Source organism: Lupinus angustifolius, chromosome LG04 (assembly GCF_001865875.1).
Source record: "Lupinus angustifolius cultivar Tanjil chromosome LG04, LupAngTanjil_v1.0, whole genome shotgun sequence".
NCBI lineage: Eukaryota > Viridiplantae > Streptophyta > Magnoliopsida > Fabales > Fabaceae > Lupinus > Lupinus angustifolius.
Genome location: NC_032012.1, coordinates 24,528,215 through 24,600,303, shown reverse-complemented (window position 1 = coordinate 24,600,303; position 72,089 = coordinate 24,528,215). Strand labels below are relative to the sequence as shown.

The 72,089-nt window shown below is 31.1% G+C and overlaps 9 protein-coding genes and 1 pseudogene across 11 annotated transcripts in view; 6 read left to right on the top strand and 4 right to left on the bottom strand.

Moving 5' to 3' along the window:
• The window catches only part of LOC109346460, a 2,546-nt gene extending 2,374 nt beyond the window's left edge, over positions 1-172 (top strand). Inside the window, exon 5 of the mRNA XM_019586026.1 lies at positions 1-172. This exon is cut by the window's left edge and continues 237 nt beyond it. The gene's annotated coding sequence lies outside the window, so the exon portion shown is untranslated.
• Positions 1,345-4,841, bottom strand: LOC109346458 (heparan-alpha-glucosaminide N-acetyltransferase-like). Its single transcript, XM_019586025.1, has 13 exons — positions 4,506-4,841; positions 4,113-4,250; positions 3,864-3,945; positions 3,600-3,676; positions 3,388-3,494; positions 3,125-3,239; positions 2,937-3,053; positions 2,696-2,787; positions 2,556-2,622; positions 2,303-2,381; positions 2,126-2,217; positions 1,864-2,007; positions 1,345-1,697 (listed from the first exon to the last, which is right to left on the bottom strand). The coding sequence occupies exons 1-13, from the start codon at positions 4,689-4,691 to the stop codon at positions 1,671-1,673; spliced, it is 1,323 nt and encodes a 440-aa protein (XP_019441570.1). The 5' UTR covers positions 4,692-4,841; the 3' UTR covers positions 1,345-1,670.
• Positions 11,096-12,279, top strand: LOC109344897 (2-hydroxyisoflavanone dehydratase-like). The gene has a single exon (XM_019583622.1). It carries the CDS (start codon positions 11,125-11,127, stop codon positions 12,124-12,126), a length of 1,002 nt encoding a protein of 333 aa, XP_019439167.1. The 5' UTR covers positions 11,096-11,124; the 3' UTR covers positions 12,127-12,279.
• On the top strand, positions 19,162-20,207 carry LOC109344896 (2-hydroxyisoflavanone dehydratase-like). Its single transcript, XM_019583620.1, has one exon. The coding sequence runs from the start codon at positions 19,211-19,213 to the stop codon at positions 20,186-20,188; it is 978 nt and encodes a 325-aa protein (XP_019439165.1). The 5' UTR covers positions 19,162-19,210; the 3' UTR covers positions 20,189-20,207.
• Positions 21,936-24,899, top strand: LOC109346457 (annotated as a pseudogene).
• On the bottom strand, positions 26,206-30,648 carry LOC109346456 (putative methyltransferase C9orf114). Its single transcript, XM_019586024.1, has 11 exons — positions 30,412-30,648; positions 30,286-30,333; positions 30,008-30,172; positions 29,849-29,915; positions 29,331-29,395; positions 29,066-29,144; positions 28,411-28,526; positions 28,235-28,314; positions 27,422-27,491; positions 26,897-26,974; positions 26,206-26,759 (listed from the first exon to the last, which is right to left on the bottom strand). The coding sequence occupies exons 1-11, from the start codon at positions 30,628-30,630 to the stop codon at positions 26,697-26,699; spliced, it is 1,050 nt and encodes a 349-aa protein (XP_019441569.1). The 5' UTR covers positions 30,631-30,648; the 3' UTR covers positions 26,206-26,696.
• On the bottom strand, positions 32,316-38,093 carry LOC109346455 (protein phosphatase 2C 70). Its single transcript, XM_019586023.1, has 13 exons — positions 37,860-38,093; positions 36,482-36,692; positions 36,231-36,392; positions 35,959-36,134; positions 35,714-35,872; positions 34,898-35,041; positions 34,733-34,794; positions 34,262-34,397; positions 34,077-34,171; positions 33,340-33,455; positions 33,107-33,236; positions 32,726-32,780; positions 32,316-32,625 (listed from the first exon to the last, which is right to left on the bottom strand). Exons 1-13 carry the CDS (start codon positions 38,001-38,003, stop codon positions 32,467-32,469), a joined length of 1,749 nt encoding a protein of 582 aa, XP_019441568.1. The 5' UTR covers positions 38,004-38,093; the 3' UTR covers positions 32,316-32,466.
• Positions 47,671-48,886, top strand: LOC109346454 (protein FANTASTIC FOUR 3-like). 3 transcript variants are annotated; one of them, XM_019586022.1, is made up of 2 exons: positions 47,671-47,796; positions 47,827-48,886. In XM_019586022.1, the coding sequence occupies exons 1-2, from the start codon at positions 47,697-47,699 to the stop codon at positions 48,822-48,824; spliced, it is 1,098 nt and encodes a 365-aa protein (XP_019441567.1). In that variant the 5' UTR covers positions 47,671-47,696; the 3' UTR covers positions 48,825-48,886. The 3 variants fall into 3 exon arrangements, with proteins under 3 accessions (XP_019441567.1, XP_019441566.1, XP_019441565.1); XM_019586021.1 differs by having other exon boundaries at positions 47,671-48,149; positions 48,180-48,886; XM_019586020.1 differs by having other exon boundaries at positions 47,671-48,886.
• On the top strand, positions 64,676-67,936 carry LOC109346452 (peroxisomal adenine nucleotide carrier 1-like). Its single transcript, XM_019586017.1, has 5 exons — positions 64,676-65,102; positions 65,644-65,875; positions 66,437-66,583; positions 66,702-66,862; positions 67,293-67,936. The coding sequence occupies exons 1-5, from the start codon at positions 64,954-64,956 to the stop codon at positions 67,570-67,572; spliced, it is 969 nt and encodes a 322-aa protein (XP_019441562.1). The 5' UTR covers positions 64,676-64,953; the 3' UTR covers positions 67,573-67,936.
• LOC109346453 (uncharacterized GPI-anchored protein At5g19250-like) lies at positions 67,902-69,844 on the bottom strand. Its single transcript, XM_019586019.1, has 2 exons — positions 69,684-69,844; positions 67,902-68,659 (listed from the first exon to the last, which is right to left on the bottom strand). Exons 1-2 carry the CDS (start codon positions 69,769-69,771, stop codon positions 68,151-68,153), a joined length of 597 nt encoding a protein of 198 aa, XP_019441564.1. The 5' UTR covers positions 69,772-69,844; the 3' UTR covers positions 67,902-68,150.

Sequence of the window (72,089 nt, the reverse complement as noted above, 5' to 3'; positions counted from 1 at the left end):
CTTGTAAGGACAATGTCAGCATGACGAAAGGTATTCATTAGGTAAGAATATAGGATTAGTTATATGAATCAAAGTATCAAACAAAGTCAAATTTTCATAATGTCCCTTTAGATCAATTCCTGTTTTAATTGTTTCTCTTGGAGTTTTTTTAATCTTTTTTATGTCTTGTGAAGATTGCATGGTGTGTTGTTGGCTAATACATATGTTTTGGGCTGATGACAATTGATATGTGTAGCACATGTAAAATACGTGTGATGTGTTAAAATATGATAAATGTTAGTCATGTTCATTGTATTTGCATTGCATGGGAAGTCTTAGGTCTATAAATAAGTGTAAAGGTCCTTGCCCAACTCTCACTCCATTGCCTGAAATAGCATGAGCAGTTGGCAAAAGACCAAAAAAAATCTCCTGACATCTATCACATTGTTGGGGTATACTTTTCACCTTCTTCATTTGCTTGCATAAATACTTATGATTATGGAATATATGTCATACTCATGCACACAGTTTAACATGGTTTGGCCCTGGATTTTGGCGGGCTCATTCGGTAATATCGATATGAAGATGGCAACTGGAATGGGGGGTCACTGGTTTAACCAATAAGCTGGAGTTTAGCCTGGAATAGGAGTCCATCTGATTCAATGGATGTGCTGAAGCTTGTGGAATAGGGGGCTTGTCCCTATCATTGTTATGTGATCCTGCTCAAGACAGTTACTAAACCGCTATCATTAAGTAAACTGCAGATTTCTTAGCTAAGCTTGGTGCTTCTAAAATGGTGGCCTTCATGAGAACATAAATCTCCTTTATACCACAACTTTACATCACTATTAGGTTTCTAATACCTCCTTTAGCAACTCAACTAATTTATACAAGTATTTATAACTCACAAAGAAGTTGTTTGACAAATAACCACCATTCATGTAATCTTAGCTTCTCTCTTACTGACCATTATTCCGTTATTAATTCTTAGAGTCAGTTTAGATGGTAGAGTTGTGAGACATGAAATGTAAACATCTGATTTCGACAATTGTATAATTTTTCACACTCGATAATTTATTTATAAAAAAATAGTTAGTATAAATTAAAAATTATTGGTAAAGTAGATTTTGAGTATTATTCTTCAAGTTAGGAATTTAGGACCATCCCATATACATTAACCTGTAAATGATACTTGGTATGGTGCGTATGCTGCAAATCATAGCACTCATCAAGCTAAAATTTGAAAAAAGAAAAGGTTATTTGCTATTTTAGCTTTATCAAAAACCTCATCAGTATTTGCTCAATGCAATTTTGTTGAGATTGCTACAATTTTGACCTTTTTGTCAAGGGTGACCACCCGGAAGTAATCTCTTTCTTATCAACTTAATAATCCTGAAATATTTACCACCAATAGCAACTATGTCATAAACATTGAAAACATAATGTTCAGAAATTGCCATTAGTCTCAGTTTATGAACTTCATGATATAAAGTACACATTATTTACATGTTGCACTGAAGCCAAAATCTGCATATACCATATTAGATACAAAAGCTGCTATACAACGAAAAATCATGCAATCAAAAAATGAAGCTGCTCTTGTATGTCCATACAGATAACTTCATTCACATCCTTGAACAAAAGACTAGCTCCAAAGCTATTATATACTGCATCAACTTATTAGCCACCCTTCATTTTCCAATTCCAATCAACTTGAGCTATGACAGAAAGAAATTATAATCAGATTATATTACCAGCATGTGAACAATGTAGAATTGCTTGTAACTAATGCCACCATATCATGATAATATGATACAGAACTATTGTTAAAAGTATGCTTTATGTAAAAATTACAAAGAGATTAGAGAAGGATGTGAATATTACAATGTTATTCCGAGGTTTGCCTGAATAAAATCCTTGAAGGATAATAGGCAAAATGTTGCAAGCTGCAAGGATATAAATCATAAGTGCATGCCTGCCAATCCATTCCATGATTATCGTCACGCGATAATATCGACAAACATCGACCTGCAAGATGAAAAAAAATCGAGTGCAGAATGATTAGAGTTGAATGACAGTTAAAAATATGAAACCAGAAGAGAATAATTTGAAGTGTTTGTTTGAAACAACAAGTTAAATATCAAACCATGAAGTATATCCCCACAAAGAGGATGCCAGCAGCACCAGCAGTCACACACATATAGCTGAATGTGTAGAGAGCTTTATTTATATGCATTCCTACAAGAAGTAAGTTAATAAACACACAGAATTGAGGTACTATCAATGGTTTTATCTGCATGAACAATTTAAAGAGTATGGTTACCAAATAGATCCAATGCAAGGCCAAAGACAACAAGACAAAAAGTTGGGATCATCCAATAAAGGATTCTAGCTCTGTGGTCCTGCATGTCATAATGTGTACTTTAGATGATAAAGTGAGATATTATAACTGTTTATCTAAAAATCAATAGTTATATTTGAACTCTATCCATTATGGTGCACTCTTACATTTTAGAGAAGCTAGATCCTAGTAAGACTTAGTGTAAAGATAGTTAAAAGAAAAAAGTGAGTGTTACCTTAAAATGGAGAATGATATGTCCATAATGCAAGCCAACAAAGCAGGTAACAATAGCCATCATAGAGCTATAAATTCAGAAATACACCAGTCATAAGGGAGACACAAAATTAGAGATGAAACAGAAAATTATTCAATCACCTCAAGAGTCCTTCGGGATCAAATGGAGCCTGACACCAAGCCGGAGCATCAGGAGGCAACGGTCCATAGTCAGGGGAGTTAATACTGCACTCCTAGAAGAAGAAAAATGAACACAAAAAGCTAAGATGGTTTATAAAAAGAACAGTAAGAACATTCTCGTATAGTCAAAAGGTGTTCAATTATCTTGATTATCTAAGATAATTTTCGCACTTAACAAGTGTAGAGAGGATAATAATCATACATGTGTCCGGGAATATATTGCTCTCCTATACAAATGTTGTATACCCAATATCTCACGATCAATCATGCCAACAGCATTGCAGGCTGGTCCTGTATTTGCCCTTACACCACATTTAACCTAGCAAATATGTAAACAAACATGAATCATGTTCTCAAAAGAGAAAATGACTATTTCCCATCAATACTCACTGAATATGTCTTTGGTGCTGAAAAAGAGTCTATTAGAATCTTATACTCCCAATCAGGAACGTACAACCCATATAGCAAGCAAAGATAAATGCAAGTAAGAAACAAAGCAACAAACCTGTTCAAAGTAAAAATAAAAAAAAGATTAACAACACATCACCATGATGCAATAAGCAATCCAGTATTAAATCATTCTGGTTACAAGACAAACAACCTTAAATCCTGAATATGAGAACGAAAAGTTTTAGAGGAAAATGAAGGCTTACCCCTGATATCGATACTTCCATAATAGGGACAAACCTGAATGAACAGTATCATCACACTTGAGCCAAATTTCACACAATGCTGTAAGCAAATATGCTACTGCAATTCTCTGACATCCAATGAAGAAAATAAGGGATGTATTTTTTCTTTTTCAATTTGTCATATAGTTAGTTGAAGGTAGAGAAACCATGTTGTAAAAACTGAAAAAACATACCTGTAGTATTCCCATCAATCTTATACGTTTGATATCCACTCCATATGTTAGATCATTGACACCATGGAAAAACCCTCCTGCATAGGAAACATTGTAGATATTCAACAGAGTAATAACCATACACATTAATTACCAATTTACCATTTACCAACATAGTTATGTCTTCAGTTGATATTTTCAATTTGGCATAGTTTCATAACAGAAATTTAGTCTAGAATTTGTCACATAGAAAGAAAAAAATTAAACTAAGAATCAGTTAACCACCTTGAAGGAAAAGGCCTAATGCGAAAAGCTTAAGAGCCCGAAAAATTGCTTTTTTACTTGCAAAAACTCTGCAAGGTAGTTTCTGTTGAAGAAGAAGAAGAACTGTTAAGTTAAATGGGTTAGGTTCTATGCAACACTATCCATGTCTACCCAACTGATACATAAATGATCTACCTTGCAGCACCATACATTATCATCACATATTTTACACTATCTCTTGTATAAATACAACAATGTTTCAGTGGATACCTTGTATGTGAGTGCAAGCGAAACACCAACAATAAAAAGAAAAAATGGCATGACATAATCTGCTAATGTTAAACCATTCCATGGGGAATGATTGATTTCTGGAATGATTCCACCAGCATCATCCACCAGTATCATAAGCTGCATTTTAATTAAGCAATAGTAAAGAAATTGTGAACACAATCAATCTTAGAGAGTTAATAAACTTAAGGGTTGTTATATAAGATATAACATTTTGTCATACAGAATCTTGAAGGGAACTTTTTCTGTACATAACATTTTGTATAATATAAGGTTTTAGATAACATTTTATCACCTTGTTTATGGTGTTCAACACATTGTTTCCTTAAAAATGTTTCTGTCAATATGCAAAGACATTAGGAAAATGTAACTTACTGCAACAGTGAGACCTCGAAAAACATCTAGAGAAACAAGACGCCTATCCATATTATTGGAGAAAGTTGAATTTTTTTGATCAGATATCTCCATAGCCATTTCTATATCCATATTTCTTGCATAAAAAGTATGAACCTTCTCTTCCTCATTACAATTCTTTATAAGCTGATAACCGTGACTCACCATGTTTCTCTCTCAATCCTATAATCATATAACATCACAGATTCTTTTGGGTTTCCATTATGTTCTTAAATGGAGAAGGAAAATAATAAATATATAAAACATGTGAAAAATGATGCATATCAACAAAAGTAGAGAGTTATTACATATAATTAATTTACATTGATTGAGTTAGAAAGTGGTTTATGTCTTTATGTGTGTGGAAAAGAAAAGAAATTGAAGGTAATGGGTTAGTAGTCCCCGGAAGTCTCTCATATTTCTTGCTCTTGCGTTGTTATAGGCAAAGGATGAGGAGGTCAACGTTCATTTTTCATTTTCATATATTTATCACATAAAAGCTTCATTGCATTGCATGCTAATTAGGATAAAATGTCTGAATAATTATTGCAATTATACAGTAACGTGTAAGATAAATAATAGAGAAAAAAATGTATGCACTTACGGGTGTATAAGATTTATACACCGTCATTGTATCATCCATTATTCATGTTTAATTACTGTTGACTTTTCAAAAATAGTAATTCAAATAATAGGTAGATAATAGTATGCATGTGTATAAATCATACTGTCAGTGTACAGATTTTATACTCTAAATAATATATATAATTGTCATGTGAGGTGCTGTGTGTGCAACGTATGATTTCCCTTTAATCCCACAATTATGTCGTGCAATTACAGACTACAGAGTGGCATAACTGTTATTTCGGCGCCACTTCTTTTTTCACTTAATCACTTCTTAATGCTCCTCTCAAAGGACAACCTTATTTCTTCTATGTAACTTCTTCCCTTAATAATGCAACCCATTTTTCAGTTCTTAAATGAGTCTTATTAATTATTTTATATTTATTTATGCATTCTAATAATTTAAGTAATTCAAGCCAAAATTATATTTGATATTGCAATTCTATTTATGTTCTTAAATAGACTCTACAAACTTATCACATAGTTATCTTCTTTACTTTTACTTTATTTAATATTGATTTCTTATCTCTTTTCTAACATTTTTTTTTACTACATTTTTTAATGGTGTCTTAACTATAATAACAATGTCTATTTTATTCACTGTTGTGAAATAAATATAAGAATGATTCTTCTCCAATGATAAAATTGGAAGAAGAATGTTCGTATTTGGCTATAAACTGAATTTTTTTTTACTACCATGGGTGTTCTTATAATAATAATAATTCAACTTCTTCTGATAATATTATTATCACATGCAATCTATTTATAAAAAAACATAAACAAAGACATATATTACACATTATATTTAGAGATGTGTATATTTTTATTTTTTATATTATCATTAATGACTAAATTTTAATTAAAATTAAATATTTAATGTGTTATCAAGATTTTATTGGTTATCTCCATATACATACGTCTCTATGTAGGTCTTTCTCTGAATAGATTTAGATGGAAAGTTTTTTCTTCTTCTTTTAGCAAATAATAATCATTGATCTCCCTTGTTTTTTGTCAATTAATTAAAATATTAAATAATTATATAGGAAACCAGAAATTAGGAAACAAAAAGTTAAATATTATACACTAATTATATTAGCACATTGTACAAATATGTTTTTTTAAGAGCAAAATACTTTTATGTTTCTATGGCTTCAACACTTAATTTAAAATATAACAAATTGTACCTCAACCAAAACTCTTAAGTATTTAAATCCATAATATGTGGGTGCTATGTTTTAAAATAGAATCTCAACTTAGTTGTACCTTGTTTGGTTGCTACAACAATTTGCTCACTTTTAAATTCAATAAAAACACAATAGGGAACACAAAATATGTTGGATTGTTGAAAATTTGAAAAAATGGACCATCAAACCAATATGTAGTAGAAACCACTTCTAATTTAACTATGAATTGAGGAATTATGATTTATGACTATGAGCATGTGAGGATTTTCATATCATGTTAAAAAACCACAAATCTATACATGTGCTTAATCAAATGATTGTAAAGGATGGAGTTTATATAATTAATAAATAGATGATATACTAACTTTATATAAATTATTATATTATATTGACACTGCAAAAATATTATAGTCATACTAAAAACTTCAAAAATCTTAAAGGAGGCAACTATATTATAAGATGTTGAGCTTCTACCCATCTCCATATAAAAGAACAATAATCAGATTTTTCAAATCTTTCTTTATATATATATCAAAGTTGAATGAGAATCATCTTCAATACCAGAGAGTTTGGTGTTGGATGAGATTGCTATATATGACAAAAAAATCTTTTAACGACCATAATTTCATGTTATTTTGTAATAAAAAAATATTCATCTTCAAATTTTCATACTCAGAGAAGAGTTGAACCCATCAAAATCAGGTAAATGCAAAATATTGTGTAATTAATATGATAGAGAAATTTCTACTTCAATGTTTTGTATTTAACATTTTCTAATTTCTATAGAAAACATATAATCTGAGGTAACCACCAAGACATTACTCACCTTTTCACATTGAATTAGATATTATAATACTGATAAAAAATATAATATAAAGTATATTCAATACAAGAATTATAATGTAAGCTACACTCAATTGAAAAAAGACATTCTAATACTCAAAAAAAGAAAAATATAGAAAAATGAATATTTAATATTATAAAATAGTAGACACACTAATATTTGTAAACAATAATTATAAGTTTCTTTGTGAATTAATTATGCTTATGGTAACTTTTAAAATCTTATAATATGCTCTTACTTTCAAGTTGTCACACAAAAATTATAAATAAATATTATTTATCTTCAATTATAAATCTTTATAAAATCAACTCAAAAGATATAATAATTGAATCATGTTTCCTTCTCCTCTCTTCTACTCTCATAAAAAGAGTATTTGTTACGTCCTTAAATTTCATGTTCATACATAATTTGCTTTTGTAACTAGAACATTTTCATACATTCCTTTACTCTTTGCTATTTGAATAATTGATAACTCCTGATTTGTATTCCGTGTTTCTTCTTCTTTGAGAACTGAAATCAGGAGTTTTTTCTTTATTCTATGCATGCAATAACTCTTCCCATTTTCTCTTTTTTCTTCTTCATTCATTCTTCAATAAATATAAAAACTATAGGAAATAATTGTATCTTATTCGAGATTACGTGAGAATACAAATTTTTAGATCCCACCCATACACAGGTACTATCTTTATAAATATAATTTATTATAAAATTGTATTATATGTGTCATATATATATATATATATATATATATATATATATATATATAAATAAGGGAAAGTAGTGCATAAACTCCTTAAACTTTTATATATTTCCTAATTATTTCTTAAATTTACCCATGCATTTTGTTTTAATTTTAATTGTTAGATTATTGTCATTCAATTTCTGTTTTTTATATATGTTCGTTTTAGTTTTGTAGTTTATTTATCATACTCTAAATCAAATTTTATCTTGAAGGCAATTGCCTCTAGTGATTGATGTTGATTAACCTGAATAGTTGCATTATTATTATTATTGTGAATCTATTGTGATAGTGTACTTATTGGCCTATTAGTAATTAATTTTATTGTGTAGAGACCAATTTCAATAACGTATAAAGTTTAATAAGTAATTAAGAAGAAAAAATAGATGATGTTAATGGTTTAAAAAACGCATAAAGTTTATGAAATATTTATATCGTTTCCTTAAAAATAAATATGATGGGTATAAAATTAGAATATTTGAAATTTATATGTTACAAATTTACCAATTTAATATATTTTTAATATGTGAATAAAAGCTAATATAAAAAATCTTTCTAGATAACTTAAGTTTTTCTTGTAGATTAATTGATACATACATGGTAATAAATAAAGTCTACCTTCCCCAAGAGTTCCATATATAATTTTATTATTGTGATTAAAATTAGTATTTTTGAAATTTAATTTAATGCAATAGTATCAGTCAATGAAATTATTTATAAATGGTCAATGGAATTATTTAATTTGATGTCATTTTTAAATTTGGAAAAAACTTCGTATGAGATAATAAATGTGTAGCAATAACTATCGCTACATTTGACTCAATGGCTAGGTTTGAAATTTTGAAAGGAATAACATCATTTTTTTATTCAAAATCTCGTACAATCCACATGTTAGAAATTTGGAAATATTTAAATCAAATAGTTGGGAAAATATTAACATAACAACTTATGTCAAAAGTTGAAACTATCCATGTTAGTTTAGTGGTGTAAGATTTTGCTAAATTTTTAAGATGATTAAAGGGACGATCACGAACCTTGAAAAGAATTAGTTGCTTACTCAAATGGTTGAGAGAATACTATCAGTAATATAAAAAAAAGTTAAAAATTAAACTTGAAACATCTCATGAATATGGAATACTAAGTTGCTCTAAAATTATATGTTTATTGAAAATATATTTTTTATATTAGGAAGGATAGGAGTGACAAATGAATGAATTTAAATCCTAATATATAACCAATTCACATATATCTATTTAAAACATATCTTAAATTATATAATATATTTATATCTAAATTTAATGGATGAATTTTAATCCTACAATCTATCAATAAATTTATTTTAATGGATGAGATGAATATAACATTCATTTGATTCTTTTAATTAAACCTAACAACACTTTTAAAAAACATCATTCTTTTTAAAAGTGATTCTTAGAACTTTAAAAGAAATTCAATATTATACAATATTTGAGGTTTAAGATTCTACGTGTAAAGTTTTTAATGGATATTTATATATAGTATGAGTTTAAAAACAAATTTTTCATATTAATCGCATCTACACGTCAGATGATTATTTTAATTTAATAAATAAATCTAAGTGAGAGTTGAGATAATGAATGAGATTGAAAAATAAAGATTTATGGATGCTTATTTTTAAATGGATTGAATATTTATTCAAATGTATATATCTATGGATATTCATTGAATATAATAGATGAATTCAATTCATTTATTACTAAAATTATATATTGGATTATATCCATTTAAATTTATTAGTTTTAATGGATGAATCTAATTTTCTTAAATTTAGATAAATCTAATTTTCTTATATTTATATAAATTTTAGATTGTGAATAATTTTATTACTTATAATCAAATATATTCTCTTACTTCTATGGTAACTAATCTTTGATCGGTGCAATTATCAAATTTGATGAAATCATTTTGTATGAAATTTGAAAAAATACAATTGAAAGAGGTTAATATTTTGTTACTATTAGTGAAAAGGTTTTTGTCAATATATTATTATTATTAATCATAATATGTATTTCTTACATTAAATAGTAAATGGTGGATAATATTATTATATATTGACGTTATAAAAAATTCTTACACCGTTTCATTCCAGACATTACTTTCTCATACCAAAAGACTTCGGAATACATTTTTTTGATAATTTCTTCGGTAATTTCATGTAAACACATTTGATGCAGAAAATATGATGCAATTAGTATAACTATATAAGTTTAAATGAAACTGTGTTTGAAATTTGGAAAACAATTAACAAAAAAAATTCAAAAGTTGTTTAAAATGCTTCATGCGTAAGGTAAAAAACTTGGCTTGATGCATTTATCATAAAATTTACCTAATTAATGTGTAAGAAAAATATTAACAAATTACCTTAAAACTAACTTTGATATGTGTCAAACTTTCACGAATATAGATTTTTCAAGAATTCTGTCCTTTGAGATTTGGTTGGCCATATAAATAAACACAGTTGTTTGATTTGACCTAATTAATGTATTTGAAGTTTGAAAAATTAAATAGATTAAAAAATTTACTTTGGTATGTCAAAGTCTGGTGAAGAGATGAATTCTCTCCCTTAAGATTCTATGGGCAAGATTATTAAACACAAGTTTGATTCATAGTCTTAATTTATGGATAAAAGGATTTAAATATAATATTTTAAATTGAATTGCACCATATTGGCTCTAACTTTAATTATTTGCTAAAATAAATAAATGCTTGACAAAAAATAACATGATATATATATTTATATGCAATTTTTGTTGATTTTAAGGGTATTAGTTGAGGTCCCCTCTATTATATAAGGATAAATATGATTTTTTTTGTTTTATTTTATTAAAAAACAACTTAAATAGATGATTGTTAAATATATTTGTTTACCACTTGACCCTATCCCTATTATTAGTACTTTACTTTAGAGAATATTCATATATTGTATATGTAGGATTACTCACAAATACTAATAACATTTATATGTTACCAAAAAAGTGTGTCACATATGATATTTATGATTAATTTTTAAATTAAAAATTTAATAATTAAGTATTATTTCGAACAAATGATAACATGATATATCATATTTCTTGGATAGAAGATGTACCGGAATAAATATATAAATAAGCATTTTATGTATATATAAAAGACACCAAAAGAAGTTTTGCATTCTCATCACTCTGAATTGAAATGGCTTCTTCCCCACTCATAGCTAAAGAGATAACTTATGAGTCTCAAACCCTTATTCGAATCTTCAGCAATGGCACCGTTGAACGACCTTCACAATCACCTTTCATTCCAGCAATACCTAAAAATGACCCAAGTGCAAGATTCAAGTTCAAATCCAAAGACATCATTATCTCACTCTACCCTTTAATTGTTGCTCGCATTTACCTTCCAAAACCCAATGATCAGAAAGACAAAAAAGTCAAATTTCCAATTTTGATTTACTTTCATGGTGGTGCATTCCTCTATGAATCAGCTTTCTCTAAGGTATATGATACCCATTTCAGAACCTTTGTTCCTCAAGCAAATGCTATAGTTGTTTCTGTTGAATATAGGCTCGCTCCTGAGAACCCTATTCCTGCATGTTATGATGATTGTTGGCATGTTCTTCACTGGATTTCTTCTCATTCCCTTTCTGCTGAATACACTGGCATGAAGTTTCCATGGTTGATCAACCATGGTGACTTCAACCGAATTTTCATTGGTGGTGATGGTGCTGGTGCTAACATTGCACATAACGTTGCCATGCGTGCTGGAACTGAGGCTTTACCCGGTGGTGTTAAAATAGTGGGAGCTATTTTATCTCGTCCATTTTTCTATAGTTCCTACCCTATTGGATCTGAAACTGTTATTGAGCCTGAGCATAACATTGTTTATTCGGTTTGGAACATGGTTTTCCCATCTGCACCAGGTGGAATTGATAACCCTGTGGTTAACCCAGTGGGTCCTGGTGCACCTAGTTTAGCTACACTAGGGTGTTCTAGAATTATTGTGTGTGTTGCTGGCAAAGATCATTTTAGAGACAGAGGGGTTTGGTATTATGAAGCTGTGAAGAAAAGTGGGTGGCAAGGGAAACTTGAACTATTTGAGGAGAAAGATGAAGACCATATTTATCATATCTTATATCCACAATCTGAGAATGCCCAGAAATTAATCAAGCGTTTAGTGTCTTTTCTAGTTGAGTAGTAGTACATAGTTGAATACATTTGGATTTATAGCATCTTATATCTATTGTATAAATAAGCAAAAACAAGTTAGTGTTCTTGTGCTTGTGTGCTATAGCAGAAACAAGCTATTATACCCAAATGTATCATGGAAATTATCATTGAATAATCACAAAAATATGGTTTTCTTTAATTTATTGTTTTTAGAAGAAAAGAAAATGTCTTTCATCAGGGACTCAGGGTTGTTCTAGTATGACGTTTTCACAACTGCATTATGAATTGCTGATACTTCAGAATATAAAGAAAATAAAATCTCACATAATTAATGATTAATGATAATCATTTAAAATTGCAAGTCTCACCTGTATTCAATATTTTTTACTTAACAAGGTCTGTTTTATCATTTTATTCCTCTCTCAATTTCTTCAGTCACAATAACAATATATCTATGGTGATAGCTACAAGGGACCCAACTACATAAATTAGTGCTTTATATTCAATCAGATATACAATTCAAATTGGTTAATGGTTATATACTTTTATTCTCATTTATTTTCATCATTTGGTTTATTGTTTCATCTTTTTAGTTTTTATTCAAATTATTGTTCTAGAGCTTCACAATTTTTTTGTTCTCTCTATCTTCTTTTTTAGAGGTAAATTTCTATCATCTTTTTTAATTCTCTATAAAAGATCTTCTATATTTCTAAATTAAAAAAACATATGAGTTGGATGTTTCTTTGACTTATTCTAATTTCTTATTATATATTTATTAAAATATATTCAATATGTATATTAAAATACATCACACACTCAATGTATCTATATATATATATATATATATATATATATATATATATATATATATATATATATATATATATATATATATATATATATATATATTGTATAACAATTGTTGATTTAGTCCTTATGTTAAATCATACAAAAATTATCAGGTCAAATATTTAATTCCAATGAGGAGAATATGTTGAGAAATAATTACACTCCTAAAATTAATTAGTTTCTTACCCATGAAAAAATATATTTTTTAGTATAAAAAAATGTGTTGCAAACTAAATAGTATTCTTTCTTATTCATTTAAGTTCATCATTCCCAATGTTATCATTTCACTTTTGGTTTTCTTAAACACAACTTCACATAAAAAAACCAAGACATATATGTAATTATAAAAATTTATATACAGTTAATATATTTTTTCATTTATTTGTATTTTTTGAGAGTTAATAATAATTAAATATGAATGATATAATAACGATATATAAAACTGACACTATATGAGAGATGAGTGCATACATTTTGCCTCATATATTAATTACAATATATTACTTATTCAATTATTCCATTTTAATTGTTACTTTATCATACAATAATTGAATATGCTAATTACCAATATAAAATAATATATTTTTACATAATTATTCCTAACAACTCATACTCATCACATTTTATTCAATTCAATAAAGATAAAAATAAATAGTATAGTTTGATTTTTTTTTGTTTTCCACAAGTATTCTCGCACTGGAGGCAATCCTATCCGAGCTGAGAATATCCACAGGTACGTGGGGCTAACTCTCTCAGCGGACATTTTTTTCATTCACAATACTTGAACTCGAGATCTTGCTTAAGAGGAATCAAACATGTACCACTTGAATCAACGTCAGTAGTGTTTGACTTGTTTACGTGACAAATAATATGAAAAAACTTAAAAATACTGAACTACACGATTAAAATGGAACAGAAAAAATATATTCTACACATAAATTATAGTATATTCAATGTGGTTATTAATTATTAAATATATATTAAACTACATTCAATGTATCTATTAAATATTTATGAAAGTACATTTATTATTTCAATCTCCATTGAACATATCCAGTAAAATAATTAAATATTAAAATACAACAAAATACATGTTGAATAATCAATATTGAAATAAGCTCACAAGAAAAACTAAAATCACAAACCTTATTCATAGAAAAAACATGTATGTTGATATGCACTAATATTCAAGAGTTTTTGGTTAAATAATATAATATTATTTATCATTCATATTTAATCATTGTTAACCTTTATATATTTGTAATAAAATAGTAGTAAATAATATATTAATTATATATAAATCTTTATATTGAAAATGTATACTGACTCATATTTCATGTCTCACAATGCTAATGTACCATCATCAACTAAGATGACTCTACAAGGAAGAAAAATATGTATTACTAACTGGTTTTTAGCTCATAAAATACACATATTTTTTAAATTTAAATATATATGTACTTGTGTACTTTAGTTAAAATATTTCTAATAAATAATATTATTTATCGAATTCATCACTTGAGGTTTTAATGTATTTTTATTTGTTGATTATTTGTATTTTGGTAGTTTTTAAATAAAATTGTGTCAATATTTATGTATACCATTATAAACTAAAGATAATTTCATGATATACATGTGTCATGCTACAACTTCTTGATATAACTTTTTTTCTTATTTTTTTTGTTTTTACCATTTGTAGTCAAATATTTTATTTTAACTGGTAGAATACTAATTTAAAACATATATAGAATATAAATTTTATTACCATTATATTATGGAAAAGGATCAACTTACTTTAAGAGTAAATAAATATCTTATATTATATGTCCAACAAAATATTGGTCAAATGATGTAAAGCTCATTATACAATGATATGTAGTCAATTTAATTTTCTTAATTGGTATTGCATAATTTCATTAGTTTTGGACATAATTTGAGACAGTAGATGTTTGTTCAAACTCATTAGATCTCTTAGTATTGTATTAGGTCAAATGTCAAAGATTTAATTGATGAGATTCACACTTATTGAAAGGAACACCTACATGCTACAGAATGATTAGTTTTTATCCATAAAGTAAGCCAGTAACTATATACCAAAAAATATGTAAGATGTCTACATTAACAACTCTATAATGAAATATATATAAATATTATATAAATAATAAACATTATATGAATATAAAGTTTAGGTGAGTTTATTCTTGATGTGGCTTAACAAGGTTATGATAGACTACATCTCTCTTTGAATGGTTACAAACATATATACTCACATTACTCATGTAAGAAATTTTGACATCGTAATGAGATTTGAACTATCACAACGCTATAAGTAAATTCTTTATCTATTAACAATATAATAAAAAAAACTCCTTCATGCCACATGTCACATCCTCCTCACGTATTACTTATTCATGTCACATGTCATATCCTCCTCACATGTTTTCCCTTCATGCCACAACGCTATAAGTAAATTCTTTATCTATTCTATTAACAATATAATAAAAAAAACTCATTCATGTCACATGTCACATCCTCCTCACATATTACTCATTCAGGCTACATGTCACATCATCCTCACATATTTTCCTTTCATGCCACAACGCTATAAGTAAATTCTTTATCTATTCTATTAACAATATAATAAAAAAAACTCATTCATGCCACATGTCACATCCTCCTCATATGTTTTCCCTTCATGCCACATGTCACATTCTCCTCATATGTTTTCCCCTTATGCCACATGTCACATTCTCCTCAAATTTTCTCATCTTAAAATGTTCTAAGTTATTAAAAAAAAAAAACTCATTCATGTCACATGTTATTACTATGTACCTTACCACATTATCCTTACTTTTTATACATATTTTATATGTTAATAATTTAATACTAATTAGCGATTGGTCTATGTTGCTACCCCACCAAAATTGAGTGTTTACCGTACCTATGTTTTGTTATGTTAAAATGTAATAGACATTGAGCATTAGATGAGATTGAAATTATTTTTTACATCCAAATTATTTCTTTACACTAATATATGTATATTATTTAACGTTTACTATTAATCTAAGAATAATTGCATTGTTACACCTCATCAAAGTTTTGTAACACTTTTCCAATTGAATTTTAATATTTCAGATTCTTTGAATTTTAATTTTTCTCTATTATAATTGAAAAATCAAATTCCAAATTGAAGTTTTTTATAACTTTTAAATATATTTTTAATAAAAAAACTCATTTAGTATAATGATTTGATTTCCATTTTTTCATTATAAAATCGTATTTAAAATAAAAAAAATTCAATTCGAAAAAATTGAAAAAATCATTTCATTTTCTATAAATCTTAAAATATTTATTTTAATAAAAATAATATGGTATCATGTTTCAGACTTTCACTTTGTTATTTCTATTAGAAAATTCAAATTAAAAATTGTCATTTCTTTCTCTCATGTGATTGAATATGCAAATACACAGATAAGACGTGTATTCTTAATAATATGAATGTATAAATAACACGTGTGTTTTAACTATGTGAATGCATGAGTAACATGTGTTTTCTTAGTAATGCGAATGTACAAGTAACATGTGTGTTTTTAGTCATGCGAATGTCTTAACCATATAAATATACATGTAATATATGTGTTATTAATCTTACAACAAAGAAGTATTGCCCCGCTTGCTAGTTATCATTTAAAGCAGTGTCTTATAAATGTATGTGCTAAAGTGACGTTGATTAAAATATATTGTGCTCCAACAAAATAACCCCACAATGATGGGAAAACTTTACAGTGTCTGTGAAAAGTTAAACTACGCACATGTACTTTTTTTATATATTACCAAGTCCATTAGCCACCATTCTTATATTAAAATGATATTGAATTTTAATTTAAAAGGAAAAAATCATATGCACTTATAATATATGAGTTCTACATACTGTCATTTTATTACTTATAATTCATATTTAATTATTGTTAAATATCTAAAAATATCATTCAAATGAATAGTAGATAATACATTAATTGTATATAAATTTTTATATTAATAATACATAAATTTTATACTCTTAATATAAAACAAAGATGTATAAATTGTGAATGATGATGCACTACATTGTTAGTACAATATTCCTTTTCTCTTCAAATGTTTATATGTATATCTATAACCCAAAACCTTAATATTTCTGGGGTCACTTATGCAGGTGGTAGTATTGCACATAACTTTGCCATGCGTGCTGGGACTGATCCACCCTTTCTTCTTTGGTACGTACACAATTGGGGCAGAAACTGTTGAAGGGTATGCCAGTAATTTTCCCATAAGGTTTGGAAGACTGTGTACCCTACTTGTACCAGTGGGTTTGATATAACCATGTTGCTGTTATCAACCCTTTGCTTCCAAGTGCACCTAGCTTTGAAAGACTAACGTTCTACAATTAAAGATCGTTTTGATATTAGGTATAAGAGTTTTATACATTATTAGTCTATTAATTATCAAATATTTTTAATTATTATTGATATTTAAAAAATATAAAATAATTATGGATGATATATTAATTGTATATAAATCTTCATCTATACTAATATATAAAGTCAAAAATATGATTAAGGAGCAAATATATAATTAAACAAACATAATTTTTATATTCCAATTTTGCCTTTAATATATACAATGTTTTTATGTTTACATTTGTAACATACAAGTTGCTATTAATTTTGTAACACATCTCGTAAATAATTTTGCAGAAAACATAATAAATATAATTTAATTGAATTTGATACATTTCCGTAACCCCATAATTCTATAACGGGTTGAAATTACACTATGTAGAAGGAGAGAAAAAATTACGGCAAAGATAAAAACTTTGAAGAAAAGTAACATAACTTACTCTATAAAAACTTTGAGAAATTTATAGAAAGTTTATATATACACTTGATATCAGAAAAATAAGAATACGGACTGATAGACACAAAATGTTGATAGACGCCCTAGTACTAATAATAATAATAATATATAAATATTAGACTAGAGAAGATTTATTTATTATGAGGCTGTCAAGAGTACCTCTAATAAGAAGTGCAACAAAACTAAGTTTTTAATTACTTTGAAAAATTAACACCTCTGATAAATTAGTGGTACTTTTTATTTTATATGTTTAGGACAATTTGTCACATGCTTGCGAACTTGAAAGCTCGTCTTTTCTTACCATTCCAATTTCCAAATGCTTGACCGAAGAAAATTGGCCTTTCCACAAACTGAGGAAGGTGGAATATGAACGAGGAGTTATAGAAATTTCTCATTGTTTGAACGGAAATGTCTTATGCCCATTTATTTACAGCCTCCAACTATTTAAAATATTAATATACTTGTTAAAGGGTAAATTAGTTGATGAATGTTAAATTGGTTATATATAAAAAATTATCATATTCACATAAATTAGTGTAATATTAAAATATCCAATACAACTTACTTAATAATGAATAGTTTTTCTTTTAATTTGTTAATACAACTTATAAAATAGCATCATCAACTTAAACGATAATTGAATTTTAAGGAAAAAAACTTGAATTATAAATATCACTATTCAACCTCTAAATATATATGATATTTTCAAATCTTTGACAAGGAACTAAATATATGAATTTCTCAAACGTAAAAATCTTACATCGTTATATAGTACGAATAAAAGTGTCAAATTATATGTTTCTCTTAGCATTTGTTATCTTTCTCCTCAAAAGTTACATTAAGTGAATTTTGAAATAAACTCATCTTTTGGATAATTTTGCTTAGCTTAGATTCTTTGTTCAACGAAATTCTCATCTAGCTTAGTATGACAACGGGTGTGAATCTCCCCTTTTGAGCGAAACTCCTACAAACACCTTTCTCTATTCTGGTCAATGCGCTTAGAGGAAGCAGTGCAATGAATGAAATCCTAAACTATCATATTCATGCCCTTCTCTTCTTTTTCTCTGATATAATTAAACCTAAACTTTATTACGTCGTAATTCTTTAAAATTTTATTTATTTGACCTTTTAAAAAGTATTCTTTATGAATTTTCAAATGATAAAATTTCTAAATCCAATTCAGTCACGGCACTTTGAAATGTGTATACCTCGTGTGTCAGCTTCTATGGCTGCCATCATATATAATAGTTATATAATTCTAAATAGAGGTTCCAAGCAATTATAACTAAAGTCACAAAAGAGAATTTCATCCACCCTTGTGTTTCGAATTACCATTTCTTTCTTTATTTCATTGTCTTTGAATTCAGATGGCTTCGGTAACATCACCCACCACCACCACGAAAGAGATTGTTGTAGATATTTCTCCCTATATCCGAGTCTTCAATGATGGCACCGTTGAAAGGCCCTTACAATCAGCAATAGAACCAGTGCCACCATTGCTTCATGACCCTCAATCTGGAATCTCTTCCAAAGATGTTGTTATCTCATGCAACCCCACAATCTCTGCTCGCCTCTACCTTCCAAAAATCACCAACCAAACTGAAAAAGTTCCTATCTTGGTCTACTTTCATGGTGGTGCATTCTTCACTGGTTCTGCACTCTGCCAATTATTCCATAACCACTTCAACAACTTTGTTCCACAAGTAAATGTGATGGTTGTTTCTGTAGAGTACAGGCTTGCCCCAGAGAACCCTCTTCCTGCATGTTATGATGATTGTTGGGATGCTCTCAAATGGGTCTCTTCCCATCATGACAACAACATCACTAACAAAGAACCATGGTTGATTGAGCATGGTGATTTCAAGAAAGTGTTCATAGGTGGTGATAGTGCTGGGGGTAACATTGTGCATAACATTGCCATGCGTGCTGGGACTGAGGCTTTACCTTGTGGTGTTAAAATATTAGGAGCATTTTTGAGTCACCCTTTCTTCTGTGGTTCACAACCAATTGGATCAGAACCCTTAGGTCATGGTCATATGGCTTGGAACTTGGTGTATCCAAATGCACCTGGTGGGGTTGATAATCCTTTCATCAAACCTTTGGCTGAAGGAGCACCTAGTTTGAGTAAACTTGGGTGTTCTAGAATTCTTGTTTGTGTTGCTGGTAAGGATCAATTGAGAGATAGAGGGATTTTGTACTATGAAGCTGTGAAAAAGAGTGGGTGGCAAGGTGAATTGGAACTGTTTGAAGAGAAAGAGGAGGATCATGTTTATCATGTCATCCAGCCTCAATCTGAGAATGCCAACAAATTGTTCAAACGCTTGGCTTTGTTTATGCTACAGTAGAAGAATGAAGTGCTGAAATGTGTTAGCTAGGTTTGTTTTGTTGCTGCACTATTTTTGAAAGAAGAAGAATAATAAAAGTCACACTTGTTTTGAGTTTTAGTCTCATACCAGGCTTGATTATGTACTTAGGTTAGATTATTAAAATAAAAAATGCAAGATGCTCTGGTTTGGGTTTGTGTTAAAGATATCGAGAATAAAATATCTTCTGGTATAAGAAGATAAATTATCTTATCCAACAATTAAAATCATAAAATTTGTTCAATTTAATGATTTTCTATAAAAATATTTATAAAACTAAAAAAACAATATATGTGTCATACTTTTTATTCTGACTGTAGGAGATATACTGAGATGAGATATTTTATTAAGAGTGAAAAGGCTGCATCAATAATTTTGCATGAAAACTGAAATTTGTTGCATTACGTTTTGACTTTGAGCTTTTGTTTGCACTGCTGAAGATTTTATGGCTATATATTTTTTTCATAGCTGGTGATGTTACAGATTTAATTCTATAATAATATTATTTTGGTAACTAGATTGTGACAAATTTAATCTTCTTATAGTTTTTAGAAGATTTTTTTGATAGATAAATAAAAAATTGAAAATAAGAGTGGTAATGCAGTTTGTTATAACTCATCTCACAATTCTATATATCTAGGTACTATCTTATTTGCTGTGCACAATTTAGGAGAAGATATTTACTTTCACCATTGATATTATGAACAATTATATTGCTAGATTTTAGTGTGACCAATAATGGATGGGGGTTATGTACATTTATCATTCTAAAATGTAATTAAAGTCTGGTATATTGGGCACTCTTTAAAATTTACACTTGGATGCTCTAAAGTTATTGTTTGTGTTGCACTTATCAATTCAGAAAGACATACATGTACAAATATCGACTAAGATCTTTTTAAAATTGGAATATGAGACCTAGATTTATTTCATCATTTATCATATTTTTTTAGTTAAAAATGTTTTAAAATCTATACCATTAATTTTTTTTTAAAATCCACACATTTCAATCTTATTAAGTACTAGATCCTCCAAGAATTCATTTTCGTGCAAATATAGCTATATAGCAATGAGATCCTTTATGAGAAATCATGCATGTTTGTGTTAATTTTAAAAAATGCCTTTTCCCAAAATAAATATTTAAACTAACTCACATAAATAGTGAAATTTAGAACATGCCGGAATAGTATAAAAGAAATGTAAGAGGATAAAGTAATTTTGGTATTCAATGTAATACCACTTGGTTTCTTCTTGTATCCTTTGTAAAAACTTGGATTAAATTATATATGGTGCAATGTTAGATACTTAGAATGGATAAAAATGCAAAAGTAAAAAAATAAATAAATGAAACTGCTAAAATATACTATAAAAGTATAAATAAAATAATTCAGATGATGAAATTTCTATGAATTGCCTTAGTTATAATCGCCGTTAATCACAACACATTCAGTTGTTTAGACTTTCCAAAAGAAGCATTTTTTGTTTATTGTTATTCGTTATTCTTCACATTTTCCCTCCACACTTTCTCACTAGCCACTATATAACTAAACTGTGTCAGTTACCATTGTGATCATTGTACCATTTCAATTTAAATTTCTTCCAACTGCATAGTACCAATTCTCAGATCAGCATTCTACACGGGGTACCCTTTTTCTCATTTTTATTAGAGCATTCATTTTTCACTTTATGGTTTATTTATTTAACTTTTATCGTGTTGAGTTCAATGTTAATTGTGCATTCTCTATTGCCTTTCACATTTTCCTTTAAAGTTTGTAGCTTTGCGTTGTTTCATCAGATCTGTTGCATTTCAAGCTTAAAGGCTTAAAGCCAAGATTTTTGTTGGTATGGGTTTGATTTGTGGCTGACCCAAATTATTTGTATGATATTAACTGTCAACGATGTTGTGGGTTTTCTCTTCTCCTAGGAAACAACCTTGTAATTCATGAAATGTTTTACCCTGTTGCATTTCAAACTCCTTAACCTTGTCTTTTTCATCATGCTTTGTAGTTTCGCTTTGTTTGAATTATCCTATATTATTATTACAAGAACATTTTTATGATTGAAATGGAAAGAAACAGTGCCTACTTTGTGGTTGTAATCTATTTCGCGTATATATGTGTTATGTGACATTTGTTATAGACATTATTTTTTTGTTTGAGTTTCTGTTGCTCTTTCTCCACCTCCTATTTCCTGTCATGATTTGCAGAACATGCCTTTTTACCCCTTTTATTACAAAATTATCTGTTAAATTTGTATTAAGTTCTTCAGACTAGCCTTCAATAGTGTTACACTTGGAGAGAAGAAGCTTTAATGACATTACCAAGTGACTTAACTGATGTAGATGTTGTTCTTCTTATGCACTCAATTTTTTCGTTTTCAGTATGCCATGGCTTAGGAAATGTTTTAGAGTCCGTTCGTTTAAGCTTAAAAAGCATGATTCTCCAAAGTAATCTTCATAGAAATGTCTTTTGTGAAACTGAATATAAGTTTTTCCCTTGCATATAAATGTTTTTTTGTAAAAGTGCAACCAAACAAGCATGCATATAAATGTTTTTTAGTTAAAGCCCAACCAAACAAGCAGATAAATGTTAGAAGTGTTTTTTAATCAATAAAGCGTCTTTTTAAGAGAAACAATCTATACAAATGGGCCCTTATTCTCTTTGACAATAGTTTATACCATGATTGGAGATACACATACATGGATGTCACTGCTTTACATTTGTTTTTTGTAATAAATTTGCATGATCTATTTTTTTCACTGTTATTCTCTCAACATTCCATGTATAGGAACTACTTATATGATAGTTCTTGTAGGTTTTATTGCAATGGAGTTGGATTCGCAGCACAGACCATTTTCAATCAAATTGTGGCCTCCTAGTCAGAACACCAGACAGACACTTGTGGAGAGAATGACCAACAATCTGACAACTAATTCTATTTTCACACAGAAGTATGGAACTTTGGACAAGGAAGAGGCTGAAGAGAATGCGAAAAGAATTGAAGATCGAAAGAGCCAGATGGTGATGGGGGTTCTGCAGTCCAGCTTTATGCCAAAGAATGTAGTAAGCTCCTCCTAGAAGTTCTCAAAAGAGGATCTAGTAAAAGGGATAACCGAGAAGTGTCTGTGATGTCTAATAATACCACTGCACTTCATGAAACTGTTTTCGATATATCTAAAGGTCAAAGGGCCTTCATTAAAGGAGCCAGGAAATTCTGTCACCAAGATATGCTTCAGCAACAGAAGTTTTGGAGTAGGAGCAGCACTAGTTGCCCAGACAATTCTCGTTTCCCTTAAGGACCAGCTGAAAGAAGTAGATCTATCAGATTTTATTGCCGGAAGACCAGAAGCAGAAGCTCTCAATGTCATGAATATATTCTCAACTGCTCTAGAGGGTAATGCCTTGAGGTCTTTAAACCTCTCTGACAATGCTTTAGGTGAGAAAGGTGTTAGAGCATTTGGAGCACTCTTGAAATCACAGAATTGCTTGGAGGAGCTTTATTTGATGAATGATGGAATCTCAAAGGAAGCTGCTAAAGCAGTTAGTGAGTTGATCCCTTCTACAGAAAAGCTCAAGGTTTTCCATTTTCACAACAATATGACTGGGGATGAAGGGGCACTAGCTTTAGCTGAGGTTGTCAAGCATTCGCCTTTATTGGAGGATTTTCGTTGTTCCTCCACGAGGATAGGCGCTCAAGGTGGAGTAGCCTTGTCCGATGCTTTAGGGCATTGTACCCATCTGAAGAAGCTTGATTTACGAGACAACATGTTTGGTGTAGAGGGTGGAGTTTCTCCGAGTAAAGCACTTACCAAGCATGGAGAGTTAAGAGAGATATACCTGAGCTACCTGAACTTGGAAGATGAAGGCACAATCGCCATAGTAAATGCTCTTAAGGAATCAGCTCCTCACCTTGAAGTTCTGGAGTTGAGTGGAAATGACATTACAGCTGATTCTGTTCCTGCAATAGCAGCCTGCCTAGCTGCAAAGCAGTTTCTTTCCAAGTTGATCCTCGCGGAGAATGAACTCAAAGATGAAGGCACCATTCAAGTAAGTAAGGCTCTCGAAGACCATATTCAGTTGAAGGAAATTGATCTAAGTTCCAACCAAATAACTTGGTCTGGGGTTCAGCAATTGGCTCTGACTGTGGTGCAAAAGGCTGATTTCAAGTTTCTCAATATTAATGGGAACTTCATTTCCAATGAGGGCATTAATGAGTTGATGGATATATTTAAAAACTCTCCTGACAGGCTCGGTCTGTTAGATGATAACAATCCTGATGGAAAAGACGGTGACGATGATGAAGAAGGTAGCGAGGATGAACTGGACTCCAAAATGAAGAACCTTGCAGTTGATGATTGAACTGAAGTTGTTTGCATGTTCTGCTGCACAAGTAACTCTTATGACAGTAGTGAAATAGAAGATATCTAAACCATTTTATTCATAGCGGTTTATATAACTTTTAAGATGCATTAGTGGACACCAGACAATCATCTAGGGTATTATGAACTGTCTGGATTAGGTGTGGTAATCTTGTTTTCAATGTTCTTTGTTCCTTTCATGAGATTTTAGTTCTATTATTTCAAGTTGCAATTCTGTAGTCTAGTTATTTGTGTACTACACCTTGTAACCCATGCTGTTTGTTATATTTACTTTTTATGATTTCACCTATGATTCTGCTTTTAGGAGTTATTCTCCTAGTTTTTTGCAGCTAATGGATCGTTCCCTTTTGAGCTTTGAATGCTTAATCGATATGTATGAAAATTACAAGCCTAAATCCTGTTTATTCTTCTATGTGTTCTTCAAGTGACAAGCAGAATATCATCCATTCCCCTATGGCAGTCTTCATCATCTCATCATCATGTTACTTTCATTAGTTTTGGTGATTTTTTTTTAATGAAAATGTTTACCACATAATTGTAAGTACTGTTCTATTAGTTCAATGGACTTATTGTCTATTGTAAAAAAAATAGAAACTATCAAGTTCAAGCTATGTTGTCACTAACAACCCCATGCCAAATATCAGGAGATAGTGACCATTAATCAACACCATTCTGCATTTCTGCTGCATACAAAGCTTAGCGAACACATGTTAGTTTATTACCTTCTCCCTGTGCTACAAGGTTCTCCTAGGAATATTAGTATAGCTATAGTCTGAATTACATGCATCCATAAAGAATGCCAAGATCCAGAGGAGTATAACAAAGGTCAAAGGCTTTCAGTGGTGCAGCTCAATAATTACTCTACACTAGGAAATACATCAGGGTACTTCAAAAAACTATTTTCTCATAGTATTCACTCCTTTCAATACAATTTTACAAATAAAATGGATCTACTAACTTTTCATACCAATTTTTAACCCAGTACCAAACATACCAAATGATAGCATTTTATGCCAGGAAGCATTTTGTCTCATTTTATAAATATTAACTAGTTCGTTAGTTACTTTTACCAAAAACTTTCGGTTCAACCACCTAACTGATTAATTAGCTAGTTAATTTTTTAGTTAATTATGCCAAATAAAGTCAGGCAAAAGTTTTTCTCATTAAGTTGGCAATTGTACAATTTTATTTTATATTGTAAACATTTTTAAGTCATTATTCTCACATCAAATATATATCAATTTCATATTCTAAATTGAAACTTATCACCTATGCCAACCTGCTATTATTTGCATGTTGCAGCTACTTTCATCCCACTTTTCTTTCAGAACATGCATATTCCATTCAGATAATGCATTTTCAAATTTATTTCTGAAACAGAACTAACATGAATCAATGAGCTAAAAACATGCTAGATAATAATTCTGCAGACATATTTTCCTTAAAAGCAAGCTTATATCAGACTTAGATAAAGTCGTTTGATTATGGATGCATATGGAGACCATTTGCACATCAACACATTTAGTTTAAACAAAATATATTTACAAGGCTCTAAACAGACAGCACAAAGTAGCCATGAATCTTAAATGGATTGTACATAAAGTTACAATACACAGTTAAATTACTTCATAAATAAAATTCCTTCAGATGCAATAGCAGTTATCCAATGGAGTTAATAACAATACTCTACATATATAGATGAACAACAAACACTGTTTGCCAGTTATACAGTCTAGGTAAGCAGAAATATCAGAACTTCCCAAAGAATCTTGATGAAGAACCCACAAGGCCACAATGGCTTTAAATCACGTTTGCAATTATATTGCATTTACTGCAATTGTGAGAAATGTGGCTGATGCATTGCAATTAAGGTTGCAATGCAAATGCGGAGACTCCCAAAACTACACTAAATGCGGTTAGAGAATGCAATTTAAAATCCAAGGGGCAATTTGGGATGAGGTAGAGGGGAAAATTTTAATACTAACTTTGAAATATTGTCGGCGTCTTAGATTCATTCAGCCATAAACGCTTGAGCTAATACAAAAGTGTTGACAGGGAACAACTACCAATGTGAAACATCCTAAATGAATTTTTTGGCTACCACCACAATAATCAACTCTGCAATGTTCGGCTTATTGGTTCTTGGAAGTACTGAAGAGATATTAAAATAGCCTCCTATACAAAAAGATGAAAATTAAGCAATGAAAAACTATCATACTAACATTTGCTGATAAAAAAGCCAATGAAAAAACTGAAGAGACTAGAATTTAACATAAAACAAATAGACTAGGGAAAGATCAGGCAGATAATACCTCAGTTCGAATTGTTCGGCTCCCCTGATGTGGACATGTATTTAGGTATATATTAAATGCATCCCCTGCATCCTTTCCCTGTAATTTTGGAAGCAAGAAAGTATGTATTCAGTACCACAGTTCTTCCTTCTTCTTAGCTAAACTCTAAGCAGAGCCCAAGGGCTATAATAAATATTATTACATATAGATTATGAGGATGTATAAAATTGCTTAATGTTACAATTACTGTGTACAAATTTATGAAATAGAATGAAATTAGTACATATCACAAGAGAAGCTAACAAAGACAAATGTCTCAACAAAGAGCCCAAATATGTCGAACATAACTCTTAACTATACTCAGGGTTATTTAAGAATTAGAAGTTCTCCACTTATAATTAGTATACCAAACAGAAATGCAACAACATTAAAAGACGTGTGACCAAATATTGTGGCAAACTTGTAGAATATTTGACTGGCAGTAGTCTCAAAAAAGGGACCACAATTACAATCACTTATCAATAACTAACGAAATGATGAATTTACCTTCAAGTTTTCATCTTCTTCTATACTCTCTTCCAACCCAGCCAGTCCACCAAACACAATCAATAAATGCCTGCCAATTTATTGAAACATACTATTAATAAATCACATTCAAACTACCTTGCATCATCACAGGCATACTTTTTTAAAACTTCATAATATAAATTCAGTCAGTAAGTGAAGCTCAAAATAAGTAGAAATTACAAAGAAAAGAAAACCTAAAAAGATAAATCCTTTATACTTCAGTGTTGAGTTACATTCATTGTTGGTGAACGTCCATATTAGGATAATAAGAACCTTTTCACAACACGCTATACTCCCAACAAACAGCTCTATAGAATTCCCTAGTCCATGTCTGGCCAGATTCATTTTCAAGCAAACTCTAGAGAAATAATGTGATTAATAGCTTATATTGAGCCATTGACTTGCAAAAATTATTCTGATGTATACTCTTGGGAGGATGCGACAGTTTGTCATCCATTCAATTTGAATACTTATCATTTTAGATTAATATAACGAATTAAAAAGAAAACAAATTAGTAGGAACTTGGAAGATAAGGAAATCAATGGTTTTTGAAACCCATGTTAGAAATTGGAATTGATAAGCTCTATTCACTTAAGCAGCAACCTAAGGAAATCAATGGCTTCCGAAGCCCATCTGTTAGGGAAGGCTTGACAACCATGAAATACACTTGACAGAGGGCTCCCAAGTCTTCACTTACCCTTGCTTCCTCTCAAAAAACCAAATTGCAAGCATACCCTAAAGAAAGGTATAAATCAGCAGTGAACTAAGAAATTTGTAGCCAACAATAGTACCTGAAAGAAGGTATTTCAAGATCAGATGACTTAATAATCTGGCCATGCTCAGAGGTACCAATTATATAATCATAGCCACCCTGTCATAATAAAAAGTAAATCAAATAAAGGGCTGGTGAGTAGAATATGGATATTAAAATGCTCACATTGTGTGCATGTTTGAGTGGTGTGGATACCTTGTAAGCACAATCCTTAAATACCGAGCTAATATTATGCGCATAACGAACTTGATATCCCCAATACATTCCTTCTTCCCTTGGCTTTGAAGATGAGACAACCTGGCGTGGTAAATCTAGATGAAGTACAGAGATGAAAATTAGCTCAAACTCATATTGCCAAGATGTTGAATGTATTTAGCACTCATCTTTCAACAATCTGCATGGCTACACCACCTCATTCTTTAATTTTCTCTTGCCATAAATATAACTTCTTCATTGATAGCTTAATAATTAATCAAGGTACAATAATTCCTTTTAGGTTAATAACAATAGCTTATATAAGTACTGCTGTGAAACAATTCTTTAACATTCACACAATGTTTTTGGTTGAAATGCACCTAACAGATTTCCACACTTTTTCCCACAGAAAATGTGAATAGTTCAAGTTATAAGGATGTATAGAAGGGAAGAGAAGCAAAATCTACTTCAGACTGGAAGAGGGGCAAAACCATGCAGTAAGTAAGACACGTGTGACAAACATATAAAGTGAAGTTTGCACAGTCTAAGTACTACTGTTCCCTGCTAACATCATGGGGCATAATTTAGATTTCAAAAAATTGTGGAATGTCTAAAGCAGAACTCAAAAAATAGATAGCAAAGATTAACTTGTTACCAGAATCCAAATTGCGGTTGGTACCCATGGCTACAGTAACTCTTCTTCCAGGTTCAAGTATTTGATCGACTAAAATGTGCTGCATATGGTGTGTACTCAATCAGATCATTGGCAAACACACTCAAGCCTACTTAATAGCCATATTAGTTAATACTTAGCATAATGTATATGACAACAAGCAGGTATCTTAATTAATTTATTTTTATAATTAAAAAAGTTTAAGTTTGGGCCAAGTCAACTATGTCATGTAATTGTATACACATACCTTTGCTAAACCAACATCAACTAGTGTTGCGCCATTGTTTGAATCTCTCTCTTTTAATGTGACACCTATGAAGTTATCACAATATATCAAAACCTGGCCAAAGTAATCATGGAGTAAAACAACAAACATGTAACAGCACTGCCGTGCTACAAATATTTCTGCTTTGACGGTTATTTTCATAAACGCAACAAATTTAATAAATGAAAAGGAAAAAGGATATCTAAATAGCAATATGTGGCATCTGAAGCAAGGTTTATGTTGCAATATATTGCACTTTCATTCATAACAAAACCATGTGGAGTACTACATAGATGAAATACTTTCTCCGAAATATTAAGATTCTAAATTAGCAGTGCCAATCTATCCTATGCTTCGATAAATGCATGTGATAGGTTAATATCTTCAGGACAGAACCCAACCCAAAAGAATAAAAACTAGAAAAATATTTACGAAACAAATTACTATCCCTCCCCTACAAGAAATGACATGTGAAATTCAACTCAAATGTGGACTCTCACCTTCCCGGTATGGACCCCACTCATGTTTTCGCAAATGGTGCGGAGCGTCAAGGGGTGGCAACAGGCCCTGCAAAGTATAAGACAAATAACTATAACAAACAATCGAAAAATGCGGCGAAGGAATGCATGAAAGAAGCATAACAAGAGAATTGGTCGAACCACAAATCTGAGGTTGTTATGCATTGGGAAGAGAGCCTTCCTCAAATACTGAGGAGTCTCAAGATACTGCAAAACTCGTATAAAAAAAGCTGCACTACTTTCATCATCTGAATTATCCACCATTGAAACTTTTCCCACGACACTTCTATTGTCAAATACAACCACCTATTATACATAAATAACAATCATATATATCAGATGAAAATTGATATTAAAATATTATAATAAATATAAATAAAATTAAGATGAAAAAAATGTGGAAATGGAGCATGAGTAACCTCGTTGATTCGAAAAATAGTAGCGGCACGAGCGATTTGACCAGCTAACTGAAAAGGAAAAATAAGAATAATAATATTAGGAAGAGTATTGAGAACGAAGAGAAAGTAAAGGGTAGGGTAGGGTACCCGAGTAGCGAGTTCAAGGGTAGGAACGTTGTCAATGATGGAAGCAGCGACGGCTATGGTAACTGTGGGTAATTCGTTTTGGTCCTTATTCTTATTCTTCTTATGTTTCTTCTTCCCTTTTGGAGAATCGTCGCTATGGCCATTCGTGACGGTGGGTTTGGGTTTGGGTTCAGGTTCGGGTTCGGCGTCTGCATCTCTTCTCTTGTTCTTCTTCCCCATTTCAAGGCTTTGGTGGGAGGGTTTAGGGAACTTGTTTACTTTCTTATTAACCTTTTTAAAATTTAATTTATAATTTTTTTTATAATGTACTTTTTTCATTCTTATTAATCACTTTTTTTTAACGTCATTATCAATATTATTATTATTTTAGATTTAATATGTGATGAATAATGTGCTGATAATGTAAAAAAATTTATACTGTTCACAGATTTTAAACTCTATTATTTTTTGTCAAGCCCGTGTAATTTAATTTTTAATAAATCTTATTTTTAAACAAACTTTTAATAGAATAAAGGCCAATTATATTCCCTCCACAATACTCTATTTGACTTAAAAAAACAATATGTAACTTAGATTCCAAACAATAAGTAACTTAGATTCCAAGGACTTATCACATTTAGATTTCCTCAAGCTTTATGGTTTTATATGTGTTTATATAGTTATGTAGAACATATACAATCATACAACCTATTTTTCGTTCTTAAATAAATTTTACTGATTATTTTATATTTGTTTAGATATTTTAATAAATTAAGCAACTCAAGCCAAAATCATCTCCAATGGTGTAACTCTATTTCTATTCTTAAATGAGCCTTACAAATCTCACATTAATATTGATTTCTTCTCTCTTCTAACAAATTTTTTTTTCATTTTTTAATGTTGTCTTGTCTCAACTATAAGAACGGTACCTATTTTATGCATTATTATGAAATAAACACAAGAATATTTTTATTTGGTTATAAACCCATTTTTTTCCACCACTGTGAATGCTCTTATACATTGACCCATCAACAAAGTACTTATGTCGATAACTAAATTTGAAATTACAACCTTATAGATTATCAATTGATTGGACCAACCTTTAGTGACTATTAGCTACTTTGATTTTGTCATAGAAAGGAAGCTCATGGTAATTATGTAAATTTAATATAAAGTTTTAAAATGGATTGAAATGCATATAAATAGACATTACAGATGAGTTTGACATATTTTTGTTATCACACGTGTACAATAAAAGTGGCTAAGCCCAAATACTTAGCACATGTCATCATAACAAGATAGCACACTTTTCTATCTATAATAAGGTATTAAATTCTTCCATTCATTTAACATTGTTAATAAAACATCTTTAATATAATTTTAAAAGGTATTGGTTCCCCATTTAAAACATCTTTAATATAATTTTAAATTCTTCCGATTTAAAATTGATAGCTAGAATTGAGAGTAACTTTAAAAAACTTACTATTGGAACAAGTGGATCTTTCATCCAAAAGAAAGATAGAGATACTCCTTAAGCATGTATTTTGAATGGTACATAACACACGTATGATACTTGTCCATTTTTGAAGTATTTCTACTTTTTTTTGTAATACTAAATGTATCTCTCACCTTTTTGCATAAGTAATTAATCTCATTCGGAAAGTGTGTCATCCCTCACAACAAATGTCGCTCCCAGAAATCGAATATTTGAAATTTGATCATCCTTAGAAACCTAGTGAGATCTTACACCACTAAACCAACATATTGTTGGTTGAAATATTTCTACTTCATAAGTATATAAATGACTATTACCAGAATAAAATATTTTATTAATATAACAACCCACCATAATTTTCTTATGTTGTAAAAGACACTTATACACGGATAATCTATAAATTAAATCCTTACTTTACACAGTTTACCTAAAAAATTAAACCATCATGTTGAAACAAAAAAAAACTTTAGAGCTTGGGCAGAACAGAAAATGGGAACAGTTTCAAGGAACCAAAATTATATATTACGGTCTACCAAGAAAAATATATATCACCATTACTGTAACACTACTCCTAATTTACACTAAGACTCGACTTTACAATAGAATCTACTGGAGTTATCAAAATCTAAAAAGATAACAGAGGTATTATCCTTTGTTCTCAGTGTTTTAGCCTCACTCAACAAAAAATTAGCAATCTTTTCTGCTGAATTTTCTCTATCTATGGAGTGCTGCTCCTTCATCTGTGCAGTCCAGAACATAAAGCAAAGTGTTAGAGCAAGTTGGTGATAAACAGAACAGAATGAACTAAACCATAATTCTGAGTTATTTTTTTAACACAACCTGAAGCACTAGCTGATTTGCCTTCTTCATGCTGATGACATCCCATAACCCGTCGCTGTGAATATGATGCTGCCAGTGTTAGTTCTAGGCTTATATTCAACATGGTAAAAAGCAAAATGTGAATGATGACAAAAAATTCTAACATATTTGCCAGACGCCGAACCGTTCAGAACAAAACACACCATGGTTTCAATTTTGCAAAATAAAGTTAGTTACTTGACCATTTTTAGATGGAAAATTTCAGGTGCAATATCTCATCCAAAGAATTGTACGGAAATATTGTCCTTTTTGGAAAGAAGATTTTTTAATGACTGAACAATCATATCCAGAACATATAATTTCCATGAAAAATTATGAAAACACACATCCAAAACAAATCACCTAGCTAGAATGGCAAAGGTTCTCCTAGCTTGATCAATATGCACCACTTCACTTATATAAGGCTCTGAACTGAACCGTGAATCCTGCTGTTTCAGGAATTTGTCCCCAAGCATCCTTGCAAGATTTATACCTGCATCAGTGTGAGAAACAGAATGGCATATACCAAGTCAGTATTAGAAGGAAAATGAAAGTGGATATTCTATGATGAATAAATGAATTTCCAATTTTCATACCATATAAACGTGTTTCCCCATCTTTCAATGGTTCACCCATCTCTGCAATTCTGAGCCTTTCAGAATTACTTGTTATCTTATGATCTTCTGTCATCTTGATTTGCTTGCCATCAACACTGCAGAAGAGAAATAACGAATTTCATATGGGCATTAAAGTATGGCCAGGAAAATTCCAGTCTGCCTAATCCAACAAACCCGCACATACCATGTTAAAGTTCAACAGCTACAACTACAGTCACTAGGGTAAGAAACAAGACATGCATTACAGTAGTAGTAGAGCAGTACTATAACTATTTCTTATAGGTAGATTCCTGAAAGTTGCAACTAATAAAAACAAAATTGGATTTTAAGCAACAACAACCAAGCCTTAATCCCACTAGGTGGGGTCAGCTACATGGTCGAACGACGCCATAATAATCTATCATAAATCATGTTTATTGACAAAGCATTGATCTGTTTCACTTATATTTTTTCTTGGTCCCCCACAGTCCCACTTCCTCTAGGAAGTGCGATGGGCAACTAACAGAATTTAACTTTGTCATGATTCCCCAATTTTCTTAGCTATCCACCTTGACAATTCCAGAACCATTAGTATTGAAGCTTTTTCTTACAAAAAACTAAAATTTACTGATATAATGCATAAATATTAAAACTGCATAACTGGATATAACCCCCCAACAAAAAATACAGAATCCATATACCCATGACCTATTGAAGCAATATAGTTTATAACAAACCTCATGACACAGCTGGAGTCTCCAACATTTGCACATTGCGCAAAAATATTTTCATTTTCATCAGCCCACACCAGAAGCACTGTTGCTGTGCATCCCTGCAACGTGTTAAACCCTAAATGGGTGAACTAAAGTAATCCACAAAACTAAAGGCAATGTAAACAAGATTAGAAGGAAGTAGATAATACCTCATAATAATGATTCATGCATGCTTCTGCCTGAGAAAATGCGCCTCGAAGAATATCTGAAGCATCACGAAGTGATAAAACCCTCTCTCTTGTTAATGAATTTGATAATATAGTAGTAATTATCTCAGGAAAAAGTCTGAAAAAAGTAATTCAAAACATAAATATTAGTAATGTTTCAGAGATTGAGAACCACGAGAAGTCGAGAATCATGGATAAGCCGAAAAGTAACTAAAATATGCAAATCTATCTTTTCTCCAAATAAAATTTGCGAAGATACTTATTAAGAGGAGGTTGTTAGAAATTTGAATATTAACAAAATACTTTTTGGGGAATTTTTCGTTTCAAAGTTCAAACATCTGGTATTTGTTTTGCAAGTAGCAAAAGCAATACTCTTGCCATGCATCAGAATATAAGTTTCATAAAAACAGCAGAAGACAAACATTGCAGACCTAAGGCAAAAACAATACTTACTTGCTAGCAGATTTGGCAGCCCCATCTCCACCATGCCCATCGCAAATGCCAAACAGTCCAAACTGCAAATTAGGTATATAGATGAATTATAGGTTGAAACCCTCCAAGAAGTGCAAAACAAAACAAGAGACCCTGATTGACAAATCACTATGAATAAGTCCAAACCTGATCCAGCCCAGGTAAAGGCCATTGATAATAGCAAACATCTTCCATAGGTAGCTTTTTTCCTCCTCGACGCAAAGCCATGGGATCTGATGCCATACCCACTCCAAAGGGAATGTTCTGCTCATTTTGTGTAGTAATATGGACCTGCCATAGATTAGATATTAGCAGACTATATAGGCATTTTTAAAAAAGAAACACAAACAAAATTAATATATAAAACTAACCACAGCAGCATATTAATTCCAAGTAGCACTTTTAATGTGAAAAGTATATTGTCAAACAGACAATAATTACTACAATTAAATTCACACTTACAACAGACTGATAAATCTCAGAAAGAACAATTTTTATCTCTGTGATGGTGAAATAATCATATTCAGCAATAATAAGATAGTATAAAAATTATGCCTATCTTGGGATGCAGGACGTTGAAAGAGTAAAACTATGTTTCCGATTCCAAAATCCAAATCAATCTAGCTAAAATCTCTTTCTAGATATGGAAGTTCTGATTAATATATCTCAATTGAAACAGTCTCATTCTGTTTTATATCAATAATCTTATCCTCCCGCATCTGCATGCATGGTATACTAAGGCATTGACATACAAATAATCTAAACAAAAATCAAATATGTGAAAAGAGATACAGGAATTAAAAAAATGTTCTGGGATTTCAGAGGAGCAGAAAACTAATTAATTATAGTTACAAACTACAATTGTGTTCAACCAGTAAAACTTGCAGACAGTCACAGCCAAAATCAAGCTTCGCGTGATAGTCAAAACATTGCAAAGAGGGATCAGTCAAGCTTAGTACTTACAACTATTCTTGATGTTGTTCCAAGTGTTATGATATCTCCATTAGCAAGATCTCTCGGGACACCCCAATGTCTGCTTCCAGTGTTTGTATCGTTGATTGGCTGAGAATTCAAAAGTGTCCCATTTAGGCTACCCATATCTACCAGCTCCCATTTCATTCTCTGAAAATTCGAATGGGCAATAATTAGTGCAAATATGCATCTTCAAAAATCCGAATGGTAGTCTCTAAGAAGAGAAAGAGGTTTACATCCAAATTCCACTTTATTAGTGCATGCTTTCCGGACACTTCTAAATCTTTTATCAACAAATCACTTGGAGAAACTCTTCCCAAAGTCAGTGGTAGGCGAGAGGGACTTGTTGACAGTACGGAATAATGAAGTCCAAGAGAAGGACCATCGATAACCTCCAGAGTGAGGCAACTTCCTGTACTTCTAACGGAGATATGATGACATGATTCGCATATTTAGCAATGCAAAAAAATAGATAAACCCTTAATGGAAAAGAAAGTTCAGAAACTACTTTGATCAGATATGTCTTTTTGCACAAAGGCACGCGGTCTAGCATTTTCAAAATTTGCTCCAGTATGCTTTTGAATTTCAGCAAAATTGGCTGGGGAAAGCTTAAGTGTTTGACCAACATCTTCTGAAGGATCAGAAGTTATATCTAGAACCAAACTATCACCTGAAAATAATTTTAGAGCACTATTATTACTTTGCAAAGAACAAATAAAAGTACTGAAAGGACAAAACAGCTATGATGAAAAAACATACTGGTGGCTGGATTGCCTTGAAGCACATTAGATGAAAGAGAAACAGCAGGAAGCCTTTGCTTATAAACAAGCCCATGGGTTCTTGGTGAGCGAAAATGACCTTCACTTGGATAGCAAGCACCCTCGAGGTCATAATCCCTAGGCAACTCAGTGTTTTGATTACATGACACATTTATGTCCTCTACAACAAGGGGCCTTCCCAGGTCATCAGCCTACAAAAGTGGGATTCAGTGAGGGTTAGCTCAATGGACATATCACATTTCATAACGAAATCAGAAGGTATATATGTTAAGGTTCCTTCTTAAAACCAATTGGTTATAAGAGGAGTAGCCCAAAAAGTATTTAAACCATACCCAGGAGGCTAGGAGAATAAGGCAGGCGATCAGGGACTTACTTCCCAACATGACCCTCCGTAGAAGTCTAACGGACCAGGCGAAGGGTTACCTTTGACCCATGACGAAAGAGCATCTTTCGTCCTGTGACACCGGAGTGAAGTTGGGCTCTGATACCATGTTAAGGTTTTATCTCAAAACTAATTGGCCATGAGAGGAGTAGTCCAACAGGTATTTAAGTTATACCAAAGGGAATGAGGCGGATAGTGTGAGACTTACTTCCCAACACTATAGTACTATTTATTTATAAGTTAATTCCAAGGAAAGTGCCTATGTTAACACATAATCCTTGGACCACTTATACGCGGTAAAGAAGCAAACTGGTAGGCAGCTATGTTTTCCTCACTCACTGCAACTGTAAGAGCTTATATTCTGATTTAAGCACTTAACCAGATGTTTGAAAGAGCTTATAAAAATATCTAATGACCTTCCTGTAAACTCTTTGTACCTTATTTCAATGTTTATAATCAGATAAGTTTATTGGAAAAAGCTAAAAAGAGCTTATATGAATGTCATAAGCTCCTATTGATCAGAACATACTGAATAAGCATTTAGTTAAACTATTTTCTGAAAGGTACCCTAAGTAAAAGTTTCAGATGCCATAGTGAAAGAATAACATGTCAATCCAAAGCATTTGGATCATTGAGACTTGAAAGGCAAAGCACGGTATTTGAAAAACTATAGCAAGTGCAGAATTTAGCTAAGCAAAACAAAATTTCAACAGAAAAGTGATCAAGTCATTTCACATAAACCATAACTAACAACAACTTGCTTTATTCAATTCGCAACAAACGCAGGACTTCATAATTGATGCAAACAAGTAGATCAAAATCGAAATCAACAATTAGCATATAAATTAAGCATAAACCCCAAATCAATTGGAAAGTTAACCATAGGTAACATCCAAACAGATAAATCCATCACAGAAAGTGATATGAATAAGGAAATGAGAAAAAGAAGTAGGAAAAGTGAAAAAGAGAGTGTAACCTTGAAAGAGGTGGAGGAGCGGGAAGGGGAAGAAGAGAAAAGGAAGCGCCATGGTTTGAAGGAGAAGAAGATAAGGATGATGAGAAGAAGAAGCATAAGGAGAACAAAGAGAAGCACAATGCTCTCTACCATCGTCATCGCCATCTTCTTCGTTCTCTGATTTGATTCCCTTTGCTACAATCTCGCTCTTTGAAATCCTCGCTCTCGCCACTCTCTGTTTTTATTTTTTTTTATTTCCAATTTTGATACCTCTGTAATTATTACTACTATTTTAATAATTTCAACTCTTTCTATTTTTTATTCATATTTATTACTTTTTATTCAGCTTTTTTTCATTACTCTTTCTATTTTTTATGCTTATTTATTAATAGATATAGATTAATTTTTAAAAATATTATATGGAAGGGTATACAATATTTTTATTTAAAAAAATACATTGTAAGTATAATTATCAATTTTGTCAAAAATGTATTGATGTAATAGTTTAAGGCTCGCTAAATTTCTAAAAAGACCAAAATATTAATAGTTTAACTTATTCAAATAGTTGAGAATGAATTAGTTTCTTATAAGTGAATGATACCAAAACATAATATATAAACTTTACTCTCTTGTGAATTTTGTTGTTGGCTACAAATTTAATAATTATTTTAATGGTAAATCACTCATCACTTTTAAAAATTGTGGTTGATCAGTTTTGTATATGTTGTGTTATATTGTGATAGCCCATTACTTATCAATTTTGATTATAATTTTTTTTTCATATCATAAAACAATTTGTCTCCTTAAATTTATTCATTGTCTGACATGTATCTTATTTCACTTTCATCTAGAGGTTTTTATCTTAAAATATATTATAAAAAAAATAAGACACATGTTCAACAATGTGCATTTGAAGATATAAGTTATCTCCTAATATGAAAAAATATTTTATTCCTAATAAATAATGGTAATAAAAACTTGTTAAAAAAGTAAGAGTGTAATATCTATACATTGTTGATAGAAAAATATATACATGATCAATGTATCATCTATTATTGATTTGAGTCAGTCGTGATTACAAATGGACAATGAATGATGGACTAACAATCTAAAATTATGATGTATAAATTTTTTTCTCAAAAAGGAAAGTGGTTGAGAAGGATTACTTAAAGCAAAATTTTCTATGGAAATACAAAAAATAATAAAGTATATTCTCATACTATAAGATAATTTATCTTCTTAAATTTATTCATTATTAGACATATCAAATAATAAGTGAATTTAATAAAATAAGTTAGAAAATATTTTATTCTCTTATTTCATTTTTCATATTATAAAGATTCAATAAAATAGTAGTTATTTCACTTATTTGTGAATGGGCTAATATAACCGATTTAAAAGTGACTAGGCATAGCATATATGATGACTTGGTGAGATTATGGTTGGTGGTTGGTATTTATTTCCCTTTTTCATTTCCAATTCTGGAAAGTAATATTTTTCATGATTCTGTTGCGTAATTAATTATAATTTTGACTATTTTCAAAGAATTAAACCCCCTGAAACGTTGCATGATGATTGAGCAAGTAATTTGTATCAAATTTTGTGAGCTCGGGGGAAACTATAGAATTGTTTTCATTTGAGGAAGTATATTCGCAATTATATTATAACGAAAAATATTTGTATGTTAATACTATGAAATTTTTATATTTTTTCTGTATTATCAGTCACTCATATTTAATTATTATTAATTATCAAATAAAATTTATTAAATATTGGCTTAAAAGAAAAAGAGAATGATATGGCAAAAGAAGTGACTATGGTGAAACCTTCTTGTGGCCAAGTAAAATGAGTGGCTATAGTGTAACCTTTTTTATAGCCAATGAGAAGAAGATGTTGTGGTGAAACATCTTTGTTTTTGGCCATACAATCCTCAAGACTTTGGATATAAATAGGAATACTTCAAGCCATTGTAAGACACACCAATATTCTAGCTTTAGTGCGTATTCTCTCTTCTTCTTTTGTTCTAATATTGTGAGAGTGATATTGGGTGTACTTGGGTTTTGGGAAGTGAGTGAAACACTTGAGTGAACTTGTAATTCTCTTTTATCATAGTGATAGTATCATTGTTGCTCTTCAACCGTGGACGTAGGCAAATTGCCGAACCACGTTAATTTCTCGGTGTCATTTTCTCTATTTAAATTTCCTCCATGTGTCTTCTGCTACAACAAACTGGTATCAGAGCTCGTAGAGCTCTTGCATGCTAAGCCGTACGATCTAAAAGAAAATTCTTAGTATGCTCTGTGTTTGCAGCATTGTCTGATCTTACACACCAGAAAAGAATTGTTCTTGTTACTGGAAAGGTATAATAGTGTGAAAGTGCATGTCTAGGAAAGTTCTGTCTTAGGAAAGACCTGGTATTTAAGCGTGTCTGTTAAGACCCACCTCTCTTTCCTGGGAGCTTTCCTGGTGTATGTTCACGGACTACGATACTGTTCTGGTATACGGTTATCATGGCGAGTGCTAAATTTGATTTGGAGAAATTTAATGGAGAAAATGATTTCAACCTATGGCGATTGAAGATGAAAGCTCTACTAGTTCATCAAGGCTTGGGAAAAGCCTTGGAAGGTAGAAACAAGTTACCACAGAGTCTGACCGAGGACGAGAAGGATGAGTCACTCACTAAGAGGCTGTATTTGAAGAAAATAATATATACTCTTTAAATGCAGGAAGGAAAGCCCATAAAAGATCATCTGGATGAATTTAACAAAATTATTCTTGATCTAAAGAATATTGATGTTAAAATTGAAGATGAAGACCAAGCAATTCTTCTACTATGTTCCCTTCCAAGTTCTTATGAGCACTTCATCGACACCATGATGTATGGTCGAGAAGATCTGACCTTAGACGAAGTAAAGGCGGCGTTGCACTCAAAAGAACTGAAGAAAAGAGTATCATATTCGAGATCTGAAGGCTCAGGTGATAGTCTTTTTGCCAGAGGAAGAACAGAGAGGCGAAATCAATTTGGTGAAAGAGGGAAATCTAGGTCCAAGTCTAAAGCGAAACCTAGAAAGTATAAATGCTTTCATTGTCACAAGGAATGGCATATAAGAAAGAATTGTCCAAAGCGCAAAGGCAAGGAAAATATTTATGAATATGGAGATGCAGCTGCAGCAAATGACTATGATAGTGCAGATGCACTAATAATCTCAGAGCACGATTCAAAAGATGAATGGGTACTTGATTCTGGATGCTCATATCACATGTGTCCCATTAAGGATTGGTTTTCAACTTACCAACCCTTAGATGGGGGCAAGGTCCTTTTGGGAAATAATGCTCCCTGCAAGGTCATTGGCATCGGCTCAATTAGAATCAAGATGTTCGATGGAATCGTAAGGACGTTGACAGATGTAAGGCATGTTCCAGAATTGAAGAAAAATCTGATTTCCTTGGGAACACTAGATTCAAAAGGTTATAGCTACAAAGGTGAAGGTGGAGCTATAAGAATATCTAAAGGCGCTATGGTTGGAATGAAAGGAAAGAAAGAGAGTAGTCTCTACATGCTACAAGGAAACACAATCACGGGTGTTGCTGCTGTCTCATCAACAAGTGATTATGATGTCACCAAATTGTGGCATCTAAGAATGGGTCATGTTAGTGAAAGAGGCCTAGCCGAGTTGGCCAAGCAAGGATTGCTATGTGGTCAACAAGTCGGGAAGGTAGACTTCTGTGAACATTGCATTTTTGGGAAGCAATGTCGAATAAAATTCAACAATGCAGTTCATCGAACAAAAGGCACGTTGGATTATGTACATTCTGACTTGTGGGGTCCTTCCCAAGTACCTTCTCATGGTGGTAGGAGATATATGCTAACTTTCATTGATGATTATTCAAGGAAGGTTTGGATCTTCATTTTGAAACACAAAAGTGAAGCATTTGTGAAGTTCAAGCAGTGGAAAACCTTGATCGAAAAGCAAACTGGGAGGAAGATCAAGCGACTGAGAACTGACAATGGCCTAGAGTTTTGTAGCAGAGAATTCGGAAACTTTTGCAAGGATCATGGTATTGTCAGACATTATACTGTGAGGCACACTCCTCAACAAAATGGACTTGCAGAACGGATGAACAGAACCTTACTTGAAAGGACAAGGTGTATGTTGTCAAATGCTGGATTGCCAAAACAATTCTGGGCGGAAGCTGTCAATACAGCTTGTTACTTGATCAACAGATGTCCATCAACGGCTATTGACTTTAAAACTCCAGAAGAGATGTGGTCGGGTGTTCCTGCAAATTATGATAATTTGAGGATATTTGGTTGCCCTGCATATGCTCATAACAAAGAAGGAAAACTTGATGCAAGAGCATTGAAATGCATTTTTCTTGGATATCCTGATGGTGTAAAAGGATATAAGTTGTGGTGGCCAGAGAAAAGAAAATGTACTATCAGTAGGGATGTTACTTTTAATGAAGCTGAAATGCTAAAGCCTCATAAAGAGTCTTCAAGTGAAAACAAAGACCCTAGTATCTCGGAGAAGGTGGAGTTTGAGGTGGAGCCAACGAAGGAAAATACATTTAATCAAGAAGAAGAAGTTCATGATGCATCTACTAGTAGTGATGTATCCCAATTGCAACATTATCAGTTGGCTAGGGATAGGCAAAGGAGACATATAAAACCTCCTGAGAAATATGGTTATGCTGATCTGGTGTCTTATGTTCTAAATGTTGCTGATGATATCAGCAATTGTGAGCCACAATCATATGAAGAAGCTATCAACAATAAAGAAGCTTCCAAATGGATTTCTGCCATGAGAGAGGAAATTGAGTCTCTTCATAAGAATCATACTTGGGTTCTTGAGAAACGACCAAAGTCTCAAAAGGTTGTTGGATGCAAATGGGTCTTCAAGAAGAATAAAGGAATCCTGGAGTTGAAGATGCAAGATTCAAAGCGCGATTCGTGGCCAAAGGTTTTACACAAAGAGAATGAATTGATTTCAATGAAGTTTTCTCCCCTGTGGTAAAACATAGCTCTATTCGCATCCTACTTGCCATTGTAGCTCAATTTGATATGGAACTTGAGCAACTAGATGTCAAAACAACATTCTTGCATGGTGAGTTGGAGGAACAAATCTATATGAAACAACCTGAAGGATTTGAAGTTCAAGGGAAGGAAGATCATGTTTGCTTACTGAAGAAATCCTTATATGGCTTAAAACAATCTTCTAGACAGTGGTATCGACGGTTTGACACCTTCATGCTCGAAAATGGCTATTGTAGAAGTGAGCATGATAGTTGTGTCTACTACAAGAAGCTGGCAAATAAGTCATTTATCTATCTCCTTCTTTATGTTGATGACATGTTGATCGCATGTAAGAACATGTCAGAAATAAAAAGCTTAAAAGCTCAATTGAGCTCAGAGTTTGAAATGAAGGACTTAGGAGCTGGAAGGAAAATTCTAGGAATGGAGATTCAGAGAGATAGAAAAGAAGGGACGCTCTTTCTATCACAAAAGAAGTATATTGAGAAAGTGTTGGAACGATTTGGCATGCAAAATGCTAAACCAGTCACTACTCCATGAGCGTCTCATTTCAAACTTTCGATGGCCTTGTGTAAGAAAATACCCAGTGCAAATAATCCTGCTGACATGATGACGAATCCAGTTCCAACAACGAAGTTCAGACATTGTCAGGACTTGATTGATGTCCAGAATCTCTAGTTGGCATGAAGAAGAGCAACATGAAAATAGTTATGATAGTCTTTTAGCCAAGGTGGAGATTTATTAAATATTGGCTTAAAAGAAAAAGAGAATGATGTGGCAAAAGAAGTGGCTATGATGAAACCTTCTTGTGGCCAAGTAAAATGAGTGGCTATAGTGTAACCTCTTTTGTAGCCAATGAGAAGAAGAGGTTGTGGTGAAGCATCTTTGTTTTTGGCCATAGGATCCTCAAGGCTTTGGCTATAAATAGGAATGCTCCAAGCCATTGTAAGACACACCAATATTCTAGCCTTAGTGCATATTCTCTCTTCTTCTCTTGTTCTAATATTGTGAGGAATATTTTAGTGTTTAAGATATAAGTGAGTGAGAGTGATATTGGGTGTACTTGGGTTTTGGGAAGTGAGTGAAACACTTGAGTGAACTTGTAATTCTCTTTTATCATAGTGATAATATCATTGTTGCTCTTCAACCGTGGACGTAGGCAAATTGCTGAACCACGTTAATTTCTCGGTGTCATTTTCCCTATTATATTTTCTCTTTTCCTCCATGTGTCTTCCGCTACAATAAAATTAATATAAATGAATAGTAGATAATGTATTGAACATTTTATCTATTTAGTTATTTATTAACAGTTTTAAAGTTTTTTTTGTTTAAACTAACTTTCATTATATATATTTTTATCAATATCTTATTAAATGATCATTAATTGTACTATAAATAACAATGTCTGAATCTAAAAGTATAATGTCTCATTATATCCATAATATAAGGTTTGATTGTTTCCTCGTAAATTATATTAATCAAAAAAATTCAATTCATATAAAAAAAATAATTATTGAAAGAGAATATTCGGTAACTAAAAGAATATTATTGAATATAGCAAAATTATTGTGTAAAGTTTTTTTTTAATTTATTGGAGATTTGATTGTCTATTTTACCCTTTTTCAACAAGTGACATGATCGTTTATTAAATATGACAGTAAAGACTTATAGTTTTGAAGATCAGTTGTATTGAAATAACTGTGTTAAAGAAAACATGTGGAATTTTTCTCCTTCCTGTAAGTGTATTCTGAAATATATTAAAATAATTGATTCAGGAAGTTTAGTCTCAATTATATTAAAGGGGTCGATTGTATAATTCTCAGTTCACAAATTGTAAATCCACTAAAATCAGCCAAATCCATTATTCAAGGCGCTTAAGTATCATTGATTATATCATTAGATTTTCAATATATTTCCTTTTTTTAATGTACCAAAAAAGAATTGCAACTTTAAAGAAAAATCGTTTTTCGTTGAGTGCTGAGAGTAAAGATAAAGAAGTCGATAACCAAAACAAAAAAAAGAAGTCTAAATTTTTTGGTTAAAGAAAATTATTCCTCACGATAACTGTGATCGTATTCTTAACTTGTATATAAATGCGTATGGGTTGATTCATGGATAAACATAATTATTGGTTAGAGTAAATTACATTGACACTCCTAAGTTTTAGTGATATTACATAAATTATTTCTTACTTTTTATACCTATATAAATCTCTCATTTATAAGAAATAAGTGTAATATTTTAAACAAAAAATGTGATAAATGCAATTAAGTTAAACAAAAAATGATATATTGTGAAGACAAGTCCAAATAATATATGAGTCATTATATTATTTTTGGTTCATTACACTATATTATAAAAGCGATTTAAACAATATTTCTTTTTAGAATTGTTGATGTATTTTGTAACAAAAAATAATAAAGATACATTGATTTGTATATAATTTCGAATTGTCTACACAATATATCATGTTTTATTTAAGTTAATTGCATTATCATAATTTTTGTTTAAAATATTACACTTATTTATTCTTTTGCAGGGGAGGTGAGTGTAATGAAAGTATAAAAACTAGAGGATGTTTGTGTAGGTATAAAAAAGTAAGGGGTAATTTGTGTAATTTCAGTAAAACTCAGGAGATGTCAGTATACTCATTATATCTATTATAAATATAATTCATTTATCTCTTCTTAAGATGGATTATAACTTTATCTATATCCTTATTTTTAAAGATTCTCATAATTGTCCATTCATGATTTTCTATGATTCGAATAAATCTAAGGGTCAATTTACCATAACCTTAATAAATAAGGAGGATAAATTTTGTCTGAACTAGAATGTTGTAATTCATGTTTCAAGCACAATCTATCCCAAGTTGTTTTTTTTTTCTTTACTCCCTATTTTGATACAACCTATTGTGTTTATCTTGTGGCAAGACATTTGTAGTGGTATAACACTTTCATTAGATTTTTGATGACGACCAAAAATTTTAATTTTAATTTCTAAAAACAACATTTGTTAGTACGACTGCTCACACTCTTTATAAGAGATTAATTTCTTAGGTATAAGGTGAATGATATCCTTGATATTACAAAAAAATATTGCTGATAAAAAATTATATACTTTATTAGTTTTTTTGTATTTAATAATATATAATATACAAAGATGATCGGTGATAAATGGTGAAAATTAAAAAGTATTATGATGTGAATGCCACATAAACTATATGCTCTAAACTTGTTGTGGCAAACTATGATGAAGTTGTTTGAATTTGATGAACCATTAGACAGAACATGTCCTGCTGAGTTGGACTCACTGTTGGTGTATATTGAAGAATTTCAAACCTTATGCTGAAAATAAAGGCATGAGATCCTGTTTTTATGGCTCCAGATTTTCCCTAAACGCAATCATTGATGCATATAGCAGGAAATCTTTCAAACATCTACCAACCAAAGTTACCACTTTGGTAAATCACAAAATCTTGAAAGTAAATGGGTAAAATGTGGTCTGAAACTAATTATTTAAAATTTTAAATTATTATTACATAAAATATATGTACACAAATGGTTTTATTATATATGTATATATAGGTGTTGTTTTAAATAGTAGTTGTTATTGGGATTGTGTTTATTACAATTGTGGTTGTTGTGTTGCAGATGCAGTCGTTGAAATGTGAATTATTTTGTGAGCAAAAATATATTTTTGATATTGATGTGGTTGAATTGCAGCCTGATATAGCCCAAATGCGATCGCATCATTATGATTGTGTGTCACATCATAATTGTAGTGTAATGTAGTTGCGGCTCTAATATTGTGGCCATATCACATGATACAGTCCACAATTTGAAAGACTAGTATATATATATATATATATTATATATACTATACGAAATGTGTCTTTAAATTATAATAGAGTTTTTTAAGCTTGAAATTATCTTGTTTGATATTTAAATCCTCATTTGATTCTATTTATCATTTTCTATCTACTACTTGGAAGATAAAAACTCAGCAGTTACCATTGCGCTTCAAACCAGTGTGCTGATGTTTCATTTCATCTCTAACTTTCTCTAGAATAAATATATAACAATCAACCTAAATTTTGACTCAACATGGTATTCTGAATCCTTAGACAAATAACTATGGATGCCAACAAAATAACTACTTATAGACCCTGCATGTAAAAAGGAAAGATATCACCATTAAAGTAATATTTGACAGAATCCATTTTTGCTTTGGCCTTTTTTCTGTTGGCTTTCTTTTGGAAAGAATGATAAATCTGGTAGAAATATATTTGATGTCCCAAAAAGTATATATTTTGTGTCACACACATGCGTATCCTATTTATACATTTATTTCATGTTTCCACATCAGGACATACCTAAAAGCCCAAATTTATGGAAACTTAAGATAGCCATGAAGGGAATTTCTGCAGAAAACTATTACCCTCTGACATTAGGTCTGAAACAAAAATACTACCAACATGAGGATCTTCTTTTTCTTCTCTGCTTCCCTGATTTTTTCTTACTTTGAAAAATACATTTTTTTTTATTCTACTTTGTATTGTGTGGTGGACTAAGTGTTGTATAATTCTAGTGGTGCAAAAGTCTCCTATTCCCTACTATGACATAACCCTCTAGCACTTTTTTGGACTACAAATTTACTCTCAAATCCATCACTTCTTCTCCATGCCAATTCCCACAATCTCTTTCATTCTCTCCTCAAAGAACAAACTCTATATTCCTCTGTTTTTTCCTCTGCCTCCACCACTTTCTTCTAGGTTTATTTCCATTCCTACCTCTTTCCTTAGCTTTGAATCTTAACCATCTCTAATGTCTGCAATTGTGTGCCATGGTTTGCAGTCACATATTGAGTCTCAGATTGTTGAGTCAAGAACACTCAGGTTGAGGTTACCTTCCTCAAAACCATTTCCCACCCACTCTCAACAACCCTTTGATTTAGCCTTCAAACCATGTTTATGGGATTCAAACATCAAAACCAACAACCATGAAGAAAGCAAAAACAACAACAAAATAGAGACACAAACAGCCTTATCCTCCAACCCTAATAACACAAGTAGTTGGAGTTTTCTTGAAACACTTTCCAATGTCTCCACCAATGAAATATCACCACAATATGTTCACCCTCAACATAATCGTTCCTCCCTGATACTCAGCCCAAGGAGCCTTGAACTATGCACTGAGAACCTAGGGAGTGAAAGTGGCAGTGACATTGTAGAGAACGAAATTGACATGGACATAAACATGAACATGAACATGAACATGGTCTCTTTATCGGATATGAATACAAGGGAGCAAAGACAACCTTGTAAAGTTTTGGCAGCTAAGAAAGGAAAAACCATGAATTTTCCACCTCCTTTAACAACAATAACAGGATCAGAATCTCTACGTGTGATGCCACACCGTGAAGACGGAAGGCTTGTGATTGAAGTTACCAAGGCCCCACCAATGTTTGTTTCTTCCTTTCATGCTGAGAGAAGCCATGGCCGTCTTCGCCTCCACCTTTTGAATAATCACATCCCATGTTTTGACCCAGAAGATGATGAAGAAGAAGAAGAAGAAAAAGATGTTGATTATGACTTTGATGAAGAATTTGAAAATGAAATGAATGGACATATTGAATGTGTTGAAGAAGGAGTAGAAGAAGTTGATGATGATGATGATGATGTTACATGTGAGAGTTCTATGTTGGTTGAGAATAGTGTGGGGTTAGACCCTATTATTGTTTCTGGGTTTAGTGAAGAATTTGAAAATGGAGTGAATGGACAAAGAAGAGATGCTGAAAAAGGAGAAGAAGAAGTTCATGTTGATGATGGATATGAGTGTGATATGAGAATGGAAAAGTATGAAAGGTTAAGAAGGTGCAAAGAAGGTGGTGAACATGAAAACATTGAATTCATGTTAAATTGGGGTGAGCCACGATGGGTGGTTACTTCATAAACCAACCTAGGAACTTTGAGATTCACTAGTATTATTAATAAAACCTTTATTGCATTTTATCCTTATTCAAATTTCCTTTTTATTTTTAAGTATGATTTTGTTTAAATGAATTCTCCATGTTTTCCCATAAACTGTGCTTCTGGTCGATAGTTATTACTGTGTCTTATATAATCTTAATATTGGATAGTCCATCAAAAGATGCAACTGCTTACACATGTTAAAGGAATTTTTTTAACAATACAGATTTTAATTATTTTTAATAAAATAATATAAAAAATTATCAAACTCTATTATACCTTCATACTCCAGAAACACAGTGAAACACAGTGAAACTCAGACATATTCAGATGGCAATGCCTGTACCCATTTTGCAACTTTGAGTAGCCAAAAGTTGATTGACTCTCGGTAAATTCTATTGGTATTATGTCCCATAGTAGATAAATAGTAACATTTTTTATAGGTAACTTTTCACCCTTTTATAAAGACTAACTACTTTCGGGGCCTGTGTAATATGACATATCTATTAAACTCTATTATTATTATTACTTTTCTAATTGATTATCATTACTGCTGGATATAGTAGTGGACAAAATTTGATACGAAATATTCATTCATACTAAACCTCGAGGAGAAGGGTACTTACTTATCCACCGTAATAGTAAAAATATGGTGAAAGTAATATTATGTATACTTTATTTAGTTAATATTGTGGATCTTGCAACAAAATATACTATTATTATAATATTTCATAAAAGATTAAATGCTCAGCAAAGTAATATAATATGCCCAGCAACTTCAAATGTAAGAGATGAAGAGGTTGGATTCATATGTGAATAAATTTTTAGTGTGAATCATATTCTCTTTTTTAAGATCTTATGTTAAGTGAGATTTGTTTTTTGGAAAATCAAACATTTCATTGTTTTAATATAAACCAAAATGGTAATTGGTTCAAGTTGCATATACTTGTTTTTCCTTAAACAAGACCTAGGTTCTAGTCATATATGTATGTTAGACCAAAAAATATGATAAAAAATGAGAGTATAATTTATTCAAAGATCACAATTTGTTAAAAAATATTCTTAGAAGACATAGTGAAACCCAACAAACAAGTGATGCCAATTTCATTTCCTACCCAAAAGGTCACTTATCTCAGCAAGGCTTGATTATTCATCATGCATTTCTATTCTACAGTTAGTAGTTAGAACGTCAAGGTGTGGTGGCTCTATCTAAATGTTCTATTGTTCATGCAATTTTCATGATAAAAAGAAAAACTTGAATTAAGCTCCCTTATTGGTTGCAATGGAACCTTTTTTGCTCTTCTTTTGACCGAAAGAAAGGACACTGGCAATACCACTAGCCCCATGTCTTTGGTCAACTTGATTATTGTCTAAATCCAAAAGCGTATCCTTATGTAGATAATTGAATGAAGCAGCACTAAAATGGTTACCGTACGCTATACTAAGACAACCCCACAAAAGGATTCGTATCTATATCTGTAACGTACCAATCTGAGGGACCACCACTAGTCCCATATATGTAAAACTGAAACACAATCTTTGGTAACATCTAAACCAATCCTCTCTTTATATTTGATGGGTTTTATCATCTTTTACACATACTCCAACACAAATTGTAATTTTTTGATACTACTAAAAATATTCATCTTATAGGTAAAATATTAATATTTTTTTAGGATATGTGACTACCCCACCTAATAAGAACATGATTCCTCTCCAGTTTAGATTGTACTCTCCATTACTGGGAATGTGAGAGGGGCAATTTTTTAAAATTATTAATTTATAAAAAAGTAAAAATATGAACCATTGGATTTTTGTTATTCCATGTGTCATAATCATACATATGCACTGTCCTCTCCATTAATGGAGAGGAGCCAGACTCTCGCCTAACAAGTATTGTTTTTTAGTCTTTCTAAGTATTATACCACTAAATCAACAACTTATTGGTGAAAGTAAACTAGTTGAGAGAAATAAAACTTACTTTAACAATCAGTCGAAAAGGATTAGGTTTCCGCTATGGGATGTGATACACATGATTAAAAAAAAAGTGATCCACTAATGAGTGATGTAGAGTGGGGGTGTGTGACATTGCCTTGTGGGATGGGCCACACGCTCCCAATTACTCCCATCCCACATTGTGCACCAACCCTGCTGTTGTGGCCGTTGTTGTTTAGGTAATGCTCTCATGTATCCGTACCCTCTTGTCATGTGCAAACATGTACTAGTAATATATCCTGACATGAGTACCGTTACATGAAAGAGTAGTAACATGTTACTCCTTTCAATGTTTTTAAAGTAATGTTTCATTGTCTCTTCGTCACTCAGGTATGTCTTTTTAGGTAATGATCATTAAAGTAAATCATGTTAGGCCGTACCAAATATCAATCTCCAATATTGCTTAATTTGAAAATATATACAACTATGTCTAAGTACGGCTAATTAAACTTTTTGGCTTAACTTAAGTACATATAATATATTCAGCTATTCACTTATGGCCAGTTATGTTATTGTAATGATCATCAATCTTTGTATAGAACTGTGATACTAAACAAGTGACCAAGTACGAGTTCTTTAGTGTCGTCTTAAAAATTAAGTACTTTGCTCACTCATGCCAATATATATTCAAGAGAAAAATAATAAAGATTAAAGCTTAGCCCTCATCACCAACTTTTTTCTAAGAATATGTTTCTGTATTTTTTGTAATCAGCGAAAAAAAATTCAGTTAATAGAGTATCAAAGGTAGGGAATTACAAGAAATTACAAGATTCTAATTTAGGAAAATATGATGTATCTAAAAAATGTATGTAACTGGTCTAAAACAATTTCATATGACAATCTCGTGGGTTTGCAACCTAGTTAGAGTAGATCATTATAGACTTGTCACTTCTACCATTAATCCAAGACCAAGATCTGACATTTTCTTGAAACAATATTTTTGTGTATGATGTTAGATTCTCTCTTTAGATTTATTCTATATATAATTAAGAAGTTCTTAGACCTGAAATTTGAAAGTTGGGTCATTAGAAGTTCTCAGACCTGAAAGGATGAATATGAATACATAAATTAATCTTCATGCAACGTTTACACAATTCTCTGTATGCAATTTAACTAGTTTATTGTTATGGGATTTGCATATATAATATTTATATAAGTGAGTACACTAGATCCTTAAAAATCAGTAAAGTAAAATATTGTACGTAATTTATATAAGGGATTAACAATAAGTTAAACAATGCAGATTAAAATTTCTGTGTAAACAAAAGTTGAAGAACATAAACGCAATGCTTATGAGACACTTGAGGTGGATGGTTTTTTATGCTTTGCTGGCTGTAGTAAGCCGACCAACCAATATGATCTCTGTGGGAAAACGTGGGCACGTTGGTATAGGTTTTATTTTTTTAATAAAAATGTTTATTCTGGTTAAAAAAAGATGCAAAGAAAGATGAAATCAGCTCTCTATTATTTTAGAAATTATATTTTCAATTTCTTTCAAAAAAAAAAGTCACTTTGACAAAACTTATTCTAATCAATCGGGTCCACGTATATATCTTGGATAGAGATTAATCATTCAATTGTCTCAAACAGTTCATTCTCTGTCTCTCAGAACTCAGATAGATATTATCACATTAAAATATTTAAAAAAAATAAAAATTTGATATTATGATTAACCCAAGATAAAAAATGATAGACAATTTAGGACAAATAAAATATGTAGATATAGCTTCTACTTTCACGGAATGGAGGATGTAATTCCTCATAAGAAAAGAGAAGATAAATCATAAATGATCTCAAAGCCAATTTCATCCAACCATTCCTATATGTCATCAAATCACATGTTGATAAATATATGGACCCAACTAGCAATGCAATAGTTTTACCTTTTTTTTCGATGAGTAATAGTTTTACCTAAAACCCACTTGACATTTTAATCTTGAAAATATTAAATAACTTGAGGGAGCAATGCAATAATTTTGCCTACAACCTAACATGGCAACTTATAAAGCCAAATAAAGGAATAGCTAGAGATACACGTTGTTCTTTTTGTTGGTTTGGTTTTTGTGAGAGAAAAAAATTTAGATTAAACTATACAAATTTCATTAGTTTGATTTAGTTGGATCACTGAACATTTTGATCAAGAAACTTAAATTAAACCAACCAAATCAAGTCAATCATAATAAGTTTTGTTTCAGATGGATATATGCCGCACCATGTCTGATATATAAATTAAAATAGCAAGAAAAAACATAAAATTTATAAAATAAATTGATGGTAATTAAATACAGTGGGACATTACGCACGTTTCAAAACAATTAAGTTGTTCCTAAAATTCTATATTATAATCTTACAAGTGATAAAGAAGTTTCTTTAGGATGATAATTCATCTATAAAAAATTCGTCAAGATATGAGTTTGAGATTTTGCTTAGTACATTATTTGTGACGAGTAATTCAGGTGGTCCAATAAAAATTGCCAAACATGATTTTGAGTTAAGTATAATATTGATGCAGAGTTATATACCATTAGATCCTTTTCTCTTTTGAGTTTGTATAGGTTACTATAATGTAAAAGGTTTTTGTGGAGCACACGCTTAGCCAAGCAAAAACTATGTCTTTAACATAACAGAGATTTATTGTCCAAAAAAACTATCTGAAGTAGAATTTCATCAAACAATATAAAAATATTAATTTTAATTTTAATAATTTTTTAATTAAATGACATATTTTAGTTAATATGTGGAACACAAACGTTAATATTGAGGATGACATGAGATGTTGATTCCTTATAACATAGATTCTTTGAGGATTTGGGTGGTTGCGCCTACAGATATCAGCAATTCTTTTGTTTTTTATGCTCTTGGGACCATTTATCTGAGTGTTAAGTTTGTTCTTTCATTTCGGATGCATAAAAAATAGACATTTATTTGAAATGTCAATAATCAGAAATTCTCAATATTTTTACTTTAAAAACATTATTATAGACTATCCTAAAAATCTTCTCAACTATACAAAAATGACATGTTATTTTTTTAATTTTATGGTCAATTAATGATTCCATGCGTTTGTTCGAGCTTTAACTTTTGGTTTTAGTCGATTAGATGTGACGAAATGACTAAGCTCAATAATTTCGGGTTGGAATACGTCATACATAAAAAAAACAAATAAATTTAATCAATTCTTAATCATTCATCAATTGAGTATTAAAGACTATTTAAAGAATTTTCGAAACTCAGTAAGGCTGTGTCTAATACCATAAATGTTTTCACATTTTTGGGAATATCTTATTTGAAATGTGAGATTTTCATGTTTGTTAAAAGATTTAGAAAATTGTTTGAAAAGGTAACATTTACAATAATCTTAAAATGGGGAGAGATGGAAAGTTGGATTATCATGTTTTAAGATGTGAATCTTGAATTTTCTTGTGAATATCAATTTTGTATATAAAGTACTAAACTTTTGTATAATTATCTTCCTACTCTCTTGTTTTTTAGTTAAAGGTAGTTTTTTTTTTGAAGAATTAATCAAGGATTCCAATAATATTTTATATCAACTATGCATAAATGAAGTATAGAATATAACTAACTTAACATATATCAAACACTTACTCCAAACCAAGAAGGGGTCTAGTGGTGTATGTCTTTAGGATTGGAAAAGAGTCGAACCAGAGTTTAACTCGGTTTAGCTCGATAAGGATTGATTCAGTTCAAAACTCGACTCGAGTTTGATACAAGTTATGTTTTTAGCTCGAATTCAACTTGGTTAAAGTTTGTTAATTGTTATGTTCAATTCAAATGATTCATTTGGACAACTCAAATAATTAATTAAAAATTGAAAAATACTTCAAAAGGTTATATATAATCTTTTTTATATATATAATAATAATAAATATAAAAAATAATGTATGAGTCATAATAAACATAAAAATTAGTTTATATAAATATATATGTATATATATAAATAATTAAATATATATATATATATATATCGAGCTAGCTTTTGAACATAATGAGTCAAACTATATCCAACTCAAGTTTGACTCGTTTATTTAACGAATTCAATTTCTAGTTCAAGTTCAACTCATTTGGTTCATGAACCAAGTTTATCGAGTTAAATAACGAATCGAGTTTCGAACGAATACCGAGTTGGTTCAGTTCATTGCCAACCCTAAATGCAGGGAAAGTTATAGGGAATTAAGGCTTTCTAAGTCTTCTTCCATCCTTTCATCAACCTCCTCCCCTTCTGTTAAGATCAACATCACCCTTTCATCACACCTTATTCTTGCACACATGGTCCCTGGTGAATGGCTCATCACACCTAAAGCATAGCCCCTTCTCCCTTTTTTCCTTCATCTCAACACTTCTCAGCACTTGTGAGCCTTTTGAACTCCCCATTTCCTCTAACACTTTTTGCTTCTTGAGTGGTTTTGTGAGCCTTTTGAACTCCCCATTTCCTCTAACACTTTTTGCTTCTTGAGTGGTTTTGTGAGCCTTTTGAACTCCCCATTTCCTCTAACACTTTTTGCTTCTCGGGTGGTTTTGTGAAATCCAACCCCACTGCCCACAGAGGAGCCTCCCCTCCTACTACTACTTGTAGATGAAGGGTCTAATGTCACTACCTTAATATAAGGACCCCCTCTAAATGACCCTGCACTTTTAGTATAGGTGGGATTGAGTCTTTTGCTTATCACCATATTCTTTTGTTCAATGAGGATAGCTTTCTGAATTATCTCATGCAAAGTGGTCAACTCATATAACCTCACTTCTACCCTTATTTCTTCTTTGAGTCCATTGAGGAAGACCCCTCTCACAAATTCCTGGTTAACCTCCCTTAAAGCCCATGCATACTTCTCAAACTCCTCAACATAAGCTTCAACACTGCCTTCTTGCTTCACGGACAGAAGTAATTCAAAAGGATTCTGCACCATGGATGGTTGGAACCTCCTTACCATAGCTATTTTGAAGATTTGCTAGCCTTAACTGTCTCACTTGATCCACATGATGACCAAAATGTTCAAGGTTTGATTCCTGTTAGCGATACTTATTGAAATAAATAGTTCCACACTTTGAAAAATATTAGTTTCTTATCAATAGAGTTAAGAAATATTATTAGTAATATCAAAAAATCACATCAAAATATTTCAGGGATAAGCAGTCCATTCTAATAAAGGCCCACAAATCCATAGTTTTTTTCTCTGATATTCAATTTCAATTGGTTAACTTTTCAATCATAGTTAATAATATTTCACTGAACATTATGATAGTAGGTTACAAAGCCTATCAAACAATGGAGGATGATCACTTCTTTCCAATCATGTCTCACTTCCTCTTCTAAATTAATCATATATTGACATGTGAATAAAATAATATTTTTAAAAACAAAAAGTAACAAAAATAGCACTTTAATTGACTTGGTACATGAAGTGGAACACGAGTCAGGACATGTAATCCCTATCACATGTCACATTAACTTTCAGGTTTCAATCCAGTTCTAACTTCTAACTATGACATAGTAACGCGTAAGACTATAAAATTGTTGATGTCATTCATCATTTTGTGGCCTCATAATTTGTTAACGTGGATTGAAATTGTTTCCCTCTTTCCCCCTAAAAAGTAGAGTATGTGCATTCCACGAATTCTTTGAATTTGTTCTAATCCATAATGCAAAATGCAAACCATTAGTATTGTGCCACGTGTAAAAGCTAAAGAACATAAGTGAATGAGGTGAGTCCAATATATGAAGTAGTTCATGGTCTCTTTGCAAAAGAAAAAGCTGTTTTATTTCTTGTTTGTTAAGCATAGAAAAGATTATTAAAAAGGAAGAACTTTCACTTAGACAACTTTCTCCAATAGTAATCTATTTTATTTTGCATTGGAGGGATTTTCAACTGTTGCTATTATGTACTTGTTTATTAATTAGTTTGGTCAGCTTGTATGAATTAGCTTTTCCACAAATGGACAATTCAATTCGTAATATGCAACTTTGAATGGAAAATGCACTTCCATTCTCAATTTTTAAATGAAAAAAATGTGCTAGTATTGAACAACAAAAAGCTTGATTAGTATGCATGGATTAACAAAAAATAATATGGCTTATGCTTTGAATCTTTGGAAAAGGGGAGATAATTTTAAATTGCAGCCACCGCTGCAAACGTCATTACATTGTATTTATTTGTCTGATGAACTATCCTGAAAAAAATACAATCAATGCATTACAATTATAATCACCATATATAGTCACAAAAATAGTAAAAACTATAATATTGTATCATCAATTATATCTCTCTTTAATACTTTAGAACATGAATATATATATATATTCTTTAATGAGAAAACAATATATATTTTTTATAAGTAGAAAAAATATATATACCAACAATGTAATAATTTTTTACATTATCAATCATTTAAATATAGTAATATAAACAAATAATAAATAATATATTTACTACATACAAAATCTTTATAATTTGGTGGGTATAACCTGCCATGGCGTCACCCAACAAAAGGAACGACTTTTGTAACAAAAGCATTCCATCATCCTCCTTAGTTTAGAGCCATTAGACCCCACACTCCACCTTCAACTACTCACAACATGCACAAAGGGAACATATATGGAGAAGTCAACTAATTCAGTCTCTAATTGGTTATGCATAACATCATGCCACTCATAAATCCACATAGGAAAGTGAACACCCATACACCTATATATACCTATATTATTGGAAAATGTCCTATGTTGCTTTTGATATAGAAAATTAGATGTGTAAGTATCTTAAAGTTGATAATTAATCATCACTATTTTTTGTACAAAAAAATTGAAGTACCAAAACAAAAGTTATACTCTAAAAGGAAATGGGTTAGATCCTTTTTAAGTTTGTCTTGGCATAAATATATAGCTTCAGCTTTTCACTACCAAAATGGATAAGCATGTAGCTATATGAGTGTGACTGTGCACTAACCTAACAAAACCTATTCAGTATGGTTAAAGGCTGCACATTTTATATCTTATAATGAGTGTCACTTACCATAAGTTATGATTGGTTAGAAAAATACTTAAAAATTAAATTTTAACCAATCATAAAATCACGACACATAGAGTGATACTCATTAAAGGACACCAGATGTGCATCTGTTTAAGAGAAAGCTACCTGAGCATCCTTTTATACACACATGTTTATACCATGCATTGTCATCGTTATCACTATAGACCTTACTACCATTACAAATCATTCCTTTTCATTGTGGATAGATTTGTAGTTGTACTCACAAATCTATGTATTTGATCCTTCCACGTAGAATCATTTGGACCACACATTGTATCTGTCTCTTTCGTTGCTTTAAGATTTCATTAATGATGTGGAGATCTAGTGTTGGATAATTATTATACCCCAAATATGTTTTAGACCACAAGAAAGAAATAGAGCTGAAAACCTTGCCATGATGAAAATATGCTATCTGGCATTATTCAATTATCCATTGTAGTACCTAGTTGGAATTTCACATTTTGCTAGTAAGGCTTCCTTTTTTGTGTGATAAGTTTAAACTAAAATTCATTTTACTTCCCTATAACAAAAGAAAAGGAAATTCATTTTACTTGATAGGGAAGTACACTATAAAAACAAGAAAAGTCTAGTATAAGTCTTAGTATTGTCCAACACATTAGTATTTAGTAATAGTCTAAAAGTTTTTTAGGTATCACCTAGATTTTGTCGTGTCTACTTCTTGATAAGGACTTACTTTTATTAAACAACATTAACCATTATAGCCCAGCTAGCAGGAGTTATGATTTTTTCTAGTAATGGAAAGACAAATATATGAAAAACAATATAAAAACATAGAAGAATATAATACTTTTATCTTTTAAAATATAATGATATGACACTTCTACCATTAATACAAGTGTAAAAATAGTAAGTTGCCTCTATGGAGCTAGGATAAGGGCTCATGAAGCTAAAATGATAGATAAGTAAATTAAGGACAAGCTTAAAATTACTTGACCGAGGAGTCACTAACTATTACACAATTTCTTTGCTTTCCACTTTTACCAATTCTAATTTCTAAATTCATATTGGGTTGACAAATAACTTTTTTATAAGACATGGGCTTAAAAAGGAGGATCCTACTGGTTTTAATGTAATGGGACAGAAGCTAATATGTACATCATGAAGCTTTCAGAAGCTAAGCCCAATTGGAAATTAAACACCTTACATGCTTCCAGCAATTTCTCATCTCAAATTTTAGCATGACATTATTACAGAATTGTAACCTCACAGGTCGCTCAAACCTCATGCACAGTATCTACGGTCTCAAAAAATATATCACTCTATATGTTATCTTCTTTTATTGACTAGAAAAATATTTTATTATTAAAGTTTAAACTTAAATATATATTTTTCAACCGATCACAGGAATGATCCATAGAATAGTACACTGTTTTGGTAGAACAAATGTTGACCAGGCCTAAAAACTATACTAAGTAGTTATGGGGAGGTAAGATCTTAAGGAAATGTCCTACTTATGACTCAGAAGCAGGAAAAGGTTCCGTCAAGAATAAACATTAAGAAAAAGATAAAACAAGGAACAAGCATCGCAAAATGTTTTCACAGATCATAGCTTTTGCATTTGCTATCACAGCACCTCCCAGAATCATAAAAAAGGGCAGCAAGTGGAGATACTGTTTCGTTTCCTGAACGAGGCTTAGTGAACTCTCGGTGAGGATAAATATATGTCACCTTACGCATTTACAAGGGGAGATACTATTTGCTGAATTTTAAAAAAAAATTAAATATCTCATCAATACAAATAAATCCGTATTGTAGCATTGTTCCTCTATCTTTTCAAATTTCACTTCATATTTGATATAAATGCATCTCACAATCCTTTGCACAACTTCTTTAACCTCTTTGATTTTTTAGGAAGGTCAAAATCAAATGAAAAAGACTTAATATTAAGTGTCTCCAGAACTAATGCCTCTAGCAACAATTATTTATCGTTTATAGCTTTTCTTCATCATGATACCCATCAAAACCCCATATGTTGATCCTCTTGAGGTGAATAGTTTTCAAAGCATTCACCTCCATCGATAGATATATGACCCAACACCATCAATGGTCATTGCAATCACAAGATACAGTGAAATCAGCACAAAATGTTAAATTATGGCTAATAACATTGAACACAAAGGACCATAAAATAATATCATTAATCCAACAAAGGATTTAAACTAGGAATCTACTTTGCTAGGCACTAGTGATAGGAGAATCTAATTAAAAAGTACATAAAATTTATCTAGGGTGAAAAAAGTATCCAAATCATTCAATCCAAAAAAGTATTAATGGGTATAACTCAATATATAATTTTAATAATAAATGAATTTGAATCCATACATTATATGTAATAGATATTTATCTATATATTCATTTGAATGAATATTAAATTCATCTAAAAAATAAATATTCATAATGTTGTTATTTGTTTTTCAATTTCCTTCATTATTTTAGATATCATTTTATTTGTATCTCTTTTTTATTTTTAGTAGTAGATTTTTCATTAAATAATAAATAAAATTCTTGTGGATTACCTATATCTTTAGTAGCACTTGCTAAAATGATGATATAATAATAGGACATCTTTTCATCATTAATATTAAATTTTGTTTTTAAATACATGAAATATTTAAATATTTATTAAAAATTTATACGTAAAACCTAAAACATCACGTTCTTGTATAAGTTGGAAAAGTATTTTTTTGAAAAGATTGAAGTAATGATTTTTATATGTAAAATTATACGTAAAACCTAAAACATCATGTTCTTATTGAAGTAATGATTTTTAAAAGAGTGTTTATTTTCTCTAAAATATTTTAGTTCAAATTAAAAAATAAGCTTGATTGCATATTCATTGATTCATTCCATTAAAATTGAATCATGAATGGACTGAAATACATTTATTAAGTTTGTATAAGAATGAATTGAAAATTTTAAAATATGATTTAAAGGATTTGTATGAATTGGTGGATTACTTTCCACTAATCTATTATGAACCAAATTCAAATTTATCAAAGTCATTTATTTGTCACTCATATTATTTATGTATTATTTTGTTTAGTTATTTAATAATTAATTTATAATTATTAATTTATATATTTGAATAATTGATTAAATAATAAATTATTGGTAATTTAGTATTATTATTAAATAAATATTAATAATTTGGAAAATTTATTAGTAATTATATAATTATATTATCAATTTATAATTATTATTTGGTATTTTAGTGTGATGTAATTAATTTAGTTTAATAAATTTAAAAGGGTAAAACTAACAAATGAATTACTAAAGCTTTTATGGTTAGTTAATTATTTTGATTCCTTTTTTAAAAACTACATCTTTCATTCAATTTTGTTCATTCGACAATTGTATTAACTTATTTATAACGTCAAAATACCATAAGTTCACATTGTTGTACAATGTCTAGATACACTCGTATATTATGCTCACATAATATTGGAAAAAACTAATAAATAATATAGTAAATATTTTTATTTGAATTGTTTAATTGAAATGTGTATCCAATTAGTAGACTTAAAAATGTACCCCAAAAAAAATGTTCCTACAAAGAAAAGAAAAATGTATGTATCAAGTGTAAGTGTAAGAGTATTTTATAATGTCATTATATCCTCTATTATTCATATTTAATTATTATTAACTTTTAAATAATAAAAATCAATAATAAATAATTCATTATATATGGATTTTTAAATTAAGAATACATAAATATTTTATTTTATTTTTAATTTTAAATATCATTTACACCATATATAATTATTTTAAAAGCAAATTACACTCACACTCAAAAGTCTTAGTGAAATTACATAAATTATTCATATATTTTTGTACTTGCACAAATCACTCTAATTCACCAACGGGCGTTGGTTCAAGTGATACATGTTTGATCTCCTTAAGTAAGAACCCGGATTCGAGTCTTGTGGATGAAAAAAATTCTCGTTGGGAGAGTTAGTCCCACATACCTGTGGATGTTCCCGGCTCGGACAGAATTGCCTCCAGTGTGAGAATACCTGTGGGAAACAAAAAAAATCACTTTAATTCATACACATGGTTACATTGACTATTGGTGAAGTAGATGAATGTGATCTTTTAAGCAAAATAAGATGACGATTGTAATTAAGTTAATCAAAATATGATATATTACAGAGTTACATATAAATAGTATAAGAGTCAATGTATTTTCATTGTTTTTGTTTCATTACAAATTGCATCACATGTTTAAATCACTCTTATACTATATTATAGAAAATAAAAAATAAAATGGATATATACTCTTATAATATCTGGATTTGTCCATAATATATCATATTTCATTTACATTAATTACATTTATCAATGTGAACACCTATTTTTGTCCGGCCAAGAAAAAATCCAAAAACTTTTTAAATAAAAAATAATAAATTAACGTCACTTTATTTATTTTGGTTTTCCGAAATTTTTAATGAATACAAATAATAAAACTATTTTTATGAACTTTTATAATTCTTTTTGAAATTATTAAATTAAATAAATTAAGAATGCTTGAAATTCTTTTTAGAAGTTTCACTTTACACAAAAAATAAAAGAAATTAAATATAACAAAACAAAATAATATAAACAAATCAAGTTCCTAAATCTAAATGATCAGGTTAACTAAAAATTCACCAAGTTCCTAAATCTTAACGATTAGGTTAACTAAAAATTCAAAATATAATGATAAACAAATCTAATTCCTAAATCTAAGTAATTAGGTTAAATGAAAATTCAAAAAATAATAATAGATAAATTAATGTTTTTAGGGTTCCTGAACCCAAGTGGTTAGGTTGACACAAGGTTCAAAACTAAAATAAATTAAGAAAATAATTTTAGGAAATAATAATTTTGAATTAAGAATGAGTCACTCTGAGTCCATACTCTTTTTCTAAAAAGAGAAAGAAAAAATATTTATTTATTTATTTATTTTGATTTTCCGAAAATTTTAATATTAAATATATAGAAAATAATTAATTTTATTTTTATCCGTATTTTATAAAAAAAATCAGAATAATTTAAATAATTAAATAGATAACAACCTAATTTAATTTTGAAAAAATGAATAACATGAAAAGATAGAGTCAAACTAGTGTGTTAAAATCCCTAAAATCAAGAGATTAAATTGATCCAAATTTAAAACTTTCTTAACCGAATTTTTGGGATTAAGTGATTGAAAGTTCACTATAAATAGAGCCCATGGTGAACATACAAAATCATTTTGCCACACTGAAAGAAAAAAATAAAAAATTTAGTCATATTATCAGTGCAAATGTGCGCATAGTTGCGCCGTGCATTCGCCCCATCCTCAAATCTCAATCATTGCATCCGAATAATTCTTCCCTCCTCACTTTGACTAGAAACTAGTCCAATCAGAGGAGGAAACACGTCATTGCACGGTGCACCACGCTGCACCAGAACACAGCTCTCACAGGAGTGCATGATCGAATGTGTGCAAGACCATGCTTCGTCTCATACACCCTTTTAGTCCACCATCCAGCACACGCCATGTATCCAGGTGCAGTAAGGTCCCATAATCTCTCCCACATAATCAAATAGATTTATTTATTTTATTTCTTTTTTTGTATTAGGTCTATGTTTGTATTTGCATACTATAATACCATTTAACAAATAAAATAATGTAGTTTTTTTGTATGGCATAATCAAACAGGTTTATTTATTTTATTTAGTTTTTTTGAACAAAATAAATAATATTTTTTTTTGGATAATATCAATAACTAAAAATCAACAAAAATTGCTTTCGTGTAGTAATAAACTAACAATTTTTGTAAGAAATTTATTTTTTACTTTTCTTTATAATTTCATAATCACATTGCTAAAAAAATTTAATTGCAAAAATATTTTCAATAAAAAACTGAACATTTTTTTTATAAATAAAACATGACAAAGTACTTTTCAAAAAAATAAAATAATTTTGAAAATTAATCAAAGATGGAGAGAAGGTCGCCCTGAATGTCTCTTTCTTTTCAGACCATCTTCAAAAGGTCGCGCTACGCCGCTTCTTTTCAATCGATTAAATCTCAAAATCAATTAAGTTCCATTTTTTTATATAAATAACAAAAATCAACCAAATAATTTTTTCCATAATAAATAAAACTTGTAAAATAAATATTTTTGACTAAAAAATATATTCTCTTTAATTAAAATACCCTCAACCAACAAACCATTTTCCTACCTAAAGAATTACGTAAGCCTTGATTCCCTTTAATTAAAATACCCTTAACCAACAAACATTTTTCTACCTAAAGAACTACGTAAGTCTTGATTCCCTTAATATAGATACATAGGACCGGGGTCAATCTTGTCAGACATCGTAATAAAAATAAATAATTTTTTCTTTTTAATAATTAATTAATTAATCAGACAATTTATTGAAAATAATAATAATAATAATAATAATAATAATAATAATAATAAAGTCATATATTTTGATGACGAGTATCGTCTAAGGCGGACGGGTAGAATATTAATACATTTCCTGCCTTGTAACCGATTCCCGAACCTGGATATCAAAAATACAAAAGCCAATGGTAATTGGACTTAAAAGATTTTTCTACATTTTTAACTATAAAATGTAGAATAAAGTCGTGCAACCAAAAATCGGAGCACAACAATCACTTTTTTATTTAAAATTAAAAATTGCACTTATAATTAGTATACTATATGTATTTAAATTGCCCTGTGTGTAAAAAATTGTGGAATAATTTGTATAATCGTTTTTACTCTTATTATAATACATCAAAATCTAATTCCCCTAGTTTGGGATTGAATTGGTCGGTACCGTTGACAACGATGCATTGTAATTATAGTGATATTAACTGAGTTTTCACAACGATTGTAGTCTTACCCATTCGCGAGCAGAGGAAAACCCATTCGATTTTGGATTCCCGAAAAGATAGCCCTCCCTGAGGTTCGAATCTCAACATTCAACATTGAATTCCCACTACCCTTTATTCCAATTACTCTAAAGTTTGAGTCTTTGTTACTTCATATCCTTCATTTCTTTTAATTTGATCAGAAATGAAGATGCAACTTGATTTGGATTCTTTGTCAGAAGCTACCTCTGGTGCCATTGGATCCCTTGTTAGTACCACTGTTTTGTACCCACTTGACACTTGCAAGACTAAGTATCAAGCTGAAGTTCAAGCTCACAGTAACCGGAAATATAGGTTCCATTGTTCACCCATTTTGCCTTTTCAGTCCAACTTAATTGAATTCAGTTTTGTTTGTGATGCACGTGGAAATATTATTTATACTATTAATCTGTTATCCAATATCACAGAGGATTGAGAGTGAGTATTATGACGTAGTTCAATTCATTTTGCTATCTCACGTAGTCGGATCAAGGCTTAGTTGTTGTTGTATTAATGTATTATCCAATCATCATGCATTCTGATATCATAAAAGATATTTGAATTTTATAATAATTACTTTATAAGTCACAGGGATGATGTATGATAAAATTAAGCTCATGTGTACATGTTTTTATAATGCATTGGTTGGGGTTGCCATTTTCCTTGTAGACTAATTTGTTCTATGCAGTAAAGTTGGTTACTTCTAGTCAATTCTACGAAATTCTGTCCATTAGATAATAAAAATCGTAACTTTCTTACAGACCTATAATAACATTCTGATCATGATGGCTATACCGTGATCAGAAGGTCACTAGTAAGCTATGCTTATTTGATTTTATTGCTTCGTCCCGTGTAGGAGAATATCTGATGTCTTATGGGAAGCAATTTCTAAGAATCAGGTGCTTTCATTGTACCAAGGCCTTGGGACAAAAAATGTCCAGTCCTTCGTTTCGTCGTTTATTTATTTCTATGGGTACAGCTACTTTAAGAAGCTATATTTGAAGAAAACTGGAAAGAAGACCATAGGAACAACAGCAAACTTGATTGCTGCTACTGCTGCTGGGGTTTCTACAATATTAATAACACAGGCAAGTCATGGTTGTAATTATTTTCATAGTTAAACCGTTGCTGTTTACGTACTTACATGAGGGAGGTTGTTGTTATTCTCTTATTTGTAATCTGAGGGAGCTTACATAAATTACTGCATAAGATGATAAGACTATGTTTTTTCCTGAGGCTAATTGTCATCCCGTGGACATAACAACATTGGAGAAGTTTAATATCGGCATTTCTAGTACATGATCTACTAGGAGTTGCCTGAGCTCGGCATTTGAGTAGGTTGGAGTAGGTGGGGATTTGCGTAGAGACCTAGAGTTTCTAAGTTCTAGTCATAGTAACAACTTCATGATGTGCTAAAAAAAATAAAAAGAAAAGACGAATGTGATAAGATCAACTGATACCCTGTTCTTCCAAGTTGATTGATCTCTAATTACTAGATAAACTGATGCTTTGTTCTTCCAAGTTTATTGATCCTAATTACTTGAATGAATTTAGAGTTCAAATTCTTGCTTTCCTTGATCTTAGGCACATAATTTTCAGTCACTGAACCGCCTGCCATATGATATATGACCACTGCTTGTATTTTACAGCCCTTAGACACAGCATCCTCAAGGATGCAGACAAGCGAATTTGGAAAATCAAAGGGGTTTTGGGAGACCCTTTCAGAGGGTACATGGAGTGAGGCATTTGATGGTCTTGGCATATCGATTCTTTTAACTTCAAATCCATCTATTCAGGTATCACTCTTTCTCTGGGTATTTATACAAATGAATCCTAGAGAGAATTTGTTATTCCAGAATAGGTGACTCTAGAAGACAACCCTGACAAGGAACTTTACCCCCACTCCTCCCACAGTATACTGCATTTGATCAGCTGAAGCATAGGCTACTAAAGGACAAGATAAGCAGCAAATCAGGTACAAAGTCATCCCCAGAAGCTCTTTCGGCATTTTCTGCTTTCATGCTTGGTGCAATTTCAAAATGTGCTGCTACATGCTTGACATACCCAGCTATCAGGTGAGTGGTCAATTTAAATTATTTTGCCCTAGAGTTTTTTTCTTGCATTACTGATTCTAGGAAATTAAAAAAGAGGCATTCTGGTTCTATAAAGCTCGTCATGCACATGGTCTAGGAAGGGTCAGACCCACCATGTTGAACCATATTATGCAGTCTTCCCTTGCATTTGCAAGAGGCTGATTCCATGACAACCTATGACTTCCTTGTCTCATAGGAACAACTTTAACCGTTGTGCCTGGACTCCTCTTCTATTACTGGTTCTAGGAATATGATATCAAAAGTATTAGGGGAAAGGTAGTTTAGTATACGCAGATATGTAGTTTCTGCTGATGTATCTTTTGAAGAATAATAAGTAATGTGATATATTGGATCTTCCTTTGTTTATGCTATATTGTGGACTTGCTACGGAAGCTGTTTTGAATTACCATAGGTGCAAGGTCATGATTCAAGCTGCCGATTCAGACAATGATAAAAGAACAGAAGCTGAGAAGAAGGCACAGAAGACGATCTCTGGAGCACTCTATACCATTTTGAAAAGAGAAGGGCTGTTGGGATTTTTCAATGGATTGCCGGCCCAGATATTGAAAACTGTTCTCAGCTCAGCATTGCTTCTGATGGTGAAGGAGAAGATCACAAAGTCCACATGGCTTCTGATGCTAATGATAGGAAGATACATGTCTGTCAATCACCCCAAATTGAAGGCAAATTGAATTTTGTGATGAGTCACATTTTAAACTATTTCTCATCCGAGCCATATGCTAGATTTTGCCTGTTATGGAGGAAATGGCAGCAGATGCAACAAAAATGAGTTTTGCTAACGGGTAAGATTGTTTCTAAAGAAGGAACATGAAAATTGAAAATTCATGTCAATGGAGTCTGTCTCATCTTAGATTTTTTCTCTCATTTAAGACCTTAATCATTAAGTAGACTGTTAGTGTAATAACCTGTTTCCCCATAGCACTATGTTATGCACCTTTGTATCACTTGGAATAGGTCAAAAGTTCATGCTCAAAAATATTATTGATGATAGTGACAAGAATAAGATAACTCTTTAGGAACAAGCTTTCTTTCTCCTATTTGTCTTACTCAAACATTCTATTGGCAATTACAATACGGAAACAATAGTCACACACAGATCTCTTCATTTTCCACTAGAAAATCACCTGTCTTAATTATTTTCAGTTTACATTGACAGAGAATATATGAGACTTTTATCGTGGTGGCAAGACCTCCCGATCCTTAACAAAATTGTAATAACAAAGCATTGCCCACACCCATCCTTTTGGTTTCATAATAGCAGAATATTTCCAACTAATAAGAACATTGAGCTGTAAATCAATCCAACTCTGGAAATCAAATCAGCACCATTAGAACTATATGGGGCAAAGTTTCCTGCAGGAGTGTTAGTGGTCAACACAACAACAATCCAGTTTTTTTCTGAACCAATACCAACTCCTGTATATTTCGTGTCGATGAGAACATCTGAGTAGATAGATTGCGTGAAATTGGTGAGGACGAGACTTGGAACTAGGCCAGGAACACAGGCAGGCATTACAGTTCCATCCCGCGTGTCGAAAATGCTCAGGTGACATTTAGTTAAAAGCTCTGGGTAGTTGGAGAACTGAGGCTCTGTGCCTGGTACTGTGTTAGCACCTGTAGTATTTGTGCAGGGTTGATTCTTGAATTGTTCAGCTATCTCATGGGCAAGGCAATCTGCATTTTCGTTCTTTGTTAGAGTTTCCATGTTTAATGACGCCCGATACTTGTTGATTCCCTGATAAAGATTATATTTCTCATCTGCAGGAGAATATATTTGGTAAGTGCAGTTTCAAGAAACACAGTTACTTAGTTCTTTATTAAATGCTCCACGATGCCACTGCTAAGTTAAATTTACTTCTTATTTAATTGAGTAGTTCATTGCCATTTGGTTGAAACCATCATGTTTCTGGCAGTATGCTGATAAATTTCAGCTCTGCAAAATTTCTTTAATCTCAAACCAATTTAAGTTAGCAACTGTGACCTCTAGTAGAAAATTTTAAAGCTTTATTGACAAAATTAACAAACATTAAGATCAAACAATATTAGCAACATGGAACAACATAGACGTTAATGACCATCTGGACAACTTACTCATACACAAAGTGATGAAATTTTAATGTAGTAGTAGCCACCTTAATTTGTGGTGCATGAAAATTTCTAAATTGTCCATCTGGACAGTCATTTATTACCTATAAAAACTCAAGAGCACATAGCACAAGGTAAAAAGAATCTAGTTCAACACTTAACATAAATGATATAATCATAAAGATCAGCAAGAAACAATCTACTTATTTATTGAAACGCCTGACTTCAGGCTAAGTAACCCAGATCTATACCTGATTACCTCAGATCCGATCCAGCTCTCATAGGCTTTTGAGAAACACAATAAAAAGCAAAGATAGTCACAAGTCACAATATGAATGACCAAGGGGCATTTAGAATATCTTATAAAGAGTTTATTTGAACGAGAATATATTGTGAAAATAACTTATTTCATTGCTTTTTTTATAGTTTATTCCAATAAGATCATAAGAGAAACTTATGAAAATATCTATTTTAAGTCTATTTAGAAAAACTTATTAAACAAGTGTCAATTAAGCTATTTACACACACCCAAAACCTGAAACTAATTCCTAAACTTATGTTAGCATATGTTCAAATCACTATAGATGCATCATTACTAATATACTAAGTGCTTTTTCACAACAATAATAATTTTACCAAATGAGAGCTTAGTCAAGAGATTATAATGAAACTATTTAGAGAAATAACAGAAAATTACCATGATCATCACATTTAACGGGATAATTTATTAAGAGAAAGGAAGAAAGGAGAAGCAAGAAGAAAGAAGAGAACTTGGGGAACGCCATTGTTTGAACCTGAGTTGTGGAAGGAATAGGAATAGAGAGGTAGAAGAAGAAGAAGCAGAGTACTCCTTCTCTAACAAAAAGACAACTTGCCATCTTATATAGGTGTAACGTAAGTTTGCTTGTAATGTTTGCTTTACTGTTTCTTAAAGTACAAGGTAACTACTAGATGCTATAGACAGCACAACACACTGATACTGAAGAAGACATTGCAACGGTAAGGAATAGCAACCTATTTTCCCAACTGTTCCGGTGTCTCTTTCTTGCACGTTTATATGGTTACATGTCATTTCATGTGTCAAAATTTAACAAATGCTTTATTCACAATCATTTTTACTAATGCATATTCAGGGTAAGTATTGTTCAAAGGTAAACATATTAGAATAGAGACCTCCTATCCCAGATCATATCTCATACGCTGTCTCGCATAAATAAAAATATAATATGTCAATTAATTTGTTTAAACCTTCATTACTGTTTTTGTTTTTGTTTTATTATCATTGACGCGAGACAACTATGAGACATGATCCGACACTTCACATCTGTTTATATATATTCACACATATATATGATATGATATCAACCCAACGTTATTATCACTTTTCTCTTATGCCACCTTTCCATCTCAATCTTACAATCACAGTCACTTTTCTCTCTTCCTTCGTACCTCTCTCTCTGTATCTTCTTACACATTTCTACACACGTAAGACAGATTCGTGCAAGAACATTGAGTCTCTAGGAAGCCTATGTAATTGTTGAAGAAGAGTCATTTTTCTTGGCATGCTATAGTAAGATATATATGTGCATTACCAATGGATCCAAGTTCAGACATGCTGTAGTAATTTCTGAACGTACCTGTAAAAGGGAAAGAGCAAGGTAAGAACTTTGACATTCAGCCAGATGAGGAGTTCTCTTCAGTGAAAGTAACAAACAGAAGACTCAAAAACTTCAATTTCGAATAGTGAATGGAAGACTGAAGCTTGAGCAAAGTTTCAGCATATATAACATAACAACCCTCTTCAGTGTATCACATACAAATAAGATATGAGCCAATTTAAATTCTTCCTCCTGTGTGTTCAGGAGGAGTTGTTGGTATGGTGGTATCTGAGTTGAGTTTCGTTGCTGAATTCAGACAAATGTCGACCTGAGAGAAACATTGTAGCTTAGGCTTTGTGTAGAATCGGAGTATCGGACAATCGCCGACTTTGGATAGTTTTGTGTGGGCATCTGAAAAGGGAGATATAAGATTAGCATTTATAGGAGTATGCTTAGCGAGAGAAAGCAGAGAGAATACAACATCATCAATCATTGCATATGACATGACTTTGTCCTTTCAGCAATCTTAAACTAACAATGTCGTAAATTTGGACTATCTTTGTATCCCTCATGGCTAACACAAACTTGTCAACTGCTGCTCAAGTGGTGTTTCCTTGTTGTTGGTGTGAAGGAATGTTTTATAGGTATAACAGATGTTGACCTGACTATGTCCTGTCGTTGTCGTCCTATCCTCGAGCAAGTTCGGTCTTCTACTCATGATCTAGAGTTGCAAAACATTCAATCTTGTCTGCCAGAGCATGATCAATGGTTGTGTACCAGATCTGCCGGTAGTTGGCATCTAACCGGTCTAGCCACGGGATGATAAATAAATGAACATCTACCAACTACATTTAGTATTGGAGACAATTGCTATGGTTCACGACATCCATGAAGACTTACCTATTATGGTTCATCTTATGATCCATGAACTGAATATCAGTGACAAATGTCCATAGGTATCACCACTTTCTAGACAATTTTGTTCTAACGGCATCTTTTATTTGAAGTAAACTTAAATTGAAGGGGTGATTCCCTCAGGCAAATTGCTCTTCTTTTGAATTTTGGCCTTGAAGATAGACAAACCTTCTTCCATCGATCTTTCTATGTTTTCCTATGGATTAAAATTTCATATTAGGATTTTACCAAGCAAAACACAAGGTTTCCAACCCAAAAAATGTGTAACCATTACCTTACTCTCATAATAACCATTCTAAAATTGATAACTTTTTTGTGATACTATAATATAATCAAATGATATTCACCTCTGCTTCCTAACCCTTTATAGGGTAGGGTGGTTGGGTTTGAAGTTTTAGAAAATTCCCTTCACTTCTCCGTGTCACATCACTCCCGAATTCAAAGTTCGCTGAATAACTACTTTACACGAGAGTTTCTTAAGATTTGAACATTCACAAACTTCAAGCAATCTCCTCTTTCTCTCCACTGATTTTGGAGACAGCCCTCCATACATGTACCTAGAGGGCTGAGCATGAGCCTTAAAATACTTA

Bases quoted from the DNA above. Each gene is read 5' to 3' on its own strand.
- LOC109346452 (XM_019586017.1), top strand. From the start codon at position 64,954: ATGAAGATGCAACTTGATTTGGATTCTTTGTCAGAAGCTACCTCTGGT. The intron at 65,103-65,643 runs GTTCCATTGTTC...CGTCCCGTGTAG, and splicing joins CACAGTAACCGGAAATATAG to GAGAATATCTGATGTCTTAT. The intron at 65,876-66,436 runs GCAAGTCATGGT...TGTATTTTACAG, and splicing joins CTACAATATTAATAACACAG to CCCTTAGACACAGCATCCTC.
- LOC109346458 (XM_019586025.1), bottom strand. From the start codon at position 4,691: ATGGTGAGTCACGGTTATCAGCTTATAAAGAATTGTAATGAGGAAGAG. The intron at 3,240-3,387 runs GTAAGCCTTCAT...TACTTTGAACAG, and splicing joins TGGAAGTATCGATATCAGGG to GTTTGTTGCTTTGTTTCTTA. The intron at 2,623-2,695 runs GTGATTGAATAA...CTGAATTTATAG, and splicing joins GATCCCGAAGGACTCTTGAG to CTCTATGATGGCTATTGTTA.
- LOC109346456 (XM_019586024.1), bottom strand. From the start codon at position 30,630: ATGGGGAAGAAGAACAAGAGAAGAGATGCAGACGCCGAACCCGAACCT. The intron at 30,334-30,411 runs GTACCCTACCCT...TTTCCTTTTCAG, and splicing joins CCCTTGAACTCGCTACTCGG to TTAGCTGGTCAAATCGCTCG. The intron at 28,527-29,065 runs GTAACAAGTTAA...TACTTCATCTAG, and splicing joins CAACCGCAATTTGGATTCTG to ATTTACCACGCCAGGTTGTC.
- LOC109346453 (XM_019586019.1), bottom strand. From the start codon at position 69,771: ATGGCGTTCCCCAAGTTCTCTTCTTTCTTCTTGCTTCTCCTTTCTTCC. The intron at 68,660-69,683 runs GTAATTTTCTGT...ATTCTCCTGCAG, and splicing joins CGTTAAATGTGATGATCATG to ATGAGAAATATAATCTTTAT.
- LOC109344896 (XM_019583620.1), top strand. From the start codon at position 19,211: ATGGCTTCGGTAACATCACCCACCACCACCACGAAAGAGATTGTTGTA.
- LOC109344897 (XM_019583622.1), top strand. From the start codon at position 11,125: ATGGCTTCTTCCCCACTCATAGCTAAAGAGATAACTTATGAGTCTCAA.
- LOC109346455 (XM_019586023.1), bottom strand. From the start codon at position 38,003: ATGGCGATGACGATGGTAGAGAGCATTGTGCTTCTCTTTGTTCTCCTT. The intron at 36,393-36,481 runs GTATGTTTTTTC...AATTATTTTCAG, and splicing joins TCAAGGCAATCCAGCCACCA to GTGATAGTTTGGTTCTAGAT. The intron at 33,456-34,076 runs GTTTGTTATAAA...TCTCTTCTGCAG, and splicing joins GACTCCAGCTGTGTCATGAG to TGTTGATGGCAAGCAAATCA.
- LOC109346454 (XM_019586020.1), top strand. From the start codon at position 47,697: ATGTCTGCAATTGTGTGCCATGGTTTGCAGTCACATATTGAGTCTCAG.